The 71,788-nt window shown below is 37.9% G+C and overlaps 5 protein-coding genes across 11 annotated transcripts in view; 4 read left to right on the plus strand and 1 right to left on the minus strand.

The window, feature by feature from the left end:
- Positions 1-1,763, plus strand: part of LOC103719453 (CDT1-like protein a, chloroplastic) — a 5,214-nt gene extending 3,451 nt beyond the window's left edge. Inside the window, exons 5-7 of the mRNA XM_017845803.5 lie at positions 688-889; positions 976-1,066; positions 1,328-1,763. Coding sequence (XP_017701292.4) covers positions 688-889; positions 976-1,066; positions 1,328-1,385 — 351 coding nt within the window. The 3' untranslated portion in view covers positions 1,386-1,763. The remainder of the gene's footprint in view (positions 1-687; positions 890-975; positions 1,067-1,327) is intronic.
- Positions 1,764-9,593: 7,830 nt separating this feature from the next.
- LOC103719454 (transcription factor bHLH104-like) lies at positions 9,594-21,288 on the plus strand. 2 transcript variants are annotated; one of them, XM_089929596.1, is made up of 6 exons: positions 9,594-9,949; positions 11,903-11,968; positions 13,650-13,727; positions 17,355-17,517; positions 19,405-19,537; positions 20,359-21,288. In XM_089929596.1, exons 1-6 carry the CDS (start codon positions 9,852-9,854, stop codon positions 20,391-20,393), a joined length of 573 nt encoding a protein of 190 aa, XP_089785722.1. In that variant the 5' UTR covers positions 9,594-9,851; the 3' UTR covers positions 20,394-21,288. The 2 variants fall into 2 exon arrangements, with proteins under 2 accessions (XP_089785722.1, XP_038979546.3); XM_039123618.3 differs by lacking the exon at positions 20,359-21,288 and having other exon boundaries at positions 9,595-9,949; positions 19,405-19,880.
- Positions 21,289-21,585: 297 nt separating this feature from the next.
- Positions 21,586-29,162, plus strand: LOC103723929 (uncharacterized). 2 transcript variants are annotated; one of them, XR_005510688.3, is made up of 11 exons: positions 21,586-24,898; positions 25,011-25,165; positions 25,474-25,557; positions 25,651-25,740; positions 25,828-25,870; positions 26,538-26,644; positions 26,722-26,817; positions 28,165-28,278; positions 28,384-28,472; positions 28,545-28,622; positions 28,705-28,842. XR_005510688.3 is itself a non-coding variant. In XM_008815027.6 (11 exons), the coding sequence occupies exons 1-11, from the start codon at positions 24,793-24,795 to the stop codon at positions 28,942-28,944; spliced, it is 1,194 nt and encodes a 397-aa protein (XP_008813249.4). In that variant the 5' UTR covers positions 21,586-24,792; the 3' UTR covers positions 28,945-29,162. The 2 variants fall into 2 exon arrangements, 1 of the variants encoding a protein (XP_008813249.4); XM_008815027.6 differs by having other exon boundaries at positions 28,553-28,622; positions 28,705-29,162.
- Positions 29,163-32,752: 3,590 nt separating this feature from the next.
- LOC103723928 (WAT1-related protein At4g08300-like) lies at positions 32,753-35,801 on the minus strand. The gene is made up of 7 exons (XM_008815026.4): positions 35,450-35,801; positions 35,147-35,209; positions 34,946-35,062; positions 34,507-34,735; positions 33,750-33,908; positions 33,522-33,673; positions 32,753-33,322 (listed from the first exon to the last, which is right to left on the minus strand). The coding sequence occupies exons 1-7, from the start codon at positions 35,785-35,787 to the stop codon at positions 33,142-33,144; spliced, it is 1,239 nt and encodes a 412-aa protein (XP_008813248.2). The 5' UTR covers positions 35,788-35,801; the 3' UTR covers positions 32,753-33,141.
- Positions 35,802-61,634: 25,833 nt separating this feature from the next.
- Positions 61,635-71,788, plus strand: part of LOC103723927 (F-box protein At5g03100-like) — a 15,627-nt gene continuing 5,473 nt past the window's right edge. Inside the window, exons 1-4 of one of the 5 annotated variants that reach the window (XM_088718149.2) lie at positions 61,641-61,825; positions 61,928-62,082; positions 65,721-65,762; positions 67,840-68,014. The gene's annotated coding sequence lies outside the window, so the exon portion shown is untranslated. The other 4 variants (XM_039123615.3, XM_039123617.3, XM_089929597.1 and 1 more) reach the window with 4 other exon arrangements.

The following is a 71,788-nucleotide window of genomic DNA, read 5'->3' on the forward strand; positions in this document are numbered from 1 at the left end:
ATGTACATTTATATATATATATATATGCATATACGTACGTATATATACATACATATATCTATCTATATATACATACATCTATATGTATATGTATATATATGTACATACATATACATCTATATATGTATGTATATACATACATATACATCTATATGTATGTATATGAGAGAGAGAGATAATTAATTGGGGGGTTGAGAGGGTGAGTTAATGTGAGATTGTAAAAAGACATAAAATACCCTTAAGAGTTATAAAAAGTAAGGGTATCTTTTGTCCAATGAAAAATGGGTAGATTGATAACCTACCATAACAGAGAGTAGGTTATCAATCCATATATATATATATATATATATACATATATACATGCATGCATGCATGCATGTGTGTGTGTATATATCTATATATGTATATATATGTATGTATGTATGTGTATGTATGTATGTATGTATGTATATGTAGGTCTGTATATATGTATGTATGTATGTATGTATGTATGCAGGTGAATTGATTCAAATATATCTCTTTGCATGGTTCTCCAAAATTATAGGAAATTATGTTTATTTAAGTGCATGAATATGTGACCGATGTCTTAATTTGCTAACTTCCTCTGGATCATTGTAGCCTATGAACTTATAATTAATGCACTATATCTGTGCTAGGATGAAGTTTTAACCTAATAGCTCTTTGCAGATAAGGGAGAAGGAGAAGAGAGCACTGGAGGAGAAAGAGGCTGGTGTTGCCAATGCAATGAGACGACAAAAATTAATAGCATGCTTGCCCAATATTTTTGACGGGATTTTGCTTATATTTCAGTCAGCTAACCGATCTGTGATGACGAAGCAAGAGCTTATTTACAAGATAATTGCAAGTCATTGTAAAATAGCAGATAGAGGTATTGCCAAATAAGATTGTTTTAAATATCTCATAAGTAATAATCTATCTAAGTAAATCTGAAAATAAATAATTCTGCATTTGCAGGTGAAGTTGAAGAACAGTTGGAATTGTTGCTAGAACTAGTTCCAGATTGGATCTCGGAAAAGAAAGCATCCAGTGGAGACATTCTTTGTTGGTGAGTTCATGAATGCTTAGATATGTTTTTATTTTTTTTATTTTTTTGCTCTGCATTATATGCTTTTTATAGAAGCAGGTGATCCAGTTTGCCATTAGTAAGCATTTCGTTGAGGCTATCAAAATTGATAACCAAGTTCAGATGACTTACTGAAAGAATTTGCTTCACTCATTGAAGATACTTTTGAAAAGTAATTTGTGTAAAGATTCTCAGCCATTCCAAACCAAGGCTGATTGATCTCATTGATTTTGTTTTCTTCAGTGTCAACAAGATAACTAGTCCAGAAGAGATTCGACAAAGACTAGCAGAAGTTCAGTAAGAAGGTGCACCTGAAATCCAGTAGATCATGAGGCCTTCATTAGCATAGACCAATTTACTTTTAAATGCACTGCAAGGAGCGAAAGGACTTTCGAAAGAGCTTCCAGTCATATGCTACCTGAAAAATTCGTGCAATGCTCACTAACAGTGGTGTTGATGATGGCTCTCCTCTCCGACAAATTGGGTGTTATGTGTATTTTTTTTTTTTGCTCATTATAGTACTGAGAGCAAGCTTTAGGGAAAGCTAGCTTGGTACTAGACTACTAGTGCTTAATTGCTGCAGAAATACTCATCTTACATTTGTACCTCTTCACCATTGTTTTGTAAAGAGTTCCTGCTTCAATGGAAAATTATTTTTGAAAATTTTGTTTCATGGGAAGATTAATTCTACAAAAACCTTACTGTTGTATCTATGATCCTACCATTTCAGCCCAAGATGATCAAATAGACTGTTGTATCTGTGATCCTACTGTTTCATCCCAAGATGATCACCTGAATGGATTATTAACATTCAAACCAATATTTGTCATTATGTATTTAAATAGTACATCTCTTTCTGGATGGCTTTCTGTTTACATGTATTCCTTGCCAACATCTCTTAGCTATGAGATAATTTGTCTGCCTTTGCAGCACTTAGATATCATGGTACAGTTCCAGACTTCCAGGTAACCTTGTGTGCAGGACACTTTTTGGCTCAGTTCCAGCTAACTTTGCGTATGGCGACACACTTCATGGTTGCACAGGTGTTTCTTGGCACTTCAGTTCCAATATTTTCTATCTGCATGTGGGCGAACTCAAAATTTCAGATCTTAGCTGATTCTTTGTCTTCTCCACTTGAGACTTTTCTTGCATTTTCTTTTTCAGGAGAAAGAAACGTCTAATTTTTTAGGCTATTATCTTCCATGATCCATGAATTCTATTGAATTTTGCATTAACCCTGCTTCATATACGTATGTGGTGCTTGGGCCTTATACTTTTGACATTCTTTCTTGGATTTTTTCGTTATCTCAAGAGGTGTCTAGAAACATAACACGGGAACCTTCATTCTTGTAGATCGATTATATTCGTGAATCGTGTAAGAGAACATAAGCAGTGCATGGAGACGGATCTTGCTGGTCCCAGCATTTCTGCCTAAATTATCTGATACTAAGATATCCATCATCCAGTAAAATGTCGCCTTTTTTATGTTTTTCTAATCATGCGAACTGAAGAGATTTGAAGAAGATGTATTGAATTTACTGTAGCTGATACATTCCTAGAAATTACTGGCACGGCACTGAAACTATGCTGATACAGTGAAATATTCAGAAGACAGTGAACTGGGAGAAGAGTTTGAATATCATCTTATTCATTACATTAAGACTTTACAATGTATGTATTTATAGCTAATTATCCAAAGTTCAACTGTTGATTAACTGGAAACAGTTACAACAGTTTGAAATGAACCGAATTCAGTTGGGATAAACTGAATTCAGATCCTGCTAGAAGCTTATAGATCTTTCGAAAAGCTTCTGGAATAACTGGCAGCTTACACCCCCCTTCAAGCTGAAGGTAGGGAAGAGACCTGCAGCTTGGAACAGAGGAGCGAATGCCTTCTAGCAGTGAGAGATTTGGTGAAAATATCTGCCGTTTGATCAGCACTAGAGACATGAGCAATATGAAGTTCTTTGGAAAGCACCTTCTCCCTGATAAAATGATAGTCGACTTCGATATGCTTCGTTCTTGCATGAAATACAGGATTTGAAGCAAGAGCAATGGCAGAAATGTTGTCACAATAAATCTCAGTAGGTGTATCAATTGAAATTCCAAGCTCACGAAGTAGTCGACGTAGCCAAATTAACTCAGAAGCAGCGAGAGCCAAGGCCCTGTACTCAGCCTCAGTAGACGAGCGAGCAACAGTCGGCTGTTTCTTGGCACACCAAGAAATCAAATTAGAGCCCAAAAAGATACAAAAACCGGAGGTAGAACGACGATCAATTGAATCGCCAGCCCAGTCTGAATCACAAAATGCAGAGAGAACCAGAGGACCAGACTGAAAATGAAGAGAATGATGCAAGGTTCCTTTAATATACCGAAGCACCCTCTTTAGCAGCTGAAAATGAGAGATCTTTGGAGAATGCATGAACTGGCATAGGTAATTGACAGCATAGGAAATGTCAGGACGTGTGACTGTTAAATATTGAAGAGAACCTGCCAAACTTCGATACAACTCAGGGGAATGAAACAGAACATCAGGCTGACAGAAGGCTTCAAGCTTAAGTGGCAGCGGAGAAGAAACTGGCTTGCAAGTCAGCATCCCAGCCCGGTTTAATAAAGCAGTTGCATAGGTAGCCTGACTAAGATAAACACCATTAGCAGTAAAGGTTGTTGTGATGCCCAGGAAATGAGAACAGGAACCAAGATCTTTCATTTTGAATCTACCTTGCAGCTGAAGAAAAAGAGAAGACATAGCACTGGTATTGTTACCAGTAAGCAGAATATCATCGACATAAACCAAGAGATATAGAACAACACCATCACGTTTGAAAAACAAAAGAGAAGGATCAGCTGAACTGCTCTGAAAACCCTGCTCAATGAGAAAACTAGTGAACGTAGCAAACCATTGGCGTGGGGCTTGCTTTAAACCATAGATCGCCTTCTTAAGACGACAAACATGATCCGGATACTGAGGATCAACAAAACCCTTGGGCTATTCCATAAACACTTGATCATCCAGTTTACCATGCAAAAAAGCATTTGAAACATCCAATTGACGAATATCCCAGCCGGAAGTTAATGCAAGAGAAAGAAATACTCGAATTGTTGGAAACTTGGCCACAGGACTGAAGGTTTCTGTGAAATCAACGCCATATTCTTGTTTAAATCCTTGTGCCACAACACGGGCTTTGTATCGGGCCAAGGAACCATCAGAATGCCGTTTGATCCGAAAAATCCAACGACAGCCAAGAACATGTTGTGAAGAACACCTAGGAACCAACTCCCAAGTTTGCTGATCAATTAAAGCACTGAATTCTTGTGACATGGCAGCACGCCAACGAGGATCAGTAATAGCAGTAGAATAGCAAGAGGGCTCAGCTGGAATAGGTGCAGTGCTAAGTAAAGACAAAATGCGCCGAGGTTTAAGGGAACCAGTCTGAAAACGAGTGACCATAGGATGGCGAGCAGGCTTTGGAGAAGAAGGCAGTAAAGGAGAAGATGATAGTGAAGTAGAAGAAGAAGTCTGGGAAGCAGGAACAAGAACAGAAGATGTCTGTGAAGGTGCTGTGGGATGTAAAGTAGAAGACTTTGAAGATGATTCGGAAGAATGTGAGAATGGAATAAAAACAGAATAAGGAAGAGATGTGGTCTGAGACGAGGAAAGTGAAGTCTGTTGAGAAAATGGAAACACAGCCTCATGAAATTCAACATGCCGAGAAATGAAAACTTTCCCTGATTGCAAGTTAAAACATCGATATCCTTTATGTTGTGTAGAATAGCCAATGAAAACACACGGAGTAGATCGTGGAGAGAATTTATTCAATGCTTGTGGCCGAAGCCAAGGAAAACATTGGCATCCAAATACTTTTAAAAAACTGTAGTCAGGAACACGATGAAACAAAAGTTCAAAAGGAGATTTGTTCTTCAATAGTGGTGTAGGCAGACGATTGATAAGATAAGTGGCAGTCAAAAGTGCTTCAACCCAGAATTTGGAAGGAAGAGAGGCATGAATAAGAAGACTGCGAACAACTTCCAAGAGATGGCGATGCTTTCTCTCAGCCATGCCATTTTGTTCAGGAGTATATGGTGAGGACATTTGATGTACAATACCAGCTTGGGAAAAAAGACTTTAAAATCTTGCATTGTTAAACTCACCCCCTCCATCAGACCGAAACACTTTAATAGTAGAGGAAAACTGATTTTCAACTATGGATTTGAATTGCAAGAAATGCTGAAAGACATCCGACTTACATCGAAGAGGATAAACCCAACAAAAATGAGTAAAATCATCAACAAAGAGCACATAGTAACGAATACCTCCTGAAGATGCAACAGGTGACGGTCCCCAAACGTCAGAATGTATGAGTTCCAGAGGCTTTGTTGATGCTGTGGTACTTGATTTGAAAGGAAGCTTATGACTCTTTGCCATGCTGCAGGTTGGACAGACAGACGAAGAAGTTGAAGAAGAAAATGGCTGAATATGAGTAGACAATGTGGAAAGCACAGAGGCAGCCGGATGTCCAAGCCGCTGATGCCAGATGGAGGAAGACGGGTTTGAAGCAAAGAATGCATTTGGAGCTGAAGAAGCTGAGACCGATGATGGAACAAAGGTGAAAGGAATTCTATAAAGTCCTTCACTGCAACGTCCCTGAAACAAAGTCTTGTTGGTGTACTTGTCCTTAATAGTACAACCATCCGAATCAAAAATAAGCACACAGTGATTGTCAGCTGCTAGTTTATAGACTGATAAGAGATTATGAGAGATTTGTGGAGCATGAAGAAGATGAGATAGTTTGAAGGAATGAGATGGTGTAGGAAGGATACCAGAACCCAGATGATGAATAGGAATAGAAGCTCCATTTCCAAGTGCTACTTGTTCAGACCCACTGTAGGAAATAGGGTGATGAAGAACTGATTGCTCAGGTGTCATATGTGCCGTAGCGCCACTGTCAATGATCCAATCCCCAGTTCTTGTTGATGTAGAAGAACCTCTAGATGAAGCTTGAGAAGTTGAATTTGCTAGAAAAGCCTGAGGAGGAGTTGCTGATGATACATTGGAAGAAGAATCCATGCGTGGCCAACCTGGGCTACTGTAATTGGCATCCATCCTGTGCCAACAGTTTACAGCAGAATGACCTCGTTTACTACAAATTTGACATTCCAAGAAATTTCGCTGATCTCTATTTCGACCTGGAAAAGGCCATCCGGATGTTCTTGACCTGCCTCGTCCTCGGTTGGTGAAGGAAAAACGCCCACGACCTCTGCCACGAATTGAAAATAGTGCAAAAGCAGAGTCGACAGAGGACTGTTGTTTGTCCTTGTTAGTCAAGATAATCTCTTCACTACTTAACAGGGCATAGAGTTCATCCAAAGAAATAGCTGATGACCGAGTTCTAATGGCAGTAGAAAAGGAATCATAAGCAGCTGGAAGTCCATTCAAAACATATAGCACCACATCCTCCGTATCTAACTTGGATCCAGCTGCTGCAACAGCATCTACCTTAGTCTTGATTTCATTTAAATACTGCTGCATTGATAGATCTTGCTTCCGAATATTGTGAAGCTCATTCTTTAATTGAATGACATGAGATCTAGTTGAGGAATTTAAACGACAGTCCAATGCAGCCCAAATTTGATAGCAATGCTCAAGATTAATCACATAGGGTAATATAGAAGAAGAAATGGTTGAATTCAAAGCCACAGCTAAGAACTGATCGGTCAAAAACCAAGCATCAAATTCAGAACTAGATGAAGATTGTTGACAAGTTGATGAACCATCTAGAAACCCAAAAAATCCACTTGCTTTGAACACTCGAGTGATTTGGGATTTCCAGACAAGATAATTTTCAGTGGTAAGTTGATTGGGTATAAGGGATTGAATCCTTGAAGTCAAGAATTTAAGTTTGGGAGATATAACCTGATCTGCAGAAGACTGGAATGCTTCATCGGATCTGGGATGATTCACTGATGCAGGTGATGCCATAGAATCACTCTCAAGAGGAGGGAGTAGTACTACAATGTCATCCGACCTCAAGGACATGAAAAAAAAAAAAATCACACCTTAAGATCTTTTGATCTTATTAGTAGATCTTAATGATCCAGTGGATCATGACGAGTTGATCTGGATCCCTGCTCTGATACCATGAAGAGATTTGAACAAGATGTATTGAATTTACTGTAGCTGATACATTCCTAGAAATTACTGGCACGGCACTGAAACTATGCTGATACAGTGAAATATTCAGAAGATAGTGAACTGGGAGAAGAGTTTGAATATCATCTTATTCATTACATCAAGACTTTACAATGTATGTATTTATAGCTAATTATCCAAAGTTCAACTGTTGATTAACTGGAAACAGTTACAACAGTTTGAAATGAACTGAATTCAGTTGGGATAAACTGAATTCAGATCCTGCTAGAAGCTTATAGATCTTTCGAAAAGCTTCTGGAATAACTGGCAGCTTACACGAACCGCCTAGTTCTTTCTACCACATATTGGAGTAAAGATCTTATCTGTTCTTTCACTCAAACACAGGGAGCAACACTGATGCCTACATTTGACTACTAATAGTCCTTTGCCAATGTTTGTTTTGCTGCCATTGCAAAGTCCTGTGCAACTTCATCTTTAAAAAGCGTAGTATGGTGGGAGCTTCACAGTAGTAATTGGTGGCACTTATTGTAGTTGTGCAGCTTCCCTAACTAGGACTGCATGTTCATTCTTATGAATAAATTCTTCATGCCGTCAGTGTTGTGGGTTCAGAAAGCTCGTAGTGTTGGATTTGAAGGACTAGCTTTAATTTGAACCATTGATGGAGATGTCTGTAATGAGCGGAGGAGGTCTTTAATTTGTTCTGAGGACTAGCTTGACTTGGATGAACATTAAACCATGCGGAGAAACTGATTTCAAAGCAGGAAGCATGAAGCAGATACAGAGTTGAAGAGTAGAGGTCCGTTTCTTTGTTTGAGTTCAACTTATATTATGAAGTTCTTCCATATACTTTTCTGTGTTAAACTTTTAAGTTTCTGATACTTATCAAATATAATTATTTATAAAGGATGGTATGCAAAGGCGAGTTGTTGAGCTGTTGTTAGACTAATTATGAACATCTCCTGCTCAGCTTAGTACCCACACGCCCTCAAGGGTGGTGGCGGCCAGAGCATTACTGCATGCGATGGAGTTTATTAGTACTGCGGAGGGTTTACCTACCGGATTGGCCAGGGACATCCGGAGGCCCCATCCTGCTCTTGTAACGTCCAGATATGTGTTCGTATCCTGGGTGCCCCCACCCTCTGGCTTTCTGAAGGTGAACTTCGATGGCAGTTTGGCCGATGATGGGAAACGCGGAGGCGCAGGCTTCGTCATCATAGATCATGATTTCAGACTTATGGCAGTGGAGAATCAGCGAATTTTCGACTCCTCGGTGGTGTTTGCTACAGAGCCGCCTAAGAGGGCATCTCCTATGCCCGATGGACACTGGGTGCGGATCGGGTCATTCTTGAGGGCGACTCGGCTACGGTGATTGATTGGATCCGGAGTTGGGGACATGCAGGTGAGGGTAGGCCGCTGCTCCTCGACATTTGCAAACTACTTACTGCATGAGTGTGGCTCCTATTAGGTCACACACACCTACAGGGAAGCAAATGGTGCAGCTGATTGGGTCGCCTCCTATGCGACTCATCATTTCGGAGACTTCGTATGGATAGAGCGTGACATAGTGCCGGATTCTTTATCTGCTCTGCTGTTTTCTGATTTTGTTGGCTGCATCCACATACGTAGGGTATGAGCCACTGTTGTACCAAAAAAAAAAAACCAGGGTTCTCGAATAGCAACAAGGAGACTTGAGATCCTCATCTTCTTGTTCTCTTTAGTAGCTCTCATGCATTTAAAATGTTCTTTTATGTGGATTTATGTGATGCCATTTTACAAGAGAGATAGATCACATTAATTGTCCCATACTTCTTTTCCACATCTGGGTCCAGCCAGCAGGTTGTGGATAATGTGAGATTTTTTGGGGCATAATTCTTCTGAGACTGGTAATGGGGATTCCTCAAGTTATGTTTGGTCATTGCATTATTAGAATTTAGAACTAGGCCATGTAGGAGTTCCATTTTCTAAAACACTTTAACACAATCCTCTATTAAAAAAATCATCTTATTCAGATGAACGTTCAAGAAGGTATTGGGATATTGGCTAAATAATCATGCATGCTGGGACAGAGTTGCAATCCTTTCAATCCATAACATTATAATTACTTATTCTAAAGCTATATAGCATGGTTTCTTGGGAGATATCTGATAAAATGGAATGATAAAAAAAATTTAGCATGACTCTTGCGGAAATGTACAAATTGAGAAATAGTCTAAATTTTTTCTATCAGAAAAAAGCCATAGAATATATTCTCTAAGATCTCGCTGAAGTCACAGTCATTAGTCAAAAAAAGAATAAAAATTTTCCAAACCAAGCAATCAGCATTTCTTAATAACAAATACCAGCCTTGTACATGCATGTGGGCAAGATTCTCTGAATCTATTTTGAGGAAAAAAAATGCCAAGTCAGACATTTCGAAACCATGCATTGGCGGCAGAAACAGACATCCATATCTGCCTTGCGAACACCGTATCTACCATTAACTAGGAAATTAACACCAAATCTCCACCGCACCCGTGCTCCATATGGAAGGAAAGAAAGAAGAGTCGAAATAAATCCAACCCGTGTTTGTTCTCTGGTTCTCTACGATTTCCTCGAATTCCCAGACCTCGGGTAGGGATGGATTCGCTCCCGGACGGCTACTGGGATCTCGACTCCTATAGACGCCTCATCGACGAAGCCGTCTCCATCGATATCTTCTTGAACGATCCCCCAAGGTACGCCGATTCCTAGGGTTTCCATTGCTCATTTTGAATGAATCATTGGGTCGATTACATTGCCCCTCCATCGTTTTCTCCTATGTGGTCATTATGTTGTGCACCTTTTGTGCACGGCTTTAATTCTTAGGAGCCATATATTTGTTTTGTTCTGGGATTATTCTCAAGATTTTATCATTCTGATAATTTGAACGGAATTTGGGTTTAAGGGGTTCCTTTTTTTAAGATTGCTGAACGAGTTGTAATGAAGAAACTGATTTATGTTTATCAATTATGAAGAGAATGGGAGTTTGGCAAAAAAAAAAAAGTAATCTTGGCATGTGATGTAATTTGAAATGTCCGATTAAAGTTGAGGTCCAAAGGGGTTGGAACTTGGCATGATTTAGTATCCTGTATGACAAGTCATATTGGTGGTTATTTATGCACTGGCCGAGAAAAAAATACCCTTGGTTTAGTTGTATATGTGATAAATAGAAATATGTGTACTTCTCAATAAAAGTAATAACAAATAATCTTGATGCCTGAAGAATTGATTTCTACATCTGCCATTGGAGTTTCATACTGTTTTGTGCTAAATGTTGACATGGTTTGGTTTGGCATTTTCTAAGTGTCATGAGCATGACAGGCGACTCTTCATTCCTTGTATAAACCCATGATGTTCCATTTCATATTTAAGTATCGTTTTGTGTAGGTTTCTTATTTGTTCCTTTTATGTGAGCTGCTATTTTCTTTCATATTATTGGAAAACAAAAAAATTTTCTCATATCTGGCGTTAAGCTTGAATAGGCCCTGAAACACAAATTCTTATGTATTATATTGTTCACTCCCATCACACCATGGACCAGTTAATTTCAGGTCATCTTTGAACGGGCATTGTTCATGTTTGTCATTAGATATGAACTAGTAGACTTAGAGTTTGAAATTTGTGTCAGACTTAAATCTATGTGCATGCACCCATTTCACCATGGACCAGTTAATTTCAGGTTATCTTTGAGCATGCATGGTTCATGTTTGTCATTAGATTTGAACTAGGAGACTAGGAGTTCGAAATTTATATCAGTCCAAAATCAATGTGCATGAACTTGGGTTCATGGGTGTGTTCAAATGTCTATCTGAGCATTTCTTCTTACATATTCATGTCTGAGTGTCATACCAATTCCATGTTTAACTGTTAGATACAAGTACTGTTCGCTGAACTGAAGGTTCCGGTAACATAGACTTAAATACAAAACATGCACAAGCTTATAGAATATAGATTATACAAAACAACAATATAATACACAAGCTTATTGAATATATAAATTAAAAGCATAATCTATTGGGAACCTTTAGAAAATGTAATGAAATCATGGCCCTTATTATTCATTCGTTTCATCAGAACTTGGCAATGAATTGTCAAATGTATTCATATTATTACATGGAAAGAACAGTTGGCTGTCTTCAAGTTCTTACTTTAACAAATTAAAGATTAAGAAATCTAGAGGGTGCCAACTAGTGCCGTTGGCAAAGACTTTGGGGGCTGGTACCAAAGACCTGGGTTCGAGTCCCGCCCTTACCTGGATCTCGGTCAGGACTTTCCCCATCCAGGTTCTCAAAAAGGATGGAGAAATCTATTTTCCAATCTTCAAATTAGTTCTCATATTCTAGTCATTCTTTTCGCTTAAAAGAAATTTCTTATTTACTTGTTTTCATTATGATAAGCTCACAGTTTTAAGGACAAGAAAAACAAAGCTCTAGTCTCAAGCATGGAATACCTGACAGTAGTTATAGGAATTGCATATTAAACTTCTAAAAAGTTTTGCAGGTAACCAACCATGTTTCAGCTTCAAGAGGCTGAAAGCCAAGTTGGATTTTCATTCTGCAGAAGTTCTTTTTTTTCCTTTTTTCCTTTTTAGACAGTGTCAAGGTTTGAGGTAGTAATTTGAAAATCACTGGATATGATTTTATTTGCAGTGCTGGTGTGGAGATTGAATCTTCTTTTACAGATGCTACCACCAAAGCAAATGGAATTAGAAAAAGGTACGATGCCTTATGTAGCTCACTTTTTAAATATTAGCATTGAAATTAGGGGGATGCATCATCCTGATGCACATTGCGACATATTATGCCAATATCCGCATTATCTCTAACTGGTGGTTTGTATTCCATTACCATTTTATTTGGACATCTAACTCATGATGAAGCAAATATTTAATTCTTGTCTTCTTGTAAAACTTAAAAAATGGGTAATATTGTCTATCTTTTCCTGCAGCGTATGTGCGTAGGCTCGTGCATGTGTGCTGAGAAAGAGTGAGGATTAAGATGGAATTCTATTTGTAGAATTGGAGCTTCAACTGTACAAGCTCAAAATAATTGATAGGCAATATAGATTGATGATCCACAGCATTATTCATAATCTATGTGCAAAATGCCTAAAAAAGAAAAAGAAACCATATGCTGAAGTTGTCTCCTACTTATGCTTCAAATCAATGCAACATAAACAATCTTAACGGAAGTGATATGCTATTTTCATTTATTTAGAAGCATCCAAACTCATTTAGCTCATATATGTTTTATGATGTGCACATCGTGGTCAATGGAGTGGATTCTCAATCCTTTGCTCATGATAGTCTCTCTGTCCATCATCATTTGTTATCCCTTTAGCCAAAATTGTACTTGACTAGATCAATTTTAAAGCTTAAATTTTATGACTTGTTGTTAGGTGAAGTTTGGTTTCTTCAAGATGGTAAGAGACATTGTAATTCACTTGCCAATTGGTGGTATAGGTTTCATGCGAGGCCTCTCTTTTTGCCTGAATTAGCATGGCCAGAAATTCCACACCAAATATATAGGTCTAGTGTGAAGCTTATAGTGGGTTGTTAAATCTGCTTAGTCCTCCATGGAGCATTCTCAAGATGGAGTGGAGTGCTCAATAGCCAACTTTATATTAGAGTGAGAAGGCTTGATCATGAAAATAGGTTCAATACTCAAGTAAAGCCAATTCTTTGAGACATGAAAAGTTTGTCTGTCTCACTGATGATTGAAACACTCTCAAGAGTCAAGATAAACAGAGTTTAGCCTGTTCAATTAAATAGAAGCACTGCTTGAAATCTACACTAGCAAGAAAGAGGCTAAAATCTATATGTAAGTACTAGTTATTTTTGTTTTTCTCAAGATTGAGTTGTAAAATCTGCTTAGTCCTCCATGGAGAATTCTCAAGCTGGAGTCCTCAATAGCCAAAACAATATTAGAGTGAGAAGGCTTGATGATGAAAATAGGTCCGATACTCAAGTTGAGCCAACTCTTTGTGACATGAAAAGTTTAACTGACTGTCTCATAGATGATTGAAACACTCTCAAGAATTTAGACAAACGGAACTTAACCTATTCAATTAAATAGAAGCACTGCTTGGAATTTTCACTAGCAAGAGAGGGGAATAAATCTGTGATAAAGATCGAGCAGAGTAAGTCCGTGGCATATTCGAACTTTAAATTCTATATGGAGATAATAATTATTTTTGTTTTTCTCAGTTTTATTAAATCTCAAAATGTCTTTGGATTTAAATAGCTCTGAAACAAACACATGGATCATATGTTTCTCTTATATTTATAGTGGTTTATCAATGTCTGTTCTTTCAACATATAAAGGAATTCCGTTCAGAAGTTAACATGATTCTTGAATCATCTGTCACCCATTATGGGTACCTAACATTGTTTTGTAGGGAGCGTGATGAACCATGTGTTATTCAAGGATCCAAAGCTTGTCGTGAGAAAATGAGGAGAGACAGGATGAAAGAAAGGTGCTTCTTCAGCAAAAATCTCCTTGGGTGCTTATTTATGTCAATTATTATTTTCTGATTTACAAGTTTACTAGTCTAGATGGATACTTTTCATTAATTTGCACATATCCAAGCTAAATTTTAATATATGGAAGACAAAATAATGTGGTCACTGGAAAGATGGCAAAAAAAGACAAAGCCCTGTCCAGAAACGTTAATCATTAGTCAGATATTCATTATCCAAGATTTTTAACACATGATTCCCTGCAAAAGATCTGTGCATATTCTGGTATTAAAACCTGAATGATTGATCATCTTAAGATTCTTGCGCTAAATGATAAGTTCAAATTTAGCGTAATACCGTGGATATAATTTTTGATATGCCAACTTTTGTTGCATCCAATTTTCCGATAGCTCAACTAAAAATGTGGGGTACTAGATGATAGGTTGGAATTTATGCTTTGTTTTTGATATTTCATAATTTTTGTGACTTTAATCAACAATCTCTTGGACAAAATCTATGGCTATTCGCTAGTTGACAATCTCTTAGTGGGCAATTGTCTGTACACCAATGATATACTCCATGACTCCACTTATATGGAATCTTACAATGACCAAAAATCTTCTGAAGAACAAAAGTTCAGAAGAGGAACTGAAGACTATGCTTTATGATATCTCCCCTGAAATCATGATGGATCAACAACAGAATCTTTAGATATTAAAAAACATAAGAGCATGAATTTTTCTTGTGCAGTTTGGCATCTTGCATAGCAGACTGGAACTATGGAAGTGATGGATTAACAAAATAAATGCAAGGAATCAATTGGCAATAATTCTACTTTCTCACTCCAATAACCAAAATTTGGAAGTGCAATAGAGAGAAACTCTTCACCAGGGATGTAAGAGAAATTCCTAATTGTATAACATTTTGTAAATTGACATTCCTTCTCTCTTTGCCCCTACTGTTGATCTTGTTTAATACCCTTCAGTGCATGTAGGAAGGAGAAGGCATCAAGGCTAAACAACCTTCAAATTAATGTAAACTATTGTCTGGAAATGTGGTTTTAAAGTAAGAAAAGATATTATATAATTTCTCTTTGAAAAGGTAAATAGAAAGCTGAAGGAAGATAACAGCAGAATGCTAACTTGAAGAATTTCTAACCTTATAAACATAGGCATAGGCTTTGAGTTCAAGCCTATACTCAAAATATCCAATAATGCACGATTGGTGGAATAAGAAACACAAGAAGTTACTCAAATTCTGTAACTGCATGCACAATGGCAGACCACAAGATGGTTTCATGGTTGGTCTTGTTCATTGTCTTGCAACATCAAGTAGGTTTCTATTGCAGCTTACTCTCTGTGTGACAATGTAATTTGAAGCTTCACTGAGATACTGATTATGTCATGCAAAAGAACTGCACATTCAGTGAGCCAATGATTTTCAAGTACAATAGTTATCCTTCAGGAGAGAAGGCATTCACAACTGAAAAAATGTGGTTAAGGAGCCTTATGATTGGTTTCTTCATATTAGCAAATTACAGAAACATTATCAACTACCAAAGAGGCATAGTTAGAAGAGACCATAAACTTGATGTCTTTTACTTAATCTAGCTTTGAGGATGAATTGCAAATCTCAAACTAGGAAGAAGGAATTTCTTATAACTTATAAACAGTCCCGAAGCCTTTATAAACCTAGGAGCCCCAAAGCCTCATGAAGAAGGTAGATGAAGGAAAATAGGGATCTAGGAAGACTGACAATACCCAACAAATGGAGGCAATCTCGTGGAGATCATATTGGGTTGGTTTCCGACAGAAAACAGGGCAGCAATCCCTTAAATTGGTCACAGCACACAAATGACAAAAGAAAGAGGTTGATGACCTCTTGTTACCATGACGACCCTTTTCAAAAGTGACAAGTTTCATGAAGGTGGCTGGAGTGGGCAAGAAAATATGTTGTCGCGCTATTCACAACCAGCCTGGAAATGGCTTCAAATATATTTGTGAAAATCTGGAACCACCTGAATGGAGTTTCAGGAGCCAATGATCAAGTTTTGGAAACATTTCTAGTGACTTTGTTTTATCAGGATTTTGAATTTTGGCTGCAGTCCAGCCAAACTAGCTGGTGATGGCACACCAATGATCAGTCAACATCCAATTTAATGGTCAGTTGTTGGAAGGTGATGAAATCTGAACAGTGTCTCCAAAATCCTCAGCAAATCTTGGATGTGGTTTCAGGCTCTAATATCTTGTAATTTGAGGTGCATTCTTTGAAGTATGACATGTGATTTATCTTATTTTCTTAGATATATAAAAAAAAGTAACTTATGCTGAGAGGAGATATTATATTTTTACTTAGCTTTCAACTTTAATTTGATATTTCATAGATTCTTGATTAAAATAAAAATAACATGATCTAGAGCACAATCTCACTCATAATCTATTAGAAAAGGTTGGACAACCAATTCTAAGCAGTTAAAGGTATTCAAACTGTTAGACATGGATGGAGCCAAGATTTCCTTTTTGGGGGGCTGCATAGTTATATTCATAGTCTAACCTTCTGTATCCTGAGAAATGATTTGACACTACAAAAACTATCAGCATGGTACCTCTAAGAAAATCTAATAGTTTTATCAATATTACTTATCATTTGTTTCTTAATTTTATGATGGTAGAACTTGTATTCTTAAATGATTTGAAAATGCTGCTGTAAGAATCAAGGAAAGTACGAACAATGCCATAAAGTCCTATTTTGAAATAACCAATAAAGTAATTCTAACAGATAATAGTAAATGTTGTTTTTTTAAAGTTTATTAGTAACTGTAAATTACAAATATTGCGTGATTAGTTTGACTGTACATATTAACAGATAACACATATGTAATAAAGCATGAATAACTATAGTAGAAAACATACAAAGTCTAAAGTAATGGCATGATTTCTTGTATAAGAGATTGAACAAACCCATAGAAAACAGGGAGCAAAATTTTGAACCTTGTAAATTTGGTTCTAATACCTTGCATAAATCCTTAATACCATCTTAAAAGTTTAAGGCAAGTGTGTGTGAACCAGAAAACCTATGAGCTGACAATCGCATAACCTTCCCCACTACACTCTTCTCTGCGATCTAAGAAACAAGAAAGATAATAATAGAGAATTCTTCCATAGATTGACCTTTCAAGTTGAGGCCTTCTACAGGTTTCATAGTTATCACATCGTTTAATTAAGGAGACAATTTGAGTGCCATGTGTGGAAATTGAAGGAAATGGGGGTTGGGTAAGATTTCAAGAGACTTAATGATATCACACCTATCATGACTAAACAGCTTTTTGCCAAATATTTCTTTATTTTTTAGTAGAACCCGTATCTTTTTTTAAACCATACCTAGTGAGAGATAGGATTACAGGAATAAGGGAGTAGTCGAACATGAAAACAGGCAAGCTTTATCATGATCATGCCTTGAGTGTAATGATGTGGCCGGCTGATAGACACATCCTGTTTTCTTTTTTACGTGCTACCATGCTCACAATTTTTTCATATCATTTGGCTGTCCCTAAATTATATGTTGTATGCTGTCAGACTTGGAATTAATCAAAGCAGACAAATTTCTGGAAGCTTTCTAAAGAGTTCCTATTTGTCATTCCTTAGGTACTCGGAACTTAGCTTGCTTTTGGAGCCTGGGAAGCCTGTCAAACCTGACAAGTGTGCAATACTGAATGATGCCATTTGTTTCTTGAATGAGCTAAAAGCTGAGGCCCAGGATCTTAAAGATGCAAATAAAAAGCTTAAGGAGGACATAAAAAACTTAAAGGTGAGTTTATCTTCCATTATGGTAGCATATATAACTGATATCTGATGTACAGCTTGCATTATATGGTCCTCACATATAGCAGGGTGCTACATGCATGTACGTGTATATAATATACATACATACATACATACATACATACATACATACATACATATATACATATATATATATATATATATATATATATATATATATATATATATATATATATATATATATATATATATGCATGCATGCACACAAATATATATTACATGCTGTGCATTTACACATATGCACATGCATATATGCATACATTTACACACATAGTACATATATGCACACACATGCATGCACACATACACACACATAGATAATCATGAGATGCACAAGACACACAAACACACACATACATCCATACATATGAGCTCTTTTATCACTATTCTTCACAATTCTGATGCTTCGGTCTTTTCCTCAAAAAGTAAATGATGCTTTTTTCTTTTCTTGAGCTTAAACTACAATATGATGGTTGACTCGAGATATACTAGATGAGCTTTGCTGGCTATGGTGACGATAAATGCTAGATGGCTGCTCTAAATATGATGGTCATGATTCCCACAGTCCTGATAAAATTCTTGTTTTGTTTCATAACATGATAAAAAATGGAAGATTAATTTGGAGTTGAAAGTCTTTCTTGGTAAAAAGAACTGTAAAACCTAAATGAAGATTTATTTATTTGTTTATTTGATATATGCGTCCTTCCTATTAGATCCTTAGCATAACCTTAAACTTAGCATTGCTTGATTAGTACTTCCAGTGGTGCTCTGTCCATATTTTTGCTGAGATATGAGCAAGTGGTCAGTTTTTTGTCCTTCTCCTCCTCCTCCCCCTTTTTTTCTTATACCTTTTCTGACCTCAGACATATTGATAAGCGATCACTTTTTAGCCAATAATTATATGGGAATTCTGACTTCCAATCTGGCAACATTTTCTAGTTACCCACCTTGGTCCGCATCGCATTATTTTAACATTTTATGGGACTAATGCTTGTTGACAACTCTGTAATAGTTAGGATAAATCAAGTTTCTTTGATGTTAATGTTAATGTCAAAATTCATTATGACTACCAACCCATGGCTATAACTATAACCAACGAGCCATTTCTAGTTACCCTCCTTGGTCCGCATTGCATTATTTTAACATTTTATGGGACTAATGCTTGTTGACAACTCTGTAATAGTTAGGATAAATAAAGTTTCTTTGATGTTAATGTTGATGTCAAAATTCATTATGACTACCAACCCATGGCTATAACCAACAGGCCATTTCCAATAATGAGCCATGGTAATTGTGGATCTGTCAATATAACTCTTCTTTTTTATTATCCACAAATGAGCAGTCTATTCCAATAAAATTCATCACTAATTCCAACCTAAACTGTGCTAAGCAAGCATCAATTCAATAATTTAATATAAGAAAAGAAAAGAAATCAGTGGAAAAAAGTAAAAATCCTAATAGGCAATAAAAGAAGCTCTGTCTGCATATATCTATTGGAGGTCATGTCCTCTGTCGGTGCAATGCAAATAGTTCAAATATCTTTTTTCCACTACCTTAGCTAGATCATTTTGAGATATTTATTTATAGACCCTTGCTTTCATTTTGCTGCACATAAAGTAATTATTTTATTTGATTTTGCATCACTTTACACCTATTGGGGCTACTTTGGCTCTTACTGTCTTTCTAGCACCATCCAAATAGGAGTGCCTACCAATCGTTCTTATTTCACAGTAAAATAGGCAAGCATTCGCTACTAAATAGTGCTATTTACTACTACCTTGTTCAATGTTTTCTTCCGAATAAATTTGTTGTAAGTAGATTCTGTGAATGTAAATTTTTTCTTATATTGCAGGAGGAGAAACATGAACTTCGGGAAGAGAAATCTCTACTGAGAGCTGAGAAGGAAAGAATGGAGGAGCGTGTAAATTCCCTGTCCATATCTACTCCTGGATATGTGCCTGCACCTCCTGCAGCTTATCATGCTGGTATAAGCAAGTTGATGGCTCTTCCTAGTTATGGTACTATACCTATGTGGCAATGGATACCGCCTGATGTTCGTGATATTTCAAAAGATCATGAGCTTAGACCACCAATGGCTTAGTCATATTTTATGGTTGGTCACAACGTGTTAAATTCATCAGTGAACAAGAAATGTTTTGAAATTCTTCCTTTCAGTTACATTTAGAAGCTTACCATGCTGATATACTTCATTTTCTTTGAAAATGTTCCGAGTCTCGAACTATATGTCAAGAAATAATGATTGACTTTAAATATCAAATATTTCACACAGTTTTGGAGGAGCCAGTTTTACCATCATCACTAGCACATTACTTGTGTATCGTGTTATGGATCATGATAGTGCTAATTTGAAACTATGCATATGAATTTGAGATGTATATCCCAATTTTATGTATAAAACTTGTGCTAGACTTATCAAATCTCTTGGAACCGTGTGATAGTTATTGATTTTGTTTCTTTTCATGATTTATCAGAGAAAAATGTTTACTTCTAGTGATATGACCTCAGTGCTTCGCTGGTGAGCAAAAATTGAGAATCTTCACCATGAGCTGTTAAGGAATTCCTTGTTAGTTTCACATTTATTTAGCGCTATTAGTGCCTATTAATAGCTGAATGGAAACTTATAATTCCTTTGATATTTTTCGGTATAGATTACTACCGTAAACACATGTATCATATTTATAGTTGATGCTATACTGTTCTTTGTAGAAGTTTCTACTGTTATTGACTTGGTCAGTTTTACTTCATATACTATTACATTAATGAATTAATTTTTTTCTCTTAATAGGTTTTAAGCCTTGTGTTCAAAGAAGAGAGAAATGAGTACTAATCCAGCCACAGATTTGCTGAATAATAATACTTTTAGTGATATGATCAGCAATCATGTTATATGGTCAACTTTTTGGATTATGTTGTCAAAAGATTTGCTTTTTCTATTTATTCGCAAAAGTAGCTGTTTTTGTAGTTGTATTCCACCTGCATGTAGCTCCATGAATATATTATATGTATGTATGTATGTATACATTTATGTGAGGACCCATGCGGGTGCATGTTTAGTGCCATATTGCTTTATATTGGGTAGAACTTGGGTACTTATAAAGGACAGAAGAACCCAAATAATATCTTATAGCTAGCCTTTTTGGAGGAGGTCCCGGTTGCTACTAACGATATCAGAGCAAACCCGACCTATAGCTTATGTGTACTTGGAGACTTTAGCATGGGTCCATTTGGGCCGGCCACAAGTTGATCATAGTGTTTGTGATTGGATTTATGATAATTGTGATTGGATTTGGATCCTTAGTCTAACAAGGATGCTAGTGCTTAAACGGAGGTAACATATAAGGATCTATGCAGATGTATGTTTTGTCCTATATCAGCTATAAATTGGGTAGATCTTGAGTACTTATGGAGGATTAAGGAATCTAAATAACATCTTCTAGTTAGCCTTTTTGATGAGATCCTGGGTTACAAGTTATGTCACAATATTATCTTTTCTTGATAAGGCTTTAAATCTTGACATATCATATTGTATCGACCCCATATCATGTATTTTGTTAAATTGTATGAACAAAGGGGTATATTTAGTTATAACGTCGGTGGAACCGATACCGGAAACTGTACCAGTTATCCGGCAGAACGAGTCGATACGGGCCTGCATCGTGCCGTGTCAGGCCCGTACCGATATAGTAGAAGAGACGGGGGAGAGAGAAAACAAGAGAAGAAAAGAGAGAGAGAGAGCGGGGAAGGGAGGAAGGGAGGGAGAGGAAGAAAGAGAGAGGCTGGCCGGTGGAGGCTGTGGAGCCTTTACACGGAGGAGGCGGAGGCCGGAGAGACACGGAGGCTGGGATTCACCTTTGGTCCCTTGTTTCGCTCGAAATAGGGGACTGGAGGCGGAGCCCTGCCTCCATATCTCTCCGGCCTCCGCCTCCTCCGCGCGGAGGCTCTCCGACTTCTGCCGGCCCTCCCCGGCCGACCTCTCTTCTTTCCATTCCCTCTCTCCCTTCTCCTCCCTCTCTCCCTTCCCCTCTTTCTCTCTCTCTCTCTCTCTCTCTCTCTTCTTCTCCTTCTCCCCCTCTGGCAATGACATCTCGGTTTATGTCAGAACTGTCTCGGTCCGCCGCCGGTACGGCTCGGAACGTCCCGAACCGAGCAGTTCGGGACGGTTCTGCGGACCTTATTTAGTTGACTAACTGCAAGTAGTTACTGTAGCATATTGTCTCTCATACCATAAAACTAATAGAAAAGAATGGGGGGGAAGGAGAAGGGGTATAAGAATTATAGTACTAATCTCTTATCACTGATTTTAAGGCCTTATTTTTCATAGGCAATAATGAGCACATCAATAGTATTAGCGCCACAACAAAGAACTGACTGACAATAGGTTGGGTAAATGTAATTTCACATGGTGATAAGTAAGCTTAGTGTCAAATGCTATTCTGCTCAAAGGACCAAGCACAAGAATGCAGTTAAAAGGATCGAAGAAATATGTTACGGTTGCGTCTAACTAAATTTAATCAAATCAAACTCAAGGAGCTGGGCTGAGATTGTCTTCAATGAATCTAATAGCAAACATGCTGAGGATAATGTGTAGACCTGTGAGACTCTATACTTCCACCATATATCTACAAAAGGCTACAATTTTCATGACAAAAAGGCATCCTAGTCCACAAGGCTCCCATATTGCAGATTTGAGGAGGATCAGATGTATGCAGCTTTACTCCGCCCATAGAGAGACTATTGCCGTATTTCGAAACCGTGACACCCAGTTCATAATAGAGCAATCTTATAATTGCTCTAAGGCTTGCCCTCATATTTTTTATAATCATTTAACAAATTATCCATCCATAAAGTATTGCAGAATGATTTTGAGCACAGGCTTAATGATAGGAGAAAATGATTTCACATAATCATCATTGTACTCCTGACTAAAGTTGCAGGTAAATTGTCTTATAGTGATCCACTTAACTAAATATTGATCTTATAACAATGACAAGTCAATTGTCTTATAGTGATCCACTTAACTAAGTATTGATCTTATAACAATGACATTTAAAGGCAGGAACCTTCTTGTGGAAAAGGGAAACATGTTTCCAAGTATGGGTATACAAAATCATCTCTAGCAACAGACATAGGTTGCATCCACTTCTGTACTGTGTTACAGTGAATAGTTGGAAGAAATGACTTTTAGCTGGAGGAAGTTAATCAAATATGGTAAAGTCAGCTAGTTGGTTGACTGTTACAACTTTTAGCACTCGGAAGAAGGTAATGGGGAAGCAAGTTGGGGCAGCTTGTCCACAAAATGGCATGATTATGAAGGTAAATATGGGGGCTGGGTGGCGGGTGAGGTGCAAGACTGCAGTAGTAAAACTCAATTTCCCAGTCTAAGGAACCTTGAACAAATGAGGTGAAGAATGTGAATATGAAGAAAAATGAGCTTATTAACCATAGAGGGTGGAAGAGTTCTAGGTAGTCTATTAAGGGTATAATATTGAAGGCGCGTAAAAAAAAATGACATGTTCAACAACAAGAATTGTCATGCAATAGGATTGCACGATCTGTAGCCCTCATACTAAAACTGCCTAAAACAGAACTTAGCAGGCAAATCAAAAGCCTATCATCATTGAGAGCTCAAGGAAGAAATATTAGGTAAGAGCTCAAGCAACTAGTGAATGAGAATAATCTTCAAGAGTAAGGCCAATTAGAGCAGACTAGGGCATTTTCTTAAGAATGTACATGTTGATAAGAGTGACATCTGCCTGGAACTTAAAATGGGAATAAAGGCAGAATGAAGTGGATGGTATTAAGAACATGACAGTTCTTGGGTGGCACTTTTTTGTTTAAATTTTCCTAGACAAGAGTGTTGAGGAATGGTGCCCTGAAAGGAAAACTGGATCTCAAAAATGATATACTTTTCTCAGCAGGATTTGGATCACTGGATTGGCTATCTTTTCTATCATGTCGTCTCAAAACAAACATGGTACGGGGAGGCCCCAGGTTTGAATCCAGTTGATGGCATTCCTATCATGTTTCCTGAAATATTCTTCAAAATAATGATTCAATTGTCGCTAGCATGGGTCTGCTGTGTCATGTCATCTAAAAACAAAGGACCTAGAAACAAACAAAAATCTCTTCCAATAGAAAAGCTAAAAAGGATCAGCGGATGCCAGAAATATACCGGAATTAGGATAAGATAATCATTAATAATTAAAAGAAATAAATTGAACCAAAGAATATTTTTAACTTATGATTTCCATCAAATTTGAGCTCTAAGATCACATTATCCAATCAATTATCTCCAAAAATTTAAACTAATGGAAAAAAGTCAAAATGTATATCAAACTTAATGGACTACTCAAAAATATGAGACAAGTATCGCTCTTATCTCTAAAATGAGATTCTTATATGTGGATATATACATATATTTCTATTTTGATATGTAGATTCAAATCATTATTCTCCAACTATGCGACTTTTTTAAGTAAAAAATTACTGATGAATACATTTTTTTCATAGATGTACATAGAATTTAAATCATTGCTCTCCAATTATTTTCGCTCTAGGTGGGGTAATACTGACACTCTATTAAATTTCTAACCTCTCTCAAATTAATGATATTCTAACCACTTTCACTCAATGGAACTCTCATAAATAATTTGGATGTCAATAACTTGCTCGTAGAGGAAGAAAAATCAAATTATAAAGGAGTGCTACTTGTACACTTTCGTGTAGGTGGAAAAACTCTGCACATGAAAACATGGGGCACTGACCATGCCAATAGAATTAATGACCATTTATAAAAAAAAATTTAACCAGTTATTTTTTCTCACTTTTAAGTCTTTCCCCTTGAGTCCTCACCCATCTTTCCTTCTCTCGGAGCTTCACTCCACCATTGAGTACGCCTCCTTATTTTTGCCATGGTTTATCACAGCTCATAATTCACAAGTATATGATCTAACCCCTAATTGGGTTAATGGGCTGACTAACCTCTGTTTAGAGGCCCAACAAATAACCTAATCAGTTGCTGCAATGTCGGAAGCTACCTCAGCCCAAATTTTTTACATGCAATGTGACGAAATTCAGATACGGATACATTCCCGCCAAAGGAAATCTCATGACTTCGTCTTCCCTATTTAAACCCTTCCCCACCGCCCACCTTCCCACCGACGTCTCTCTCTCTCTCTCTCTCTCTCTCTCAGCCCAAGAAATTTGAAGGCCGGGATAAATGGCGGAGGTGGAGGAAGGCCTCGGCGACCCGGAGCAGAAAGAAGAGGAGCAGCGATGGGAGGAAAGAACTCTAAGCCTCCTCCAAGACTCCAAGATCGATCAAGGTCCCACCTTTCCCCATGTTTCCGCCCCTTTTCTTTCTTTCTTTCTTTCTTTCTTTCTTTCTCCCATCTTGATTCTTTGATGGCGCTCTCTTTCCTTTCGGCGGGTTTTCAGAGCTCTCCGGGGCGAAGGAGGCGAAAAAGTTGGGCAAGAAGCACAAGGTGAAGTGGATGAAGAGGCCAATGACCATGCCCCAGGCCATCGTCGAGTTCGTCGATGAAGATCTTAGGGAGAACGCCATCAGATACCTAAGCAACTACCTCGTCGAGGTCTCCATTTCTTTTGCGAATTTTCTTGGGGTTCTTTATTGATTTTGGGCACATCTGTTTCGAATTAGACTTTGTAATTTTCTTGTATAGTCTACTATGTTCCGTAGGAGTTAAATCATTTGATGTTTAAGCAATTAGGTTAACAAGAATGTTTGATTTACTTGCCCTTCTTGTGCTATTTTAAAAAATCACTTTTAAAGGATTCCAGGTCAATAGAAATTTGGTTGTACAAGCCAGGATCCAAGAAATTGATTAGTGGTGATTAATGATTATCAGAATATCATCAATTTATACATTCTTGGCTGCAGAAAAGGGAGGAAGATCCAGATAATTACCACCGGGCTGGTTTTTTGGTGTTCAATTCCTGTGCTACAATGTCTGTATTGTTGCAGGTGGTCGTTTGTTTCTTGGTTTTAAGATTCTATCTGATGCTTTGCAAATGGCTTGTTTAGTTTGATACGAACGTTTTTGATTTGATGGAACAGGAGATTGTGGGGTTTTACGTGAAGATGGTAAATGAAACTCTCAATGTGAGATCCATTAAACGTCTTGCTAATGTTCTCACACTTTTTCAGGTAAGTTTTCTTCTCTGTGTTGCTGAGGTTTATGTTATTATCTCCATCATGGTTTTTGTTGTATGAAATAATTCTTGCTATTCACAGAGTGTTGCAGCTAATGGTGAAACAAGGCAGAAGTTTGTTGATTGTAAGTCCAGAACAACTTTATGTACTATGAATAATGCACTCCTCAAAATAAATAGAACATTTATGTGACAAAATTCCATACAAGATACTTATGGAAGGTTCTTTTCTTATGTTTATGTTGCTGTGAAACTACTTACCTGGAGCCCCTGATTTTATTTGTGGAGAAACTTGCCATTTTTCTTAAAGTTTTTTTTTTTTTGAATTTCCAAGACATTGTTCTGGTGCTTTTTAACTATTGCATCTGAATTATAAGAGATTGTTCCTTTGCTTGGCACCCCTTTCCTTAACATATGCACTGAGAAGAGCTTTTGGGTTTGAATCTGGAAGGTAGAATTCCCGCTGTATTTCCCATGGGCAAAAATGGATATTCTATTCCTGATCTTAAGCTTACAATTACAGGATAGCCATTTCCTTAATTACAGTATATACCTTGAAGCCTTTCCAGATTTGTCTTTTGTTCCTTAACAATTATTTCAAAAAAAAAAAGGGAGCTTATCCTCAATTTTTTTGCCAAATCACACATTCTTCAATCTCCGTCACTCTTTATATTATCACTGTGAATTTTCTAACACTGATAATTAATTTCAGTGAAGAATATAATCTTTGTACTTTGGCATAATCAACTTACTTATGATTTACATCACGATTGTTTACTCCCCATGTTCCAGCTTGTGTTCCAAACTTCTTGGTTCCCTTGATACTATTTGAAAACAAAATCGAGGTGTTTGACAATATTCGTGCAATTGCTCTCTCGGTTATTGGAATTCTATGCCAGGTATTTTGTCTTTTGATATGTTTACTGATGGTTCAAATCATGATACTGAATCATGGAAGTAATTATTTTGTTTGAAGGGTAGAGAGCCAAGTATCATCCGGTGGGCTATTGAGAGTGATATGGTAGAAGTGTGTCGCGCCATTGTAGAGACAGGAAGTGAGCTTACTAAAGTGGTAATTCTGATTTTCAATATGAACAAGCTAAAATTTCTTTCTCATCTTGTTCTATATTTAAATGTTGCATGTTCTTTTTCAGTATACTCCCCCCCTTGTTTGTGTATTATTCCTATATAAATTCATCCCATTACTTTCTTATTCATGTTCTGAGATTAGTCTTTGGTATATTCGTCTGGCTCCAAATGATCTCTCATCCTCTGTATCATAGATGACTGATGACTAAAAAATTATGGTAAATGCACGATATTGGATGCTGTTATCTGCCGACGGAATGCAGAATCCCGCATAATATGTGTTGATTTAATCATTTATCTTGTAAAATAACTTTATATCCAAATAATTCCTTTAAGTTTAGTCCCAGATTCCTATTATGAAGCAGTTCCGTTCGTGTTTAGTTAACTCCTTAATATAACTATCATGTACATATAGAAATTAACTCCTAAGACTTTTTTTTCAATTATGTTCCTATTATCTTATATACTCCAGTGCATTTGTGCATCACATGATCTTAGTTTCATTTCTTTCTGGAAATGAGCTAAAATATACAAGAGCAAGGATTTGAAAAACTTGCAGTAAAAGCAGATGTAACCTTTAAAGGCAACGTTCAGCAAACAAGAATATGTAAAAGTGACTAAATATAGTTCTCATTAAGGCTGATGACTAATATTATGATTATTTCTACATAGTTTCTTTGTTTATTTTTTTGTTTCTTTAGAAGAAAAGTTACAAAGGATATTAAGCGGAGCTAGAATGTCTTTCATTATTTCTACTTACGTCAGGAAGCATAAACCAGGGATTTCAGATCTTCTTAATAGGTTGAAAAATGCTTTATGTCAATCTACTATCAACTCGAGGGAGGTTGGGATGGCTGTTTGAAAGGCCTGTAGGATAAACTTTAGTTCCTTTCCCTGTAAATTGTATGACCGTTCTCTTGGGATAAATGCGGAGGCTCCCTCTTGTAGCACTGTGGCAGTCATCCAACTTTTTGTAACTTATGCCTCCGAACTCTTTTTCGAATAAAAATCCGGATAGTTAAACCTCCCCTTCATTAAAAAAAAAGAAGAGAAAATTATGTAGTTCAGAGAGATGTTGTGTGTTAAAAACTAGCAGAATATATTTTTCTTTCATAAGTAGCTGTCATGTTAACCTGATTTCCGTAAAGACTATCAAATATCATGGTGATGTGACATTATTAATGCAGGCCCTAACCGAGATCAGTAGTGATTTCAACTCATTGGTCACTAACTAGTCTATTCAAATTCTGTGACCTTTTGTAAATGTAGCGCACTTGCCAATAAATGGTTTTTGTGGGGGTGTATTAAAACTGCAGAATTTGAATTTCAGATTGCAATGCACATCCTTGAAGCTATACTTCAAGATGGGTTTGGGATATCTTATGTTTGCAATCCCATTTGTGATCACCTGCTCAAAGGATTGATAGAGACATGGGACAAACAGGTATGTCTACTGACTACCTAGTTGGCATGGACTTCCATTTTTTGGCAGTTTTTTCCTTTCTTTTTTTTCTGAATTTCAATTTCTTGTTATGCGGCTTTTATGAAGGTCAATCTTCTGGCTGTCGACCAAGACCTTTCTCCACGTCTCCTCTTCCACATCATCAGATGCTACATTATTCTGTGCAAACATGATAGGTAAATAACTTGGGCATTGAATTAATAGTCTCCCAATAGCCAAGTTTCTGATTTCTACCAAATCATTGTAAGTGTTTCAGGGGATATGTCATTGTGATGAACAGTCTCCCAAATGCTCTCACAAATGGTTCCTTTCATGAAGTGACAGAGGTATTTTGCCTCAAGCTTTTTTGCTAGTCAGATATGTATTCTAAAGTGAGTTAAACTAGTTGCTTGTTTTGCAAAACTATAGGAGTTCCCAGTAATCAGGAACCTGATGCATCAGCTTCTCCTCAATGTTGGCAAGATCGTAGAACATCCAATATTGAGAGATCCAGTTCAAGTGCATATAGTGAAAGGGAATATGCTAAAATCTGGTCTTTGCATATGCGATCCTGTTCCCACTGATGTGATGGTGCCAAAACTTATTACAAATGAACAAATACCTTTTTACCATCTTCTCTTGAATGTTACTAATAGTAATTTCGATTAGATAGGACTGGCTTATCAATGTTGTACAAGTGCCATCTCATTGCAGTTTTTGGAAGGGGAGAATTACTTTATAATTCTTTCATATGCCTGCTTTTTCTATTTTTTTCCTGTAAATACTGTGCAACATTGCAAGTTCTCTGTCATACACGTCATTGTGGCAGTAAATAAGTTGACTGTATCCAAAATTCTGAAATCAAAGATAACAAGTTTTGGCTAATATATTTTTGGTTCATGTTTATCTTACAAAATGAAGTGTGACTGTTGGCTATGGTCCACAGTGTTACCGAAAAAAAATATTAAAAACAAAGTAGTTTGGAAGCATTTATTTAGCTTGTGGAACAGATTGCTAGAAATAGTTTTTGAAGGTAAACAGAAACTCATGATAGTTATGCTGGTCAATTTTACTTGTACAAGCATAACTATTTTAAGAAAAGTTGTCAGAAGATATTTCTAGCATAAAGCCACTATTTTTGCCTGTCCATTTTTTTATAAAAAATATTATGAACAAAAATGTCCTCATAAGTTACTCTAATATTGTAAGCCAAATAAAAATAAAAATAACTAATGGAATAACCATTCTGTTAGGCAATATATTTTTCTTATATGAGAGCGTCAGAAGTCTTACTCCTAACTTTGAATTAAGACTCTTACGTGCATACTTGACAAGGGGTTCCAATCATAGCTCTCTAGATATGCGACGTTTTTTTTTTGGAGAACAAGCTTTAATGATTGATGAATGCTCTTGTGTGGTGAAAACGGCAATTCATATAACTTTTACATGAGTACATCTTGTCAGATCAAAAGAAAGTAAAGAGATTTGATGAATGCTTTCTCCTGGATGCATATGGTCTGTATAATTGCTCTCCAACTATTCCCTCTCTTCATGGGATGCTGACCCATGACTAAACTTCTAACTTCACTCAAATTAAACTTTACTTTTAATGCCACATAAAATTTACTATTGAAGAGTTCTACTTGGAGGTTTCAGCTGGAGAAATATATTTCTTTGCTTTCCCACTCTCTTTCACTCTTGCTTTCCCTTTCTGTCTCCCTCTCTTTTTTCTTTCCTTTTTTTTGTGCATTTCTTTTACAGTACTCAATAATTTTGGATTAAGACTTGCTCAACTCTTTCACTAGCATGATAAAATTTCTTCAGTAATTAGGAACCACGCCGCATCCCCCTTGCTTTCAATTATTCCTCACCTTGCACCAGAAAGATCCAACTCTCTTCATCAGAGACCTTGGTGTTCGGAAGTATTAGAATACATTATGCATTGGTTTGGCCTGCCCAATACCATACCTCGTACTTACATGTTAACCCAAGAAAGTTGGATGGTGAAAGGTAAAATAAGCTACCTTTTTTTTTTCACCCAACCTATATAGTCTACCAATCAATGGATTGGAGATGCTGTTATACAAGTTTGGAAATGGCAACGACTTGTCTGCTTGCAGCCTTGCAGGGTCCAGCAACAACTAGGTCATAAACTTGGCCTGATTGTTAGCTCAGGTACATAGTCTAAGGGGGCGTTTGGTAGAAGCAAAAGAAAAATAGGAACCAAAAAACTAAACAGATAGCATAACTATGCTAGATATTTATATCATATTTTCAGTTTGGTGGTTAAAATTTTTAGTATAGGCTCAAAATTGAAATAAACTGTCTAATTTTCCTGAAATAGTAAAAATGTCCTTGACTTGTTATGATATATTTTATACGATTATATTAATATTTTAATATGAAGTCAATATTTTTTTAAAAAATATTGTATATATTATTTACCATATATTATAATATCATAGTGTTATGGCATATTATATGCTTAAGAATTAATATTCCAAACTATGCTAACATTAAGCAATAATATTATGATATTACATGATAATAGAATATTATTTTATTATATTAGAAGGCATACGTTAAATACTAATATAAATATTATATTTATGCAACACAATACTAATAGTATATATTGTTATATAAACATAAATATGTTACAGCAATAATAATATTATTACATTAATAAAATATTTTATAATAATATAAAACTCAATATACTAGTAAATGTATTATAATAATTATTATTATAGTATTAGCTATAGCATATGATAAATATTAAATATTTACTAAAATATAACACTAGCATAATATTATAATAGTAAATATTGCTATGTTGTGCTAATATTAATAATAAGTATTATAGCATACCAATATATATTGAACCCTTAGAATGCTCTGAAAATTCCGATACGAAAAAAGTGAAGCGAGGGTTCCACAGCAAAATTTCATCTCATGTAGTGGCTGTCCATTTGGATGGAAAGAAGCTATAGAGATCTTAACATATAGAGTCTAGAATTTCTTTAAAATAAGAGGAATTGAATGCTTTGCACGTATATAATTTTTGAGAGTGAGAGTGTCTTGCAAGTAAAAAAAATCAGGAATGGTTGGAAGACATTATGATGGAAGAGAACCTTTTGAAACTCTTAGCAGACCTCCAAATAAGGAAACAAAAGTAGATTTATCTTGCCCTCAACCTCGAGAAAGAAAACTCCTAAATTGGAGAAACATTCTTATGACCGCTAATGACACAATCACTACATTGTAATGATGTTTTGTAGAATTATATTCAAGAAGTTCCTTAAAATGTTATACAGACATCCTCTATTAATGTTAAGGGACTGTGCAACGAGTGGTATAATTCTAGGCATGAAGTTATGATCGTACAATGCATCAAATGCAATGACATGGCACATTCTTGCTTGCTACAGCATAATTAGAAAAGATTTAACTTGGATGGATTTATGTATCTTAGTTGTTTTGGGTTTATCAAAAATCTATTCACTATCTTTATGTAAATATTATATCATGCAGCCCTTTCTGCTCCTTAGTAAAATATGTTCCAGGGCACCAATTGTTGCTGGAAATTGAACCCGAGGGCGACCATTGGCTGAGAAGGAGGAGCTCCGGCAGGAAATGGCGGGTGGCGGTACGTGGGCGGGCTGCGTCCTCCAAGGGACCTGCAAGAAGCCGGTGGCCGGGGTTTCCGGCGCCGGCCCTCTGAAGCTTAAGTCAGAGAGGGCTTTTGTGGGGAAGGAGAGAGAGGTTACATGCCAAAGTTCTGAAAGTCAAGATCCCCGTTCAAGGGGGAGAGGTTCTTCTTTTATAGGAGGGTACAAAGTTACCTGTGATGTGACTGGGCGAATTGAATGAGTTACCGCCATGATGGAGCACGATCGTGTGAATTAATGCGCTGCCGTGGAGAGCCAGACTGGAGCTGATGAGTTGTTGTGGATGACTGGACGTAGCCGAGTGAGTCAACTGGTTGTTGTGGAGGGTTTAAGATTTTGAGTAGGCTGGAGATCCGTGGAGGGCATGCGCATTTATTGTTGAGTAAGCCGGAAATCTGTGAAGACCATGCGCATTAATTGTTGACAGCCATTCAGGCGGAGATCACAGGATGGGGCCCTAGAAGGCTCGGTTCCTGGCAGAGTGGAGGAGTTTGCCTTGTTCTCTGACTGGGTCTCCTTCAGGGTCAAAGTCGATCGAGGTCGACTTGGCCGAGATTAGGGTTGCAGGGCCGCGGGGCTCGGAGTCGGATGTCTTGTGGTCGGGCGCCTTCAGGTCGGGCGCCTCCTGGTCGGGCGCCCTCAGGTCCGGCGCCTTCAAGTCGGGCACCCTCAGATCGGGCGCCTTCAAGTCGGGCGCCTTCAGGTCGGACGCCTTCATCACGTGCCGGAGATGCGCCCACATGTTTTGGGGCAATTCATTTTTCCCCCAACATCAATCGTTATTAAATTTGTTGAGTAAGAAATAATGAATAGCAAACTCTATCAAATGATGGCTAAAACAGAGGAGAGAAGCAAGGGCGAAATGTTTAGGTCAGGAAGACTTGAAAAGAAATATTTTCAACAGTGCATTGGCTCATGCTTTTTCTCCCTAACATATCATCTATATTCATATTGTTGTGCTTGCCACTATATATGCAACAATCTGCTTTTTGCACTAGGAATTATTACCGAGCTGGCGGTCGTGATGCTTGTAATTGAAATTTGTGTCTGTACTTTTGAACCAGCTTCCCTAGTCAGTTTCTCCCCTTGCAATATAATCATGACTACAATCTGCCACCTCCCTAAGCAATAATAATGTAATGGCTGACACAGCCCAAGGTGAAAGGGAGTTCGATGCATGTGAAGTCTCCAAGGTCTAAACTTCTGGAGATCTTTCTGTATCATTTCCTTTTCCATCATTCTCACATTGGCCTGCCTCCTCTTTTCCATATGCCAAAAAAGAAGGACTTTCGGATTTCATGTGCTCTTCTTGATCTCTTTCTTTGCTCCAAAGCATCAGGTAGAGACCGATGATGACAATTAAACCTCCAATTATGCTACAAAATGAGGAAAAGAAAGTTAGAATTCTAAGAGTGATTTGTATTTGCGTGCACATTAATGAGCAGGCAGAAAAGTTGAGGCACAAAAGCTTGTATGTATTTGCATTCAGGTACAGATATACAAATAGAAGGAACCCTGGAGACCTATAAAAGTTAAAAATTACCACAAGCAAGAATCTAAATGTTCAATCTTTACCTTCCTGTATACAATCTTTCACCAAAAACAAAGTATGCTAGAAGTGCCACCATTATTGTTGAAAGAGGATTGAACATAGTCACAAAAACTGGTCCTTTTTCCTCCGTGCACCACAATTGAATGAAGATTATTAAACCAGAACATACGACTCCCTGCAGCACAATTTTTCTTGTAGAAAGGAACCTTTTGGAAAAGAGAGGAGCAAGTCGATTATTAAAGTATACTCACAGAATATAAGATGCTCCAAAGGTCAATGTCATATCCAATCATCCATGCTGTTGGCTTGTGCTCTACAGAAACAGTAAAAACAGCTGACTGTATGCCCCCAATAAAGTTCATCCATGTAGTGAGTGAAAGTTGCGCAGGATATCGTTTGAGTGTCATTGCCTGCAATGCTAATGAAGGATTAGTGTGGCCTGTTATTTTAAAACTCCTAAGCGAAAAAATTGGTGAAAGGTGGTTCATGTAAAATTTACACAAGGAGAATAAAGCATTTAGCCAAAAAGAAAAAAAATCTACGTCGAAAAAATAACTTATTAAATAATCTTTATTTCTAATAGCGACCTTACAGTTGTGATATGAGATATATATCCGACTCTAGCAACTATATGCATGCAATGTCTCGACAATCATAGTTGTGTATGTTATTTATTATCAGGTGCTTAAAATCATTCTTATATTGCTCATCCACAAATCCATCACTCTTGCATTTTTCACTTAAACCATATGCTCAACCCTTCATATAGCAGTTCCATTGTAAATACTTGAGGTCGACTTAGTTCAGTCCGTGCATACTAATTTGGGTATTGGATTGTTGTAGCTCTTTCTGCTTGGAAGCATTTGTGCTGGAATATAGAACAAACTACATAGGACCATCTCATCATGTTTGAAGGATTCAATTTTGTACTATTATCGAAGGAAAAAAAAAACTTTTTTCATAATTAGCAGTCAGACTGATTATGTTGTATTAAAAGAAGTTCAGTACCTGCATGATATACCAGACTGACCACGTTATGCAGCTTGCAACAGTAAGAATTGATCCTTTGAACCAATTTTCATGAGTGGTATTTCCTTGTATATGAATCAGTGCTCTCGTGAAATTCCTGACTGCTGGTCCTTTATACAATGTCATGGTTGTGACACCAGCCAAGGAAACTATGGTCCCGACTATCTTTGCCATACCAGGAGGACTCTTAACATCAAGATGCTCCAATCTTAAAGTAAGAGGCAATCATTGAATTAATAACAGTTAAAATGTGAGATTTATGTCTTACATGCATCACTTGCTAGATCATGGCAAATATATCAAATTGAACAAGCAGAGATACAATTGTTATTATAATGATTAGTACTTGAAGTTTGTCTGACTGAAAATAGACCCCAGTTTCACAATTAAAACTGAGTTAAGACTGAAGCTGGCATACCTAAGCAGAATAGCAATGACAAATGTCATGGAAGCAATGGTGTTGACCATAGAGGAAACAAAGGTTGGAGAGGTGTATCTCAAGCTTGCGAAGTACATATTCAGTGTTAGGCTGACCCTGAAGCATTAAAAGATGATGTTAATCCGCAAACAGGGTACTGGAACTCTGGTTTATACATTCACAAAATGTTTGTTGTCTAACCCAAGAAGTGAAAGAACACATATTTCCAGGAACAATGCCCATGTCAGCTTCGGTCTTAATTTTCTGCAAAATGGAAAACGGGAAAAGGTATAAGCAGTGTTCGTGGTTAATTGTAAGAAAAGAACTTATGGATTGCACTTTTATTTTATCAATGCAACTCTAGTAAGTGTAGTATCAGGGACACTACTTCCACTAAGAATTGCGTTCCCTGTAATCATCATGACTAAAAAATCATTTTTCTAGCTATGTAGTTTTTAGTTTGGTAGAATTACTTGAATGTTGTGAGTGATGAAAATAGTGTACCTTTCGAGGAAATAGGCGAAAGGCCACATGACCAAGCCACCAACAAGATGCCGGTAAGTAATGTAGACATGGGGGTTCAATCCCCGCTTGAAGGAAGCTTCAGTAATGAAATAGAGAATTGTGTAACCAAGCTGAGCCAGAGCCATGAGAAAGTGTGCTTTCAATCTCCTGCATGTTCCTCTGATCTGAAATCTTCCAAGTGTCATAGCTCTTGAGCTTCGTCTTTCCAGCAACACAGGTATTGCCTTTGCTTGCCGTGGTTTCTGAATGAATAAGTGGTACCATGGTAGTTTATCTTTAAATAGAGATGGCTTTGTTTGCATTTTGTGATTCCTCATACACGTTGCTGGTATCTTGTTCTCCCACATAACGTATGTCTTCTAGATGAAAAAACTGCAAAGCTAATGGGTGAAAGCTTTAGAAGATATTCTCTTGCATGGTTGCCAAGATACTCCAAAACTTTTGCATGTTCTATTACTACTTCTTGATACCGCCCAAATGGATCAAGAAATATATCTAATGTTTAATCTTTCACTTGACTGGTCAAAAAGCTCAAGTAAGCTGAAGCAGCATGACTTTCTTATGTGGACTGTTTTCTATTGAATTTTATGTGTGAGATTCTCGGAGGTTACCACTTTCTTGGTTTTCTAAGCCTTCCAACCATCGAAATCTACTCATGTATAGTTTATTGTTGACCAACCAGGATGTTAGTACAAGAAACCTGTGATATCCCTGTTAATTAACTATTTTCTTTGCACAATCTCCATTAGATCATTCATTTTTCCCTCATTGGCTAAAATGCATGGATTCTTATTAGCTGTGTGTGAGAATGCACAAACTCCTTTTTGAATGCACTATTGAAGTGGCAGGCTGTGGTACATGAGGAAATTCTACTTCTTCTTATGAGCAGGTCATTCTCTGCCATGACCTTAACTATCGAGCCTTTCCCAAACTGGTATTGGCTTTGTGATTCTTACTCATGCCCCTGGACTATCTTGCTAAAGCTGGATAAGAACCAGCTTCCTACTTATGGATTGGACCAGATAGGTTTCAGATAAGTCAGGAGGAAGCTTCTTCCTCTCTTTAATCTTTTGAAGCTTCTGTTAGTGACTTTTGGTACTCTGTTATTCCTGCTTTCTTGTTCCCCTTCTTCTGTACTTTTATCTGCTATATTTTCATTTCCTGAACGAAAGTGATTGGACAAGTGACCAATCTTTCTTTTTTTCAAAAAAGAAAATCCGAATTTATTTATTTCTTGTCTGGTTGTCATGCTGAACCCTGAACTTCTTTTATCCATGCTTGGGACTGGCAGTTGCATTGTTTATATTTCATCCTCTTCTACGCCATAAAACTTCACCCGATACGTTAAGATCAAGTCCTTCTAACGATGTAAAGATGACCAGTAACTTCTGGACCGAGGCTAGATGGGGTCAGTACTTGACCTCTTTAAGCTTTTGTGCCAAATCCACTGCAGAGATTTCTACCTCTGATCACTAGAAGCTACTGGACTTTCATGGTTGTATGGATGGATCTAGCTAAAATACTTAAAACTTTCCTGATATTAAAATCCTTGTTATTTTTTTATTCCCTCTGAACCTAGATAATGACAATAGGCATGTTAGAATGCATACAACCGTTCTTGCACTTTATTCAAATGCTAGTGGAAACCTCTAGCACTTTAATAAACACCATTTCATTATGAGAGTATCTGAATCCACCCTGCTTTGTGCCACTATATACTGTCATTGGTTGATCACTAGATTCGCTACCTACTGGTGGTGTGCAAGTGAAAGGCTGCAGGAGGTGCAAGTGGTCATTCTGATCTAGTTGATGGAAAGGATGATTTGGCTGCAAATGAGATTCTCCATCAGTACTCATGGGAAGCGCCATGTCCAATTGCTGGTTTTTTGGGTGTTGTTGATGAACAACATATCGGAAAAGTTTAGGTAAAGATGCCAATCAAAAAAGTGTAGGTAAAGAATAATTGTAGTGGAGAATAGTAGCTATAGTGCACATCAGGGAATGCCTTCCATGCTATTGCCTCCTTTATTGAAATATGGTGTAATTATCGTTTCGATCTATACATCTAACAAAAAAGAAAAGGTTAAACAGGTCGGGTTGGGCAAACAGGTTAAATAGGTCGGATCAGAATGGGTTGGGCTAAATAGGTTAAACAGGTCGGGTCAGCTTGGGCAAATACGTTACCTGTTTATTAAACAGATTAAACGAATCGAGTCGGGTTAATAAACAGGATGGGTTCATGTTGTAATTTTTGATCTATTTAATAAACAGGTCGGGTTCAAATTTATGATTTTTTGACCCAACCTGTATCTGATCCGATCCATTTATGTTCAATCCAACTCGATTGCCACCCCTACTCGGCATTATATTTTGTTAATTGTTACTCTTGTAAAGCATGCACGCATGCACCACAATGGAACGTCGCTTTGGACCCAGGTTTTCCTGGTGACCTGCTGTCATGATCCTGTTCAGCCCTCGCCAAAGACAGGTCTTTTGATGCAAAAATAATAATAATAATAATAAGGAGAGGGGTTCTTTTACGTCCTCTACCATATTCCCGGCCTATTAATTCAGGTAACAATCCGTCCCAAGATAGATCGAACTGTTGCTTTCAAAACCAGAGCGTAATATAATTAGGGATCAAGTTGAGGGATGACATCCTGCAGTGTCGAATCCGTTCCCCTTCCGTATTGAACCATCTCAAACAACATTTGGTTGTGCCATTCATAATATTTTAGTAATTGTAAAATAGATCCAAAATTATTTTTCAGCCTAGGGCGTTGACATAGAGTATGTTTTTAGGTTTACTGAAAATTGAAATCTAAGTTTCTATTTGAGCTTGCCTGCAATAGGCAACAAACTTTGAGACTCAAAAATGAAATTAATAAAAATATTATTCCTACTAATTATTTTTTTTAAAAAAAATCATTCTCCTCCTCGGGAGAACCAAATAATTTCAGGATTATTGTTTTCTATCACGCATAATGGGAAGGCCTTGGTCCCGGTGTTATCTTTATCTCATTAGTTTAAAAAAAAGAAAATAGCCTAAGTGTATATATCTAGTCCTCTCCAGAATGCAGGAGGGATGGAGGGGCCTTTCAGGTCAAGCATGTTTTCTATGAAACTAATAGGGCTACGGACTGTGTGGCTGCTTATATAGCCAGTCATTTTGAGAGTACCCTGTGGGCTGGTGATGGAGAGTTGCCTCTGGTACTATGAGGTATTTTGTTTTTTGATTTTATTGGGTGCATTTATACTTGTCAGATATGATGCATCTACCTAAAAAAAAAAAGAAAAAAAAAAGAGAGAGGAGCAGCCGGCCTTTTTATAATGGGCGGCATATTAGGCTTGGAACCTCATACTGTCCGTTCTTTAGAAAAAGTATCTTGATACCAGCATTTCACAAAAAGGTTAAGAGGCCAGCTCAAGCTGAAAAGAATAAAAAAAATTCGTGCTGTTGAACTTTATATTTTTATCTTTTTATTAGTGACCGGACTCTTCCAATCGAGATTCCTTGGACATGTACTGCACATTCTGGACCCTACTTCCACAGATAAATAGAATTGCCTTCATTCAGACAACAGATCACCTTCTTTTCTAATACATAGAAAAGACTTTTTTTCGTAAGAAATACGAAAGCAGGTGTAAATTCATAATAGGCCTGTCATAATTTTAAAGAAATTATAACAAAAGAAAGGATAAAATTCATCTCCAACACAAAAAAAAAAACAGCGATAAGTTGCCATTGGAGCATGAAATGAGTCACAAAAGATTGAGAGGCGAGGGTAAGAAGTTCAGTTTAATCATCACATGATGCCAATGTGTTCCTGGAGATTGAATAGCTCTAATGACTCGCACCTTGGTCGAATTCAATAATTCAATGGTGCCAATCCACATTGTTAGATCATTGGCCACATTGAAAACCAAACTCATATACGAAAGCAGCACTGTGGATCTTTTTTCTTTTCCAGGAAAAGTTGTATCCGCCACCATTTCACGGACTGTGGAAAATTTCTACTCTATATCGTAGATTTTCATAACCCAAAACCATGACAAATTTCGCATACTGATAGACGGAAAATGAATCTTCATGAGATTTTATATCCATTCAAGACCAAGGTTAAAAGTACTTTAGATAGAGGCCAAAATTGTATAGCCAATTAATGCTTGTCACGTACCCCGATTGTAGAGGACGTTGTTTGCGCTCATTGCGGTGTCAACAGTTAGAAATTATTGGCGATGTGCTTATGTGCTTCGGGACGATTTATTTTTCCCCAACAGATTTTATAATAACTCTATGGTCAGAACTGTGAATTCCATTTCATATTTTCCTACAAGGATACCATCCTAGATCCCATAGGCACGCCGAGGCCAGTGACCAGTGAGAGGGAGATGATGATCGCAGGATTGGTGGTGCTGATTGATGGATCGACCTTGGGCACACCATGTGCTGGTTCAGACCGTTTCTTTCGTGCGAAAGAATGAACTATTCACCTTCTTTCTCGGCATCAACTGTTGGATTACTCAATAACCGTTTTGAGATCCATGCAGATTGATGGAATAGTTTGAAAGTTGTGCAACGTGTGATTCAATTATTGGCTTCATGAAAGAATATCAATTATCGATTTGTGCAAAGGATACAACCCGAACCCACCATACAGAGTGGCTTAATAGGGATAATTTGGTTCCGTGTCTTAGCCTTCTATTTGTCGTCAGAAATATACATGGGGATAGGTGAGCTTAAACTTCATATGTTTGTATGCATGGATATTCTCAGTCGAGATCCTTTGTAGCAAGCAGGTGCTGTACCATAGAGTGCAGCACAAATATGGACGGCCATCAAATAATGAGCATCGTGTATGATATAGCAGCGCTCGTATGCCATCTTGTTTTATAGCTGTCCGTCTCTTAATGGTAGAGCCTGTGCACCACGGAGAATCTGTGCTTGTTTTATTTTTATGGGGAAACTTGTATTTTAAGATTAATTAAATGCGCACTGGCTAGTTGATTTAGGTTGCACAAGTAGCACTTCAATAAGGACAGCATCCTAGATTCTTAATCTTAGAGGTAGTGTTCAAAATAGGAAAGTATTTTCGATTCTTAATTATGATATGAAAAATATGGTGCAATTTGCACCGGATCAATGCCGGAATATATCCTGCCTCCGACATGAATATTCTCGAAACCACAGCACAGGTCTCTGTTCCATCAAATTGATTTCAATGACAAAGGCCATGCTTGCCGACAAACCACGGCATTGATTCCACGGAGTTCATTCGCGACGAGGGAGGTTAACGTGCGCTTGCATCCCAATAGGCTGCACAGTGCGCTAACACTTTCAACATCCACCAAGGATATATGATAGAGTGACACTTATTTGGCTTAATCAAAAAGTTTAAGCAAATTATAAGATTTTCCATAGCTGGTTATCAATTAAGGTAAACCGGCTGGTTTACCTGCTTAGATCGTCACCCACCAGCTATTGCAATCCTATGTTACTTTCCAAGCTCTCTCTTTTGCCATCCCTTAGCTTAAGCCTATTGATGGGTAATTGTTGATTCTCTATTTGATTTTAATGAGTCCAAAACACTTGAGTATATTTCATATTGTACTAATGAATTCAAATGAGTGTTTCAGATAAAATACTTTTAAACTTGAAAGAATGCCTTAGAGAATGGTTCAAGGATTTTAAGTTGATTTTACTCATGTTTGGAACCATTTAAGTCTTTGCCCTACACTCGAGTCGACTCCTAGAATTCTCGAGTCGACTCTGGCACATGGTTACTGTTTGACACTTTTTCGAGCCGACTTCCAGATGAGGCAAGTCGACTCCCAACTGTTCAGGAGCTGACTCTTACAGAGAAAGACAGAGAACGAGTTTTCAAGCTGCAGTGCGCGAGTCGATTCCCAGAAGTTTCGAGCCGTCTCTCGCAAATTAAAGCCGCAAAGTAATTTTTTCGGCATAGTGGCCGAGTCGACTTGGACTGTTCACGAGTCGACTCTTACAAAAATTGGCCGAGAGCATTTTCCACAGACCAGAATGCGAGCCGACTCTGGAATTACTCGAGCCGTCTCCCGGAAAAGAGCTGGTATTTCACTTCTAAAGATACTGTCGGCGAGTCGACTCCTGATTCCTTCGAGCCGACTTTTACAGGATCGATAGAGAGCCTATTTGTAAGAGTCCGAATTCAAGTCAACTCCTGATTTTCTCGAGGCGTCTCCTGCTTTAGCCGAGCCGACTCCAAGACGGACGAGTCGACTTTGATTCCAACGGATACTTTGTCAGGACGCACAGTTTTGTCAGAACGGTTCTTTTCTCCTCTCTAACGGCTAGTTTTCGAGGAGTTAAACTATAAGAGGTGGTTCTAAGTATAAAGAACAACATAACACATATTCCATATAGAGCATTCGAGAGAATCAACCGCCAAAAAAAAATTAGAGCCTTTCAAAGCGAAACAAGAGGAGTTATTGCATTTCAAGTGATTTCAGAGCACTCTTCCTATTAAAGGCTCATTGAAGTGATCCTCAACTACCAGCACATTTAAGAGAGGATCCAGTAAAGGAGAAGCCAAGTCTTGCATCAGCAAATTCTGTTGGAGGGCTTATTCCTTTACATTTTGTTTATATTGCTATATCTGCTTATTTAGAAGCTTGTAACCTTTAGACTCTATTTTTTTGATATTTGTTACTTGATTCAATCAAGAGATTGAATCAAGGGGTTAAGGGTTGTTTGTGAGCTCGAAAAAACAAACGGAGTGGTTTTAGTCGGTGAGCCAAAAAAAATGACCAGGTTCATTGTAATCCTGTGAAAACAACAAGTTGGGTTGTGAGCTTGTAAAACAATCGGGCTGTAATCTTAAGATTATAGTAAACTTCCAAGGAAAGCTTGAAAAGTGGACGTAGGAGCAAGGTTGGCTCCGAACCACTATAAAAATCTTATGTTTGTGTTGTGGTTTATCTTGCTTTACTTCTTTACTGCTTTCTTATAGGTTACTTAATAACATTTGTTTAAAATCAAGAAAGCTTTCATAATCCTCAATAGATAAATTTAAAGAATCTAATTTTAATTAGAACCCAATTCACCCCCCTCTTGGGTTGTCTATTGGGCAACACCTAAGCCTAGGGGTACAAATGGGTCGGATTGGGTCGGGTCTTGAGTGACTCCGATCCAATCCGATTTCTCGTTTAGGTTCTAATTTTAGACCTAGACCCGACCCAATTGAAGATCAGGACGGGTCGGGTCAGGTCTACAGTTATAATTTTGGACCCAATGGGTCATTCGGGTTGGGTCGGATCCATGTATAACTTGGACCCAACCAGAATAATTCGGGTCCGGGTTGGGTCTAGATCCGAGTTGGGTCCGAGCCGGGTCTGCATGAGTGAGTAGGTGACGGCGGCACGTCAAAGAGGGGAGAGGAGGAGGGGAAGAGAGCAGCATCAAGAGAGGTCGGCATCATGTTTGCAGGTGAGATCGGAGGAGGAGGAGGAGGAGGAGGAGGAGGGAAGTGTCTAGAGAGGGGGTGTGAGGGTCACAAGTGAGATCAAAGGAGGAAGAGGAGGAGGAAGAGGGTGCATGGCGTCGTGATCGGAGTAAGATCCAAGGAGGAGGAGGAAAAGTGTGGCATTTGGGTTGCAAGTGAGATCCAAGGAGGAAGAGGGTAGGTCTGGGGTTGCAGGTGAAATCCGAGGAGGAGGAAGAGGGTGGGTCTGGGGTTGCAGGTGAGATCTAAGGAGAAGAGGGTTTCGGAGGAGGGACATACCTTGGGAGAAGGGATGAAGCACGCCGAAGTCGTTGGACGCCAAAGAGACTCTTGGGCGCGCAGAAGGGGGAGATCGATTTGGGAAGGAGGGGTCTTTCGACTTCTCCAGATCTAGGGTTCCTCCGCTCGACAGGGGACTCGGATTCCAAAACTTCCAATGTCCAACATCCTCCCCGGTGGCGACTTCGAGTCCTCGTTCACCAACTACGGCCTCGTCCCCTAGCTCCTTCCCTCCCCCAACGACGACAACCACCTCCCCTCCTCCTCCTCCTCCCTCTTCTACCGTGCCCCAGAGACCCGCCACCCCCGCTCCGGCTCCTTTACCCCTCACTTTGACGTCTGCAGCTTCGGCGTCCTCCTCCTCGAGCTCTCGATCGACAAAACCCCCTTCCATGACCTCGACGAGGAGCACGGTGCTGACATCCCCTAGTGGGTCTGCTCGGTGCGCGAGGAGGAGACGGAGCGAGGATCCGGTCTCCTCGGGGAATGAGACCTCAGAAGAGAAGCTGGCAGCCTCTGGGCCTCCAGATCTAGGGCTGCAGCCTGCGGATCTAAATGGATAATCCGGGTTCGGATTGGGTCGGATTGGGCCGAATCGGGTATTCTAGTAAACAATCTAAAATTAACCCAAAAAAACGGGTCGGGTCGGGTCCAGATCGGGTCAAGATTGAGTTGACCCAAACCCAATCCGAAAAATAGAACAGATCCATATTTAGGACCCGACCCGGCTCCACGGGTTCTAAAATTTGGGTCGGTTGGATCTACGCGGGTCGGGTTGGGTCGCGTCATGGGTCAACCTGACCCATTTGCAGCCTTACCTAAGCCCATCCTAGTGCTAAGTTAAGGCAATTTTCAATCTTTCCAAAGGGAGAGCTCCAATCTCCAAAGGGTTTCCAAACTCATACTTCTAGCACTTACTAGGAGGTTCTAAAAACGGACACCTGCAAACTATTCCTCAACGTCTATGCCAAAACTGTGGATGCTGGTAAGCTGAATTATGCCTTCATGTTAAGTTTGATCATAGCGGCCTGCAAAAGATTTAAACAGCAAGGACTACTCTACAAAAGTGGATTTCATAAAATCATTTGACAATATTGCTTGGGATTTTCTCATCTCTATTCTTAGAGCAAGGGGTTCCGGCTTCAAGTGGTGCAGCAAGCTGGATTGCGTTGATTCTTCAAACTAGCAAGATTGCCCTTCTTCTTGATGGTCAACCCATCAATTGGATCCAGGCAGAGAGAAGGGTCTTAGACAAAGAGACCCACTCTCTCTGCTGTTATTTATTCTATTAAGGGATGTCTTAGATAGAATGCTAAACATGGCTGCAAGAAGCAAGCTGATTGAAGCAAACAAAAGCCTCAGCCGAGATTAACAGCATTCAATATGTTGATAATATGTTGAAATCACCACTTATCCAAAAAGCTTAGGCTTATAGGATGAGGTAGATTTATTTATATATTTTATATTTTTTTGCACTCCCCCTCACATGTGTGCTCTGATACCATATTAAAATCACCGCTTATCTCAAAAGTTTAAGTTAATAGAATGACGTAGATTTATTTATATATTTTATATCTTCTTACGTGATACAATAATTTTTTATATAGCATACAAGAGGCAAGCATCTAATCTTAAACTCATTTTGTATCCTTTCAAACTTCTCACTGGTCTTAAAATTAATTTTGAGGAAAGTTCGGTGATTGGTTGGAATTTTTGGAATCAAAGGCCAAAGTTTTTGCTGGATTTATGGGATGCAGCCTTTCCAAGCTACCAGAAAGCTATCTCGGTTTGCCTCTACACTCAACAAGGCTCAAAACTTCTGATTCAAACTTTTTTGTATAAAAAATCAACGACAAGCTATATGCCTGGAAAGGGAAAATAATGTCCATGGGAGATAGGTTAGTGCTGATCAATGCAGTGAAGGGGTCTACACCGATATACTGCATGTCATCGCTCAGGATTCCAGCTGAAACCAATAAGAAGATTGAACAGAAGCGAAGACAATTACTATGGAGAGAGGTAATAAAATATGCAATGGGTGACACTGCTTGGTGAGTTGGTCCCAGTTTTGTAGGCCAAAAGCTCTTGGAGGTCAAGGGTTGATAAATCCTTGTTACCCTGAACGCCGAATACAGTTGAAGAACATAGACAAGTTGGAAAGCAATGCTACCAAAAGCTATAGCGATGATTGCATGAGGAAGCATCATTTGATGGAAAGCTGGACTTCAACTTACGTGAGGAAGCATGAACGAGGGATTTCAGATCATCTTAACAGGTTGAAAAATGGTTTATCTCAATCTTTTATCTACTCAAGGGAGGTTGAGTTGGCTATTTTGAAAGGCCTGTAGAATAAACTTTAGTAAGCTCCCTCTCGTAGCACTCTCATGGTCATCCAACTTTTTGTAACTTTTGTCTCCAAACTCTCTTTCGAATAAAAATCCAGGTAGTTAAACCTCCCCTTCATGAAACAAAGAAAAAAAGAGAAAATTATGTTCTTCAGACAGATGTTTGCTATTAAAAACTAGTAGAATATTTTCTTTTTTTCCCTAAGTAGTTGTCATGTTAACCTGATTCCATAGAGACTATCAAATATCATGGTGATGTGACATTATTAATGCGGGCCCTAACTGAGATCAGTAGTGATATCAACTCATATGCCAGTACCTAGTATATTCAAATTCAGTGACCTTTTGTGAATGTAGTGCACCTACAAATAAATTTTTTCACCAAAAAAAAAAAAAATGCACCTACAAATAAATGAAAAGATATTATTTATTTATTTATTCATGTATTTCTTGTTGTTTGAGGGGTTGCTTTTTTTTTTTTTTTTTTTGGGTGGTTGGGAAGGTGGGTGGCGAGGGAGAGATTTCGTGGAGGGGTATTAAGACTATAGAATTTGAATTTCATATTGTTATGCACATCCTTAAAGCTATACTTCAAGATGGGTTCGGGATATCGTATGTTTACTGGCTACCTAGTTGGCACAAACTTCCATTTTTTAGCACTTTTTTCCTTTCTTTTTTCCCCCTGAATATCATTTTCTTGTTCTGCGGCTTTTATGAAGGTCAGTCTTCTGGCTGTTGACCAAGACCTTTCTCCAAGTTTTCTTGACTACATTACTCTGCAAACATGATAGGTAAATAACCTGGGCATTGAATTAATAGTCTCCCAATAATCAAGTTTCTGCTTTCTTTCAAGTCATTGTAAGTTTATGTTTCCAGGAGATATGTCATTGTGATGAACGGTCCAGATCATGCTCTCACAAATAGTTCCTTTTATGAAGTGACAAGAGGTATTTTGCTCAAGCTTACATTGCTAGTCAGATATGTATTCAAAATGGAGTTAAACAATTTGCTTGTGTTGCAAAACTGTAGGAGTTCCCAGTAATCACGAACCTGATGCATCAGCTTCTCCTCAATGTGGGCAAAATAGTAGAACATCCGGTATTGAGAGATCCATTTCAAGTGCATACGGGGAAAGAGAAGATGCTAAAATTGATGGTGCCGAAACTTGTTACACATGAACAAGTAACCTTCTTACCATCTTCTCTTGAATGCCACTAATAGTAATTTCGATTAGGCAGGACTGGCTTATCAATGTTGTACAAGTGCTGTCTCATTGCAGTTTCTCCAACCATGTGACTTTTTTAAGAAAAAAATTACTGATGAATGCCTTTTTTTTTTTTCTTAGATGTACATAGGATTTAAATCATTGCTCTCGGCTAGAGCTGGCTTACAACGGCTAGTTCGCTCCGAGACGATTGCATCAATTTTCGTGCACATTGGAGATGGAGGGGAGGTCAAAAGCTGAAAAGATGGTGGCTAGCACTGCCGTGGGGGATGGCTGGGCGCAGCCGGCACGGGACAAAGAATCGGACACTCAGACGAAGCCCGGAGTCTAGGTGACCCATCGAGTCTCGAAAGGCGAAGGTGGAGAATCTCTGACAGTTTTTCACGGCCGTGCTCAAGTTGGCGGAGGAACCAATAGAGGCATCGCAGAAGGAGTGGGAGGGCTTGGTGGTGGTGGTTCGCAGTCTTGGCCGTCGAGTGCCGGCAAACTAGGATGCCGGAGACGTCGCAGCTCAGGGGAAGATGGAAGCAGAGGTGGTGGCAGTTCCCCTGGCCGATGACCACCTCGCACTCAGGTTCAAATCAACAGCGGATTGAGATCGGGCCCTCACCGGAGGGCCATGGGTGGTGGGGGGCCAGCTCCTGGCCATGGAGCCGCAGACTTCTGACTTCGTGCCAAGCTTGGATGCTGTGAAGACGGCGATGGTCTGGATCCGACTACCCCGGCTGCCGGTGGAGTATTGGTCAAGCAAGACATCCCCCAGATCCCTGCGGTGGCGGGTCGGCTGCTTGCCGTCGACGGGGTAACGGAGCAGTAGAAGATGATGGGCTTTGCCCGGGTGAAGGTGGCCATCAATGGCACGTCATCATTGCTGCTTGGAGTCCAGATCAAGGGGAAGACGAGCGTGTTGTGACAACCCTTCGCCTAGAAGAACATCCCAAAGTTTTGCTTTGGATGCATGTTGCCCAAGGTGACAACCCAAGAGGAGGGGGGGTGAATTGGATTTTCTAAAAATTATGTTCCCTAATTAACTTTGAATTGAATGCAACGAAATGATAAGATGTTATCTTACTTAAGCTCTAGCCAATTACAAGTAAAGCAGTGGAAAATTAAGCTAGAGCAATTATACTATAGCTTTAAGGTGCAATTGATCTAAAATTAACTTATAGTTGTATGATCAATTTTAATCTATATAAATGATATGAATGGAGTGGAAGCTAAGCAAGCTCTAAACAATCACATATAAATCAATAGAAAACAAAGCTAGAGATATTACACAATCAAGTATAAATGTAAGGCATGAAGCACAAGAGATAAGGCATCACAAACACAAAGATGTATAGTGGTTCGGTGCACCCCAGCACCTACATCCACTCCCCAAGGTCTCTTGGAAATTTTACTATAGTCCCTCAGATTACAACCGGTTGTTTTACAAGCTCACAACTTAACTTGTTGTTTTCATGAGATCACAACGAACTCAGTTCTTTTTCCCCGGATTACCAACTACAACCTACAACGTTGGTTTTCACTGCTCACCAACAACCCTTAACCCCTTGATTCAATCCCTTGATTGAATCAAGTTACAAGATGTCAGAATAGGAGTTTAAATCAAATACAAACTTCTCAAACAAGCAGATATAACAATATAAACAAATAGAGTAAAGAGAAAAAGCCCTCAAACAAGTTTTGCAGATGAAAGAACTCGGCTTTTTCTTTACTTGACCCTCTTCTGATTTCGCATGAGGTAGAGGATCACTGAGGCAGCACACAGTTGGAGAGGAAGCTTTGGGATTCACTCAGATGCTCTTCTTCTCTCTTTTTTGCTTTGAATGGCCCTTTTGTACTTTTGAAAGGTTTCTCTTAAAATCTCTTTCCTATGTGTTCTCTCCCACTTCTCTATCTCTTCCCTTGCTCTCCCCTTGATTTTATAGCTTTGGATAGCGTGGGAACAAAGATCTAGCCATTAGAGACAAAAATAGAGCCGTTGGAGTCGAGAAAAAACTAGCCGTTATGCCTTCCAGCGTGCTCGAGTCGACTCGGCTGAAGCAGGAGTCGACTCGTGAATAGGAGTCTGCTCGGCACTGTAGCTGGAGACAACTCGCACTGTAGCTGGAGTTGGCTCGAGAACTATAGTACTGAAAACTACTTTCTGTCCTGACTGAGAGAGACAGCTTGAATGAAGTAGGAGTCGACTCGGCACTGTAGCTGGAGTTGGCTCATGAATAGTAGGAGTCGGCTCGAGCACTGTTCATTAAAAATCAGTTCTCTGTCTTTTTCTGCGGGAGTCGACTCGTGAACAGTAGAAGTCGACTCGAGCACTGTTCCTTAAAACTCCAGAGTGCCAGAGTCGACTCTGAACTTTCAGGAGTCGACTCGAGGACTATTCTTTTGAATTTTTTCTTGGAATTTGCTCTTCAACTTGAATTCTTTGTACTTGAAATTTGGGCCGATGAAGTGTGACTTTCTTCCAACTTATCTTAAGAACTTTTGAGGCCTTCTTGCATTCTTCCAACTTACTATGTTCCTTGCAAAATAAATTATTTTTCTTCTTGCAATACAAACATTAGTAATTATACTTCAAGGTTTTGTGATCATCAAAATCAATCTTTGGGTCAGCAATCTTCCTCTTTTTGATGATGATAAAACTTGGAGTATATGCAATATAAAATAGATTGTGTTCTAGAACTAATACATAGCTAAGTTGCATGAAGTAGAAAACATGCATATTTAAAACATACTTCATGATAATGCTTTAGATTTAATCAGCTTAACCCAATCAATACATTTCAATCTAAGCTGATTTATATTCCATTGAAAATACATAAAGTATTATGAGCATATACTCTTACTCAGATATTTTTTTCTCTTTTTGACAACATCAAAAAGATTGTAAAATAATAAAACATTAAGCGCAAAGTATATGCGCATATACTTTTTGACAACATGATTAATGAGCATAGATTAGAGCCAAATAATATGATTTCAGAGCAAATTATAATGTGAGCACATCGAATATGATTCCAAAGATAGTTTTTAAATCAAGTGCAGGTGGAATCCTTTTCAAGTTAATTCAAGGAGTGTCAAGAATGATATTCAAAAAAAGCATGAATGAAAATCTAACCTTCCATTTTTTTTTTGAAAGAGCTTTAATAACAAGTATGAAAGTTTATTCATTTAAGATCTTTTGCCCAATATATTAAATATATATCAACATGAGAGCAATCTAATTAATTTTCAAAACTTATATACCTAAAAAATATAAAATTCAAAACTTTGAAAGTTCTTTTAGAGCTCTTTTAAAGATTTTCTTTTACTCCTTTAAAGAGAATAGCATCAAAATCAATTAAATTGAATTGGCTGCTTAAATTGGTATCAATTTTAAACTAATTAGACATTAAAAGCATACTAAAAGTTCTTTGCCAAATTTACATAGAGTAACCTTTAATGATTTAGCTTTTAAGAACATTTATTTCTTCTTTCATTTATGTAAGCCTCTTGAGATCTATTCATATTTTTCAGATATCGATAATAATGATCATGAATCAAACATAAAACATTATGTTCCAAACTGATTTTTTACTTTTATTTTTCTCCCCTTTTTGTATTAAATTAGAGGCACTTAAGATCAACTATTTGAATTGCAATTTGGTTCATGATTGATACACAAGATATATTAACCAAATAGCAACCCTCAAGATGTATCATAAAGATTCTCAGATTTAAATTTTAGATGATACATATTGGAGAGTATTAGGATCACTTATCATTTAGTATTCTTTCTCTCTCCTCTAGTTATGGATTTATGCGATTAATTTGCATATGATCTCTCCTCCTGAAATTTTCTTTCTCTCCTTTAATTGATCATTTCATTTAAGAGTTTAGAATTGAAGAAAATTTTCAATCGAATATTCAAATTGTCAATCTTGGAAATGTGTTTTCTTTGAGTTTCAACACAACTTAAACCATTGAGAACATATTTTCAAGTATTAAATCATATTCATTTGAGATAAGAAAAGCTCTATAGAACTAAACTTAAGGTATAAGTTATTATATAACTAAGGCAAGCAATGGCAACAAAGAGATTCATCAAAATCAATCCATCAAAACATTCAAGGAATGAAAGTGACTTTTGAATAAGATGCATATTGCAAAGAGATTGAATATGTAAAGCTCCCCCTTAAAAGATGCATTCTTCTTTAGTCATTCCTCCTTTTTTTTGTTGAATTTCAGATTTTAATGATAAGTGTGAATAAAACTGAAATTTTATGTGGAGTGATCTAGAATTTTTCAAAATTTATAACAATCACTCTTTTTAATCTTTCAAGAATAAGTCATGCTTCCTATTAATTTTTGAGAATATGCACTGAAATATTAATCAGAAAATAACTCTTTTGAAGATCAAATTTCTTTCAAAAGCAATTATATTTTCTTTTCTTTAAGAATTATTTGAGTGAGTTGAAAGGTTTCTAGCTTTAAGATCATTAAATATCTTTTTTTTTAAAAAAAATCTTTTTCTTTAAATGATAGAGGCACTTTATTATGCAGGAGAGAAAATATATAGATGATCATTGAAGTGTATATTTATAGAATTCAATTTCTTAATCATAGTTTCACAGCAATGTATACATGAAACATAATGAATCTTTTTAATATCAAAATAAAATCATATATTTAGAAACATTTTTTCACAATCAAGATTATTGAAAAATACATCATTTAGACCAATTTTAGTACACTTCAAAGATAAAAAATGATATGTTTCAGATGCATATTGGAGCAATCAACCAAGGCATCAAAATTAATTCTGTTTTTTTTTTTAAGTTATAATTTTCATTTAAAAATTTTAATTGAGTTATTCTCCTGAATGACGCGATCGTTGAAGCATATAACTAAAGTTACAAAAATGCAATGATATAAGCAATTTAATTAGGTTTAAGCTTTTATACAAAATTAGATTCTAAATTTCATAAAAATTTTCAAGGACACTTTCAAAATATAATTTGATATATGTATCTTCTACATTGTAGCTTATCTTAAATCACTAAGATTGAAAATACATATTTCAATAACATTAGAGCACATTCAGAATCTTTGTAATTAACATGAATTTTAGTACAGATTGGAGCAATTTAACATGTGTCAGGACATTGTGTACCAAAGTTTAGGCAAGATGGAAGATAGTTCAAAATCAATTCATTTTGCCTAAATTCCAAATTCAGTTTATTTTTTCTTTTCTTTTTAAGAAGATATTCGTTATCCTTCTCTTTTTCTTTTTGCAAATATATTCAATTTTCAGATTTCAAAGGTGGTCATGAACAACATATCTGAAATTTCATTCAAAGATACTTAGAAAAATTCTTATGTAGTATTCCAAACATTCAAGCATCGGGACTAATTTAATAAGCAATTTTTGATCATAAAAGTGCAGGATAAATTCGGAAAATAAATATTATTGAGGAGTATAGAATGCAAGTGAAATAATTTCTATTAAGCTTTGGAACACAAGTTATTTTGAAGGCAAAAGTGAAGCAAAAACTTGTGTGCAAAGTTAAAACACATTTCAAATTATGAATGTCACAAAAGAAAAATGAAATTGCCATTGGTGAGAACATGTTTCAATCAATTTGTCTAAGCATAGAGCATTACAAATTATATTTAAAAAAGATCTTTGTTATCTGAATATTGAAAACACATAATTCAAAATATCATATCACATGCACAACATAATATGTATTACGTCATAACATTATGTATTAAAGCATTAAGAATAATCATGTAAAGGATCAAAATCACTTTTTTTCAAATAAACTCCCCTCATTTAAATATGTAATTTTAGTATAATTGATCCAACTATGATCCTTTCAGTTTGAGTGTGATCTTTTATGAAATAATGTCTTATTTGTTGGGGTATGTGGAGACCTTTGGTGATGAAGAGAATTGAAGAAAAATCAATTCTGCATAGTTTTCTGTCTGGCGGACTGTCGGAGTCGACTCGAGCTTCAGTCGAGTCGACTCGGGAACAGTCGTGTCGACTCGAGGTCCATCGAGTCGACCCGGGAGAAGAAAGGCCGAAAAACCATGCTTCTGTCTGGACTGTCAGAGTCGACTCGAGCTACAGTCGAGTCGACTCGAAGCATCGTCGAGTCGACTCGAGCCACAGTCGAGTCGACTCGAGATCGTGCCAGTCATACTGGAAGTTGTCCAGACGTGCCCGAGTCGACTCGAACTAAAGCCGAGTCGACTCGAGCTCGCGGAAATCATACGGATGAGTTTTCTTTTGGTGTTTTGTTGGCGTTTCGACGGCTATGATCATCTGAAGGTCTTGAGACTATATATAGGACTCATGAGAGCCCTAGGGTATAGCGATTGGCCGTATATTTGAGAGAGACTCTTGTTTGTGAGGCTAGGGTTCTAGAGAAGAAGAGGATTGGGATCCTACTTCTTGTGCAAAGGAAATTCTGTGTGAATCTCTTGTAGAGCGATCTCGTGTGATCGTTCGGGTGTGTGCCATCTCTGTAATCTATTCATCCTAGTTGAGATTTGGAGCGGTGGAGGACGTAGGCTATTTGTAGCCGAACCTCGTTACATCTTTGTGTTTGCTTTGCTATCTTCTTCCTATTTCTTCTTGCTTTGGTTTGATAATCCGCTGCGGTGCTCAAGTGTTTTACCCTATTGATACCACGGGGTAATCTTTTGCCCTTCGTAGGGATAAGCGAAGCGGTGATCCTTGAGTCCGGTGTCGAGGGAGCGAGAGAGTTATTCTCTCTTTGTTTTCCGACGTTGGTGGGCAGTGCCGGTGTGAGTGGGTTCCGGTGCGGTCGGACGCCAACATTATTTTCATGTAATTAAATAAAGAGAGCAGAATTAGATTCTTTATTAAATTTTTGACATTAGAATCATTGCATCTTATGAGAATCTTGTTTGATGTCAAAGCTCTTAAGTATTTCATTAATTCATAATCTTAGATTTTATTTTCTTAACAGATTTTTATGAGTCTTTTGATATCAATTAAATATGATTCATTAGAATTAATTTGATATCTTTGCATATAAACATGAAATGAGCATACAATTTGGCCTATAAGCTGTATAATATAATAATACACCTTCAAACAATAGAACTTACTTTGCTCATCATTCTCAAACTCTACAAGATGGGGTCATAGACATACCTTTCTTCATACCAAACTTTTATAAGAATATTCTTGTAAACTTACTTTGACCAATGAAATTTCCTTTTCTTGTTTGTCTTAGTTTAGAGTTCGAGAGGAAAGTTAGTTCATCCATTCTACTTATTTCGAACTCATCCTACATGAGCTTAGTAAAAACTTCACATAAAGCTTCATTAGTAGCACGACAAATAATGTCATCAATATATACTTGAGCATTTACGATATCAGAATTTTCTTTTTGATACATAGTTTTATCAATATTACTTTCTATCAAAAAGTTACTTAAACTTTCATATCATGTTCTTGGTGCTTGTTCTAAATCAAATAGTACTTTATCATGTTTATAATGAATGTTTTTCAAATATAGGTAGTTAGTTTTACATAAAAATTTTTCAATAATATAATCACACAGAAGTGCAGTCTATACATTCATTTGATAAAATACAAGGCTCATAAAGCAATCAAATAAAAATGGTGAGCTTTGGCTTCTAATCATGTAAAGATTTTTTCAAGATCAATTTTATCTTTTCTTGATTGAATCTTAGTAATCACTAATTCTACTTCATTAAATACATTTCCGAAGAACTCAATTTTGTTCCAACTATAATTGAGTTTTCAGATTTTTTTTTTATTTTTCATGAGTTTATAAGGAGTTTTCTTCAAAAAAGAGTTTTAATAGAAACCTTATAATATGATAAATTGTGATGATAGCTATAATCAAAATCAAGTAGGTAAATTGCTATCACATAGCATTGTCCATCACATTTTTTTCAAAGGTTCTATTTTTACTTTTTATAAACCTAATATGCAATGATGTTCTTGGTACAAAAATAATTGTATTCAATATAATTTTCTATGCAGCACTTAACAAAAAATTGATTTTCAAAACTATGCCATGATACTTATTTATTTTCACAGTTTGTAAACCTTTTTCATTTGAAGCCTTTTGTAAGTTTGTGCTAATGCAGAAAATATTTCAATTTAAGTGCCAAGAACAAAACCAACATTAGCTTTGAGAAATTATCCACAATTACAAAATCAAGAGGCTTATCTCCTAGGTTCATAATCCTAGAGATCCAAATAAGTTCTTATGGAGAATTTTCAAAGACTAAGGAGTGGAAACAATGTTTTCAGATTTAGAAATAATTCTAGTTAGTTTCTCTAGATGATATGTATAGCAAACTTTGACCTTGCAGAAATTAATCTAAGTAAACCAATGATAATGTCTTTTGAAATCATGTTCATATTAGCATGAGTTAATTTTATATGCCAAAACAAGTTTCTTTAATCTTAGTATTCATAAAGTATATTTTTCAAGAGTACCAAGTACACATTCATATGTCTATGATCAATAGAAGATGATGCTATGGATAAAAAAACAACTCTCAATCAAATATATAGAGAATTCAAAGAGTTATTCTAAGAAAATAGATTAAGCATTAGCAAATCATCCATTAATAAGTAAAGTATAACATAGAGAGATGGAGTATTTTGAATATTTTTCTTCCATTTTAATTGCTTTTCTTAATCACATTTTAAGTTTTATTCTTTAACATGTGTCTAAAACACCCATTTGTCTGAAAGTTCCATTTGTTCCATGGGTATCTTGGCACATCTATATCTACACCCTCATATTTTCATTTTAGGTACCCAGACTTGCTTGGTTCCTAAAGGGTTAGTGCATATGGTTCTTTTTGGAACCTAAATTTGTTTAATTGTAATAACTTTACCACTTGATTTAATTATGTTAGAACGATAGGTAAAGTTGTTATGCCCATTCTTTTCATGTTTGAAATAAGTTATCTTATTTAATGGTTTGTTTAGTGAATTGATAACCTTTTTCTCTAGAGATTTATTGTTAAGCAAAAGAGTCAAGCCAAGTCTTAATTTATCAAAAACAACATGTTGGCTTTCAAACATCATTTTTAATCTTTCTGAGCTTACAGTGAATTTGTTAATAAGAGATTTTAGTTGGTTAACTTCTTCACTTAAGTTTTGGTTTTCTTTAATTAAGTTATGATTTTTCTGAATCAATTCTTCTGAATTTAATTTTAAGTTTTCATTTTTAGAATTTAATTTGTCTTGTATTTCAGCAATAGAATTTCTTTCTTCTGAAATTTTCAGATTTAGCTTTTTAAGATTCTTGTTCTTCATAGACAATTTTGTATATTCGCCATACAAATCATGAAAAGTATTTAATAGTTCATCATAAGAGAATTCTTCTTGTAATTCATTTGATGTAAAATTAGATTCAGATTTTACCTTATCTTCTTATGCCATAAAGCACAAGTTAGTTACTTCTTGTAGTTCTTTGGAGCTGATGTCATCTTTGTTGCTTCTAGCTTTCAATATTTTGCTTGACTCTCTCTTGGTCAAGGCTTTCTTGCTTTTAATTTTTTTTTTTCTTCTTGCTTCCTCTTCTTCTTTGTCTTTAAGAAGCTTTTGAATTTCTCGGTGTTTGAGGATGGATCCTTATTTTCATCACCTAATTCTTCATTTATTGCTTTTTCTTCCTGATTGGGAGATTCAAAAGCTTTTCCTGCAGTCTCATTGTTAGTATGTAGTTGAAGCACATGTGAGCTAATTTGGGATTTATCATAAATATTTTCTAAAGTATCCCAGATCTCTTTAGTAGATAAGCATGCAGAAATTTTATTAAATACAGTTTCATTGATAGCACAATATAGTATGTTCATAGCATTAGCATTCAATTGTACAAGTTCCTTTTCATTAACAGCCTGAGAGAGAGTGTGAGGGCCATTTATAATGATATTCCATAACTCATAGTTTTGTGATTGAACAAAGATTTTCATTCTAGCTTTTCATTGAATACAGTTAGTTTCATCAAACAGTGGAGGTCTGTTTATGGAAAGTCCCACAGCAAATAATATGTTATGTGGGGCTGTCATAATCTTTGGCTCTAGTCGGTTAAGACTATAAATAATAGAAGAGCACATGCTCTGATACCACTTGTTGCCCAAGATGACAACCCAAGAGGGAGGATGAATTGGGTTTTCTAAAAATTATGTTCCCTAATTAACTTTGAATTGAATGTAGCGGAATGATAAGATGTTATCATACTTAAGCTCTAGCCAATTACAAGTAAAGCAGTGAAAAATTAAACTAGAGCAACTACACTATGGTTTTAAGGTGCAATTGATCTAAAATTAACTTATAGTTGTATGATCAATTTTAATCTATGTAAATGGTATGAATGGAGTGGAAGCTAAGCAAGCTCTAAACAATCACATATAAATCAATAGAGAACAAAGCTAGAGATATTACACAATCAAGTATAAATATAAGGTATGAAGCACAAGAGATAAGGCATCACAAACACAAAGAGTATAGTGGTTCGGTGCACCCCAACACCTACATCCACTCCCCAAGATCTCTTGGAAATTTTACTATAGTCCCTCAGATTTCAGCCGGTTGTTTTACAAGCTCGCAACTTAACTTGTTGTTTTCATGAGATCACAACGAACTCAGTTCTTTTTTCCCGGATTACCAACTACAACCTACAACATTGGTTTTCACTGCTCACCAACAATCCTTAACCCCTTGATTCAATCCCTTGATTGAATCAAGTTACAAGATGTCAGAATAGGAGTTTAAATCAAATACAAACTTCTCAAACAAGCAGATATAACAATATAAATAAATAAAGTAATGAGAAGAAGCCCTCAAACAAGTTTTGCAGATGAAAGAACTCGGCTTTTTCTTTACTTGACCCTCTTCTGATTTCGCACGAGGTAAAGGATCACTGAGGCAGCACACAGTTGGAGAGGAAGCTTTGGGATTCACTCAGATGCTCTTCTTCTCTCTTTTTTGCTTTGAATGGCCTTTTTGTACTTTTGGGAGATTTCTCTTAAAATCTCTTTCCTATGTGTTCTCTCCCACTTTTCTACCTCTCCCCTTGCTCTCCCCTTGATTTTATAGCTTTGGATGGCGTGGCAACAAAGATCTAGCCATTAGAGACAAAAATAGAGCCATTGGAGTCGAGAAAAAACTAGCCATTATGCCTTCCAGCGTGCTCGAGTCGACTCGGCTGAAACAGGAGTCGCCTCGTGAATAGAATTCTGCTCGGCATTGTAGCTGGAGACGGCTCGCATTGTAGCTGGAGTCGGCTCGAGAACTGTAGCGCTGAAAACCACTTTCTGTCTTGACTGAGAGACGGCTCGAATGAAGTAGGAGTCGACTTGGCACTGTAGCTGGAGTCGGCTCGTGAATAGTAGGAGTCGGCTCGAGCACTGTTCATTAAAAATTAGTTCTCTGTCTTTTTCTGTGGTAGTTGGCTCGTGAATAGTAGGAGTCGACTCGAGCACTGTTCCTTGAAATTCCAGAGTGCCAGAGTCGACTCTGAACTTCTAGGAGTCGACTCGAGGACTGTTCTTTTGAATTTTTTCTTGGAATTTGCTCTCCAACTTGAATTCTTTATACTTGAAATTTGGGCCAATGAAGTGTGGCTTTCTTCTAACTTTTTTTGAGAACTTTTGAGGCCTTCTTGCATTCTTCCAACTTACTACGTTCCTTGCAAAACAAATTATCTTTCTTTTTGCAACACAAACATTAGTAATTATACTTCAAGATTTTGTGATCATCAAAATCAATCTTTGGGTCAGCAATGCAGAAGGATTAGGCACGTGGAGGCGGGTTGCAAGTTCCTAGCTCCGGCGTAGGCGAAGGAGGGGCGAGATCGGCCGTGGACCCCCACCCCCATTGTGGTGGAAACAGGTGGCGATCCCGGTGAGCCAGTCGAGCTTGGGTGGAGGAGATCTGAAGGCTGATCTTCAGTCCTTGGCTGGTGGCAACGCGGATCCAGCCACCTCAAGCAGTCCCTGTTGGGCCATCCGAGTTTGCCTGAATCCTCGTTGGACTCGAACGGCTGGCAGAAGCCGGCGAAGGTAGCTCGTCGACGTTCGCCTTCGAAGGAGCATCCAACCAGAGAGGGAGGCGAGTTAGGATCGGGCTTGGGGTCGACGCTAAGTTGGCACCGGATCAGCTTGAGTTTTGACCCGTTATCGGGCTTGGTTGACTCGACGGAGGAGGCTGGGGCTTCTAGGCCGGTCGGGCTGCAGGCAGCCCAGGGATTCAAATAGATGACGTCGAACAAGAGGCCCAGGAGCCTAGCATCTGTCCCTGGGTCGGGCTGGGTTGCAGAGGGCGGCTCGGGAGCACGGGTCAGGCCTCTCCGGAGGGCAAGTCGGACGTGACCCAAATGGCTGAGGTATGCTGGCCTGCTAGAAGCCCGTGAGCAGGGCGGCCCGGAAGCGTGGGCCGAGTGTCACCTGCGGTCAGTCCGGGCGTGTCGCCAGCGGATGGGACCGATAGGGGTTTAGGAGTGGGGGAGTTGGAGGCTGGCCTGCCCACCGCTGTGATTGCAGCTCCTATTATGGCGAAGGTGGCCCCGAGCTTGGCTTCATCACCGGCCACCTCTAACCTCCCCGAGCCCCCTCAACCTTCTTTAGAGAATGGCTCAGAGGAGGGATCGGACACGATCACATGAGAGGATGCACGTCTGGGAACTGGGGACGCAGTGGCCCAAGTGGCCGAGCGGATTGGGTAGGATGCGGCACCTATGGCGGACTATGCGAGAGGACCGGCAGTTGGCAGGGTGGTTGTGGGTCGGGAAGTGGAAGCCATGGACCATCTTACTGTCGTGCTAAGGGTGAGAGCGGCGGTGATGGGAGTTACTAGGATCTGGTGAGGGAAAGGGACCGAGAGATGGGCTGACCCAGGTTGAAGTTGAGAAATCAGCAGCTCTGGGGGGGGGGGGGGGGAGTATGGGAGCTTGCTCATAAGGGTGGTGTAGAATGAAGATTCTTGCATTGAATTGTAGGGGCGGCCAAGCCCTCCTTCATGTCGTCAATTTAGACGATTGATCCAAGTGAATGACCCGGAGGTTTGTTTTTTGTGCGAGATGCGGCTGTCTGGGGATGGCCTCCATCGTGTCCTGGTGCTCGACCGATATCTCACCTTCTTTTTGCAGATAATTGCTTCCTCCTGATGAGGGCGAGGGCAAGGGATGTGGTGACCCTCAAAGGTGTATTGGCGGACTACTGTGACCCTTTGGGGCAGAGAGTGAATTTTCATAAATCTACTATCTACTTTAGTCCAAGGACGGAGTTGCGGGTGAGGCGGGAGATCAGGGGGAATCTTCAAGATGCGAGAGCAGAAGGGGCCGTGGAGCTACTTAGGGGTCCCTATATCAGGAAGCAGGCTGCGGGTGTTGGAGTGCTCGGGGGTGGTGCAATAGGTCCATGACCGGCTAGAGGGATGGAAGACGTCTTCTCTATCCATGATGGGCACGCTGATACTAGTTAGGTTGATTTTGAGTTCCATGCTAGTTTACCTCATATCCAATACCGTGGTTTCGAAGACAGTGCTATCAGGAATCGATTGGAACTTCCTTTGGGACTTGCAAGAAGGTGGCCATGAGGTGCATTTGTTGGCTTGGGAGAAGGCCTACGTGCTGATTCAGGAGGGAGGACTGGGCGTACAGTCCCTTTTAGTGAGGAGAGAGGCACTGATTGGTTGTCATGCGACGAGGCTCATCCTTGGGCTGTAGAGATTTTGGAGTCAGGTGATGACGGCTAGGTATGGCCGCCCCTAGACAGATGGGGCGGCACCGAGAAGATAGAGGCACTTCTTCTTGTGGCGAGAGATATGCAGGTATGTGCCCATTACGTTGGTGAACACTAGTTGGCTGATTGGTGATGGGTAGAGTGTGGACGTGGTGGACCCCTGGGTGGACTCTCTTTTCTTGAGACTTTGGCCAACTTTGGTTAGTGCTGAGGCTGCGGACGGCCTTCGAGTTAGCGATCTGCTAGGATTGAAGGGGGCGGAGTGGGATGCAGGCACGATTGGCCAGCTATTCGGAGAACACCTTGCAGAGCGAGTCCAGCCGTTTTCGGTATCGAAGTGTGCTGGCCCGAATGTGAGAGTTTAGAGCACGTCCTGCAGAGCCAGTGTCAGAGTGGGTGTGTCTATCATGTCTTCTAGCGCAAGCATGGGCCGAGGCTGGACTGCGCTTGGATCTAGAGATTTGGTCTTCACTCGCGGGAGGCACTATTTTTGTGGAAGATGGCTTAGGAGTGACTGCCGATAAGATCAGTGCTGAGCATAAGAGGATTGAGAATCCGACCCCAGTGCCCAGACTGCCAAGTATAGGAGACTGTGGATCATGCCCTATTCCAGTGTGAGCGGGCTAGGGGAGCCTGGAGGCCTGTTGAGTTCCCGACGGATTCTCGGGCTAGTTGGGCTCCTTCCTACAGGCGATTTGTTGATGGGTTGACGCCTCCCAGACGTGGCAGGTGGCTGTGGAGGCAACCTATACTGCTTACCAGATCTGGTTGTCAAGGAACACTCGAACCTTCGGCGAGAGCTGTCCGTCTCCGAGGGTCGTGGTGGAGCGTGCCGGGGTATAAGTGGCTGAGATCAAGCATGCTGACTTATCATATGGACTTTTGATAGCTCGGTACACCTGAGGCTCTCTTCTTGCTTATGTAGTATCTCAGATGATGCTTTTCATTTAGGAGTCTCCAATTCTAAATTTTCTCAAGGTCAACTTGATAGATGTGCACTCTAAGCCCGTCAAACCAAGCTCTAGGCCCAAATCTCTTTGACCTCATCTTCCGTATTTAAACCCTTCCCCGCTTTCACATTCCCACCGACGTCTCTCTGTCCCCCATTCTCTCCAACGTCCCCCCCTCTCTCTCTCAGCCCAAGAAATTTGAAGGCCGGGAAAAATGGCGGAGGTGGAGGAATGCCTCCGCGACCCGAAGCAGAAAGAAGAGGAACAGCGATGGGAGGAAAGAACTCTAAGCCTCCTCCAAGACTCCAAGATCGATCAAGGTCCCACCTTTCCCCATGTTTCCTCTCCTTTTCTTTCTTTCTTTCTTTCTTCCATCTTGATTCTTTGATGGCGCTCTCTCTTTCCTTTTGGCGGGTTTCCAGAGCTCTCCGGGCCGAAGGAGGGGAAAAAGTTGGGCAAGAAGCACAAGGTGAAGTGGATGAAGAGGCTAATGACCATGCCCCAGGCCATCGTCGAGTTCGTCGACGAAGATTTTAGGGAGAACGCCATCAGATACCTAAGCAACTACCTTGTCGAGGTCTCCATTTCTTTTGGGAATTTTCTTGGGTTTCTTTACTGATTTTGAGTACATCTGTTTCGAATTAGACTTTTCTCTCAATTCGTGATGGATTATTGGTTATCGTTGTTTTGAATTTTCTCTTTTCTCGCAGTTGTTGTTTAGGTTTATTATTTACGTAAAAAAAATATATATTTGCTGGGATTGGGTTAAGAAGTGCGATCCTTTGAAGTTATTGTCAATGTCTCCGGACTTGAATACTAACTATTTTTAAGATTAGGAACATTTAATCTCCACCTTTCTAACTTATACCCATCCCACCTTTGGATGGTTATCTCTAATAGGAATCCAATCCCCACTACTTTCTCAAATCGCAAGCTATGCTACCGCTCAAGCAAATGCCCAATGATAGAGTAGCTAGTTTATAACATTCACATTCCAAGCAACAGAAATGAGTGATGGTTTGAAAAATTTGTGATTAATTCTTAGTACTAAGGGGTTCCCAAGACTAGAACCTTTATTTCCTTGCCACTTTCTAGATATTATACATTTGCATTACTTCTTTGATACATGTTTTGATATCTATCTAAGCTAAACCATCCCCAAAAAATGTAGCCAATTTCTTTATTGATTGTTCCTGCTGTAAAACAATGGGCAGGCCATGCTGAATTTCAGCACAAAAAGAATACACTCCCAATTTCAGATTGTGTATTTATTAGAACTACATGTTGGAAATACAGTGTGCTACCACGATGTTCTTTCATGGTGCAACTACATATATCTGTCAAACATAAGAGTTATCCTTGGATACAAACATGTGCATACTTAACATATGTGGATGAGCTATTGGGGTCATAAATTATAAAACTGTGCTTGGCCCATAATCAGGCCGAGCTAGATTTAAGTAGCTAGATATGTACATGTCAATAACCAAAGAATTTTAAACTATGAGTTTCTTTTACTAACACATAGAAACCTAGTTGGCCTCCTTGAAAGAAGATTGACAATTTGGTTTCCAAGTCTCTTTACTTGGGGAGCTCTCGACTTTGTGCAGATGGACGCCATGGGCTTTCCCAGGCCGTGAGGCTTTTGACTTAGTTTTCATTTTTTCTCTCCCTTGTTTATTCTTTTTTGGTTTTGTTATTGCTTCTCATTTATGTACTCCTTCATTCACACTTACCCAAAAAAAAGGAACTTATGAGTCAAGTTTTAAACTTATGAGTGATTTTAACCACAATATCTTGACAGGGGCATATTAAGTTCAAGAAGAGGGATCACTCTTTTGGTGATTCATAAATTTGCTCCTTGTTGTAATAGATACACGTTCCTTTATGACATTTTTTTTTGGTAATTTATAAATGCATTGACGACTTTAGTAAGTGCATCTCATTTTGTATATATCTTGTGGTCAATATATGTGAAGATTGGAGTGCGTTTAATTTGTAGTTATCGCTGGCTTCTCTCCCTTTTTAACATAATTTGTGGTGCCTGTTAGTGCACAGTAGAAATTTCTTAGCACACCTAATTTTAGCTTCACAACTCAATATTCTAACCAAACATCATGTATTGCATCAGGTTTTGTGAAATACAGATCCCTAGCATTACTTTTACTCTATTTGTTACCCAAAACAACAATAAGAATGACTTCACCCAATATGCTCTTACCCTTAGATTTATATTTCTAATATATGACATTTCTTAACCAAACTCACATAAAAGTCCAATATGATTTGGACGCATGCCATCGCTTCTTAAACTAATTGTTACTTAAATGTACATGTTGTGTTATTGCAAAAAGGATATTATTACGTTGATGTACATTTTGCATATAGGCATCCATATTTATTACAAATTACACATCACATAGGGTATCGCCTACTTTTGATGACTCACAAATATATTTCTAATTTTAGTAGATATACACTCCCCTTCACAGTTTAGGAAGTGCATCTAATTCGTCCTAGTAAATCCTTCATTTTTTTTTACTTCATGCTTTTTCCACCTCTCTAATCAAAGAATACAATTCTAAGCACCAATACATCTATTTCCTCCTAGAAATCGGACATTGCTTAAACAAACATATTGCATATGGACATTGATACAAGCTACATATGGGCATTGTTGCATGTTGTGCATTGTTACACATCAAATACTTTGAACAACTATAAGTATATTTCTAATTTTAATGGATACACTCTTCTTCATTGCTGTTGCTTAGGTAATGCATTGTTCTAACAAGTTCTTTGCTTTTCTTTTTTTCACTTTCTTCCACCTCTACTCTAATCAAAGAAGTCAATTCTAAGAATGAAAAATCAGTTTCCACCTAGACATTGCTTATATTATATATTGCATAAAAAGAATTATTACTTTGCTACACATTGCAGACGAGCATAGCTGCACATTGCAGATAAGCATGTTATATATGGCATAAAGCATCACAACTTTTGATGACTCACAAATATATTTCTAGTTTGAATGGATTTATTCTCCCCTTCATAGTTATCACTTAGAGCATTTAATTTGTCCTAAGAAATTCTTTCCTTTCTAGTTATTGCTTTTCTTCTTTGTATTTATTGCTTTTCTTTCTTCGTCCTTTATTCCAACCAAAGGAGGAATCCTAAGAACCAAAATACTTGTTTCCACTTGTAAAGCTCGACATTGCTTAAATATACACGTTGCGTAAGGTATTGTTCCTTGACACATGTTGCATTACACACTGCAACATGTTGCATAACACACTGCAACACGTTGCATATGTGCATTATTACACATTGAACAAAGGCATCACTACTTTCAATGACTCATAAATATCTTTCTAATTCTAATGGATACATTCTCTTTGACAGCTATCATTTAAACGTACATATTTAATCTGATGTCACCACTTCTTTCCTTTCTATTTCCATATGTTGGACTGGATATTGCTTAAGTGTACACATTGCACAAAAAAAATAATTCCTTTGTTACGCATTACATATGAGCATTATTACCGATGTATATGTAAATCATTAGATATTGCGTACATGCAACGCAACTCTCAACAACATAAATATATTTTTAATTTTAATCGATACATCCCTTTTTACATCTGTTGCTTGTGCATTTAGTTTGTTTTAACAACTTCTGTCCTTTCCTATCTATTTATTTCACTTTCTTCCATCAGAGTTATCGCTTAGATAAAGCATTTTTAGTTTGTTTTAACAACTTCTGTCCTTTCCTATCTATTTATTTCACTTTCTTCCATCAGAGTTATCGCTTAGATAAAGTATTTTTAGTTTGTTTTAACAACTTCTGTCCTTTCCTATCTATTTATTTCACTTTCTTCCATCAGAGTTATCGCTTAGATAAAGCATTTAATCTACTATAATAAATTCTTTCCTTTTTATTTCCATCTATAGGACTAGATATTTCTTAAATGTACATATTGCCCAAAAGTAATTTTATTTTGGTACACATTGCATACCATGTATATGTGCATCATTGCATATGCGTCAAGGCACCCCAACTATTGACACCTCATAAATATATTTCTAATTTAAATGGATACATCCCCCTTTACAGCTATAGCCTAGATAGTGCATTTAGTTTGTCTAAATAACTCTTTCCTTTCCTTTCTTTTCTTTTTATTTCACTTTCGTCCACCTTCTCTCTACTCAAAGGAAGCAATTCCAAGCACGAAGAAGCGTCTCTACTCTTATCAGGTAAGATAAAATTCTTATATTTGTTTCATTTTCTTCTCGTAGAGGACCATTGTGTATTATCATGTTTTGACCTAGAAACGATAGATCGATGTTCCCAAACTTGCATTTCTTATCTTATGTACAATCTTAGGTTTTGTATCTCTTATATGATTCATATTTTTCTTTTCCTAGACTAGATAACCCATTAATCTTCTCTAGTTTACCTATTATAGAACTTGAGAAAAAATAGTATGCAAAATATGGTTCCATATATTGGGTTTTTGACTGGATCTTGATTTATATAAAAGTTTTGCTTCAGTATATTTCCCCAAACTATCCATTTGTTTAAAATGAATGGTTTAGATATTTATTTCTAACAAGTTGATACTTGATTATTCTCTCAATATTAGCGAAGTATGTATAATTTTTTGACTTTTGAGGTTTTTTATGACTAACAACAGTCCTAATTCAGAAGAATTTATATAATCAAATTAGGAAATTTGAAAAGAAAATTTTCTCACCGGCGAGGGCATGCACACACCTTTGTCTCGGATCTAACTCTCTTCTTTCTCTTTTCCCCTTCTCTCCTGATCTCTCTCCCCTGCCTCCCTGTCCCTCTCATTTTTGCTCTCTTTCTCTCGCTCGACCTAATATCCTCCTTCCTCTCCTTCTCTCCATTTGAGAGAGAGTGTGACCAGGATAAATCCTTAGCGAGAGAGATTCCATGATGCACTATTTCAAACTTTAATCCTAACTTTCTAATCTAGCATTGACTTATCTTTAAAAAAATAGTACTCAATTGACATTATTAACTGGTTAAATATTAAACAAGTGAAATATCTATTTTGATCCTCAGAGAGAGGGATTCCATGATGCACTGTTTCCTTTTTATTTGCATTCCGCTACCTAATGGTGCTATTCATCTCCTTTTTCACATTGGTAAATATAAAAAATGTAATATCAGCATTAATTTTAAAATTTATGATTGCTAATGAACTACACGTTCAATATCTTCCCTTACGTCTGAAATTCACTCTTTCAATTTTCATAGATTATTTGGTTTATATTTTGTGTATGATGAATAATTTGGATACTTTTCATGTTAAAATTTTACAAAGATTCTAGGATAGATAGTTGAATACCTTGAGATAAGTTCCTCAAACAAAAAGAATATCTTTAGATAATTTTCGCAAACAAAACTTATATTTTGAGATAATCTTCTAGTAGATTAACATGCAAAGAAGTTTTTGTTATTTAATTTCACTAGCTTAGGTTAACATGAATCCATTACAACATCTGATCCCTTTTGTAACTGAATATACTTGACATTTCCACTAGCAAGTACTTAGTAAATAATGATACACGAACGAGATATGTGGGATAGTCACACAGTGTCTGAATCTTATCTTTCTTATAAAAAATATTTTTCTTTCTGATTTTATAATTATGGAATTATCTAATGATATCTTTCTTTGTGATTGTCTGAGTCACTATTATGTTCTAGGCAATTGAATTCACAACTATGAAAAGAAAAGGAGTATACTTAGCAACTATATTTTGTAAGACTGGCCATTTAAGTTTCATGGTAGGTGAATGACTATTTACATGTAATACAATAATGTTTCCTCATAGATTAACGCAATGTATGCAATGTGCTGGTAGGATATGAATTAACACATCATGAAAACCAGACATCTAGGAAAGAGTATAGCAATTGGCAAAATTACAGACTTTGGGTACTAGTGACTCTGTGTTGAAGTCCCACCACCAATACTAGGGTGTGTTTGTGAGAGAGAGAGAGAGAGAGAGAGAGAGAGAGAGTTGGTCAGGTCTTAAAGATAAGGAACCGACTATAAATGGCTTATCACAATTAATACTCTAGCTAGTGAGCTAAATCTTCTATTGGTATGCATATACATCTAGCATCAAATTATCATTTATCTTTATTTTATCTTTGCTCAACCAACTATTTAGGTGTAGGTAGGGTTTGAATGTGGTGCATGTTTAACACGTGCTACTTGATATGCAATTCAACCCTACTATCTATCTTGGCAAGAGCAGCTGGAAAAAGAATTATTGTTAGCTTGTATGATGACAGTGAGTACATTGGCAACCATATGGCAGAGGAAGGCAATGATGGCATCTCTCAATTGAAGAGTGCAAAACTTGGAGAAAGATGTTTCATTTTTTGGTAGTAAGAGAAAAAGACGTTGGATTGGGGACCAATGGCAGCCATAGAACTAAGCATCATAGAGACAACAAGATATCTGCAGGTAACTTAAAAAATAGTCAATCATCAGGTGGGTCTGCTTTTTGTGCTTCCACTATATTGAGTTGGCCCGTGCTTCCACTATATTGATTGTATTTATTAATTTTTCTTGGCACCAGTCTAGATCTGATCAAAATCCTAGGCAGTCCGTCTGAGCCCAATGCATCCAAAATGGGCTTGGACCTAGTTTTTAAGCTCGACAGATCGGGACCGAGCCTGAAAATTGAGCTCGCCCATTAAACCAGTTGGGCTCAGATTTACATCGACCCCGCTCGAGCCTAGTATTTCTAATTTTCTGCAATATATATAATATATAATATATAATATAATATATAATATAAAATATATCCTTTTCATCTGCTTTCTCATCTTCTTCCTGTCTCCATCCACATCACTCACTCCTCCCCTCTCCTCCCTATTCTTTCCCAAATCCCAATCCCTCTCCCACCATTCCCTCGACCCTTTCAAACCCCTCCCCCACCCCTTCCCCTCTTCTCCCTGCCCCCATCCGCTCTTCAAATACTTCCCTCGCAGTTCCTTTCCCCATCTTCTTCGCCCATCACTCATAGCATAGATGGCGATGGCGTCTTCGGTGGGATGAGCTTGGTGGGATCAGGGAGGAGACAGACAGTATTGTGAAGGAGAGGAAGGAAGTCTGAGGCCTAGTCTGAAGGCTTGAAGCCTGATAAATAGCGACCTCGAGCTTGAAAGTAGGCTGAAGGACGGGCAGACTGGGCTTCAACCTGACTAAATCAAGTGGTATCCTAGGCGGAGCTCGGTATGAACCCGACCTAGCCTGTCGATTAAGTAGGTCTTGGTTCCACCACATAACTGGAGAGAGAAAGGAATAAAAAATTGTAGCTCATGTCCCTTCCTCTGCTCGCCTGACCCTACTTGTTGGGAAAACAACGGACATGCATCGCATGTGTAAGACTCTAGTGATGGTAGTGATAGGTGCTGAAAATGGATCAAATACAAATTGGGTATCAGTATATCTTGAGTACACTATTTCCCAGGGAAATGGAAGGAGAGGGAATTATCCATATCTGTATCCATTTAAATTTGGCGAATATGGATGCACATACCAATATTAATCAAATGCAAAATTCATATCCTTATTTGTTTTAAATAGATACGGATATATATTAGATATTGAAAGTATTGTTATAAGTTAGATAGTTAAAGATCATGACCATCAAATCAAAGATGTGATTTTATGGAAAGTAAATTCATCTATTAACATTTTAATATTGTCATTTGTTTTCCTTAAAGGTTCATGAGTACTATATGAAATTAAATAGGATTACTAACAAAAATGGACATATGAGTATGGATTGGATACCAATCTATCCATATTCATATCTATTTTTTTGACGGATTGTATGGGTACAGATATGCATATATATTAGTTGGATACTCAAACTTGTATCTATATTAGGGTAAAGTTGGATATAAAAATGATCCAAAAGGATATTTAACGTCCACTTTCACTGCTAAATGATGACAATAAATATGGATTCACGTGCAAAAGTGAATGACACTTTCTCTGTGGCATGCTCTTTTGGTGATTGAATTGTTTGATCTAGTCGGTCCATATGCAGTGCATGGTTCCCCACCATGTGGGCTAATCACCATGTGCTACATGCAACCACAGGGAACAAAGAAACCATACCAGAAGAAAAACAAATGTTAAGGAAAAAGGAGACATCATAGGCCGTGAAAGAGATCAAATTTGCATCACCAGAGCAACCATGGCAGCTTGTATGGAAGTTAAAGCAACAGTAAAAATGGAGAGCATAGATGTGGAGGGGGATGGAGCAGTGGAAGAGGCTATAACAAAGATGGCGAGATATGTGAATGGAGGACTTATGATGGAGGTTGATCATACATGAACCAAGATGCTTGTATCTTTAATTGGTTTTGCTCCGCATGATTGAAACCTATTGGGATGATGTGATATAGTTCATCATGAACTAAAGATGCTCAATATTTATTCTTGTATTAGACGATACAAATTAGTCTGATGTATTATATCATGCCTTCTTTGTAGTAGAGTTGGCCTCTTCTTTCATTCTTTATTTATACTCGGAAAAAGGACCTTTGTTCTTTGTTGTTCTGAAATACATGTAGGATAGTGCAATGAAAGATTTGGCCTTTTATTTTCATTTTAAACTTATAAGCATTGGTCGTTCATATTTATATAGAGTAGTCCCTAAAATATCATATACTCTGGACATTTTTGCTCCTAGCTCTCAAACTTAATTGATCCCTTAACCCACACCCTTTTACGATTGGTTTTGTGGTGGCCAAGTCCTGAGCGAGAAAAGGGAAAAGTGAGTGAGAAGAGGCCAAGTCCCGAGCCTCATTGGCTATTAAGATAAGGACATTTTTATACTTTTGCAAGCTAGGTTAACCTTGAGTTCAATCAATGAAAACTAGAGAAAGGCCCAATTTGTATAAGTAGAGAACTTTACGAGAATTTTATAGAATAATCCGCAAAAATGAAAAACCATTTTTCTCTTAAAATAATTGACAAATCCAAATACAAATTTGATAATTTATTGCCAAGATAGACATGTTTTGATAATTTTTTGCGAAATTAAAAAAATTGCGATTTTTAAGTAAAGTCAGCAAGCAATTTGCCGACTTTACTAAAAAATTGCAAAATTTTTTAGCGGTCGGATCCTGTTCCCTGCGACAGCCTCCGCCCAGCCCTCCGCTTACCTCGCCACCCTCCGCCGGCCTCCTCTCCCTTTCCCTCCCTCCTTGCCGGAACCGTCCTGGTGAGCTGCCGGGATGACTCGAAACGGCTGGAACCGTCCGATTCAGGACGGTTCCGCCGATCCTGCTTCTGATTTTGCATAATTCTAGGATACCCGTAGAATAATCATGAATTTTGCTTAATATTTTTATGGAGGGTGAACCTTGGGGAACGGTAAGCTTGCTCTATTTTGACTTGGGCATCCCATACTTCGAACATGGAATAGCCTAATCTCATGAGGGCAAGCTTGGATACATTGAACCCTCTCCAGAACCTGCAGCAGGGGAGCCTCATGCATTAGGATACTCTTTTTTTTTTGGTATATCATTTTTTTGATTTTAAAAAAAATATTGATTTAATTATCCAATTATTACACATAAAACTTGGCATCAATAGGGTTATATAGGGATTAAAAGTTTCAAGGCACTACCATGGTGAATTGGGACACTCTCTGTTGTTTGTACATCATTTTGGATTTCAAAATAAATATTGATTTAATTCTCCAGTTATAACACATAAAACTTGGCATCAATAGGGTTATATAAGGAGCAAAAGGTTAAAGGCATTACCATGGTGAACTTGTGAAGCCATATCTTTGGGTAAATCTAGATACAACCTATCATAACCCTCTTTAAAAGTAAAGAAATCAAATAGATTGATAGAAAACTATTAGAGAAATAGATCTTGTGCTATTTCCATTTTTGAAGAGGAATAGTGCTAATGTAGAATTTACATCAAGGTATAAGATGGCATTGTTTATTATGAGGCAATGCTTGTCTTTGTTATTATCTACATGCTCCCACCACTATCCATGCCCAAGGGATCAAGCATACATTTTGATATAAATCTGTCCTTATCTGCGATCTCCGGCCACTGTGCAGCTCCAAGTGATCAAGCATATTTTTGTATACTTAAAAGAAACTTTTAGCCTTGTCATACTCTATAAGTTGGTTCATATAACCTCTTAATTATCTATTATGATCTGGATTGGGGTGGATGTTGAAGCTTGGATCTAGG

The sequence above is a fragment of the Phoenix dactylifera genome, chromosome 3 (genome assembly GCF_051530095.1).
Source record: "Phoenix dactylifera cultivar Ajwa chromosome 3, Ajwa_hap1_PhDact_Kaust_v1.1, whole genome shotgun sequence".
Classification (NCBI taxonomy): domain Eukaryota; kingdom Viridiplantae; phylum Streptophyta; class Magnoliopsida; order Arecales; family Arecaceae; genus Phoenix; species Phoenix dactylifera.

Excerpts from the sequence above, each read along its gene's own strand:
- LOC103719454 (XM_039123618.3), top strand. The coding sequence starts at position 9,852 with ATGGATTCGCTCCCGGACGGCTACTGGGATCTCGACTCCTATAGACGC. Across the intron at positions 9,950-11,902 it reads TTCTTGAACGATCCCCCAAG|TGCTGGTGTGGAGATTGAAT; the intron begins GTACGCCGATTC and ends TTTTATTTGCAG. Across the intron at positions 13,728-17,354 it reads AGAGACAGGATGAAAGAAAG|GTACTCGGAACTTAGCTTGC; the intron begins GTGCTTCTTCAG and ends GTCATTCCTTAG.
- LOC103723929 (XM_008815027.6), top strand. The coding sequence starts at position 24,793 with ATGGCGGAGGTGGAGGAAGGCCTCGGCGACCCGGAGCAGAAAGAAGAG. Across the intron at positions 24,899-25,010 it reads AGACTCCAAGATCGATCAAG|AGCTCTCCGGGGCGAAGGAG; the intron begins GTCCCACCTTTC and ends GCGGGTTTTCAG. Across the intron at positions 25,741-25,827 it reads ATGTTCTCACACTTTTTCAG|AGTGTTGCAGCTAATGGTGA; the intron begins GTAAGTTTTCTT and ends TGCTATTCACAG.
- LOC103723928 (XM_008815026.4), bottom strand. The coding sequence starts at position 35,787 with ATGAGGAATCACAAAATGCAAACAAAGCCATCTCTATTTAAAGATAAA. Across the intron at positions 35,210-35,449 it reads TTCGCCTATTTCCTCGAAAG|AAAATTAAGACCGAAGCTGA; the intron begins GTACACTATTTT and ends TCCATTTTGCAG. Across the intron at positions 35,063-35,146 it reads TGTGTTCTTTCACTTCTTGG|GGTCAGCCTAACACTGAATA; the intron begins GTTAGACAACAA and ends TTAATGCTTCAG.